At 41.9% G+C, this 72089-nt stretch overlaps 4 protein-coding genes across 4 annotated transcripts in view; all 4 read right to left on the reverse strand.

Annotated features, from left to right (window-relative positions):
- Positions 1 to 9112: 9112 nt before the first annotated feature.
- Positions 9113 to 15180, reverse strand: LOC103177826 (granzyme A-like). Its single transcript, NM_001292450.1, is given in 5 exon segments — positions 9113 to 9436; positions 11042 to 11311; positions 12011 to 12161; positions 12277 to 12439; positions 15112 to 15180. Coding segments are annotated over 5 exon segments (828 nt in total). The 5' UTR covers positions 15170 to 15180; the 3' UTR covers positions 9113 to 9250.
- Positions 15181 to 26228: 11048 nt separating this feature from the next.
- Positions 26229 to 35412, reverse strand: LOC103177828 (granzyme A-like). Its single transcript, XM_042331846.1, is given in 9 exon segments — positions 26229 to 26416; positions 27111 to 27207; positions 28143 to 28290; positions 31455 to 31621; positions 33006 to 33272; positions 33693 to 33840; positions 34167 to 34290; positions 34293 to 34310; positions 35355 to 35412. Coding segments are annotated over 9 exon segments (1215 nt in total).
- A 1779-nt stretch (positions 35413 to 37191) lies between these two features.
- LOC103177879 (transmembrane protease serine 9) lies at positions 37192 to 54879 on the reverse strand. The gene is made up of 10 exons (XM_042331853.1): positions 54801 to 54879; positions 54560 to 54704; positions 53031 to 53178; positions 51082 to 51354; positions 49653 to 49839; positions 43376 to 43480; positions 41236 to 41398; positions 40237 to 40384; positions 39048 to 39314; positions 37192 to 37663 (listed from the first exon to the last, which is right to left on the reverse strand). Exons 1-10 carry the CDS (start codon positions 54862 to 54864, stop codon positions 37496 to 37498), a joined length of 1668 nt encoding a protein of 555 aa, XP_042187787.1. The 5' UTR covers positions 54865 to 54879; the 3' UTR covers positions 37192 to 37495.
- A 3571-nt stretch (positions 54880 to 58450) lies between these two features.
- Positions 58451 to 72089, reverse strand: part of LOC103177829 — a 20411-nt gene continuing 6772 nt past the window's right edge. Inside the window, exons 6-10 of the mRNA XM_007892187.2 lie at positions 62343 to 62406; positions 62122 to 62263; positions 61195 to 61348; positions 59423 to 59695; positions 58451 to 58993 (exon numbers count right to left, since the gene is read on the reverse strand). Coding sequence (XP_007890378.2) covers positions 58796 to 58993; positions 59423 to 59695; positions 61195 to 61348; positions 62122 to 62263; positions 62343 to 62406 — 831 coding nt within the window. The 3' untranslated portion in view covers positions 58451 to 58795. The remainder of the gene's footprint in view (positions 58994 to 59422; positions 59696 to 61194; positions 61349 to 62121; positions 62264 to 62342; positions 62407 to 72089) is intronic.

Below are 72089 nucleotides of genomic sequence, written 5' to 3' on the forward strand. Positions count from 1 at the left end.
TCAGATTAATCATCACCTTTCTACTACAACAACAACTTGCACTTATATATGGCTCTGCGCTGGGTGGTGGATTGGGGAGTGAGGAGGTTGGAGAGGTAGGTGCCAGGGAGTGAATGGATTTGAACACGAGTGTGAGGATATTGAAGTTGATTGTTCGGTGATGGGGAGCCAGTGGAGCCTGACCAGAACTAGTGAGATGTGGGTACGGAGTTTGGTCCGGGTCAGTATGTAGGCAGCAGAGTTCTGATTGAGCTGGGTCTTGTGAATGGTGGAGCTGGGGAGATCAGCGAGGAGTGCGTTGGAGTAATCCAGGTGGGAGGTGACAAATGCACGCACGAGGGTTTCGGCTACATTTGGGGTAAGGTACGATTGGAGGCGGGCAATGTAGCGGAGGTGGAAGAGGGCGGTCCTGGTCAACGACCGGATGTGGGGGAGGAAGGACAGCTGGGCGTCGAACCGGACACCTAGGTTGTGCACTGGTGCAGTGAGTGTGAGGGAGAGCCCAGGGAGGTTGAGGAGGTTAGATCCGCAGGAGTGAAGACATTGATGGGAGCCACAGTATGGCTTCTGCCTTGTCCACATTCAGCTGCAGGAAGTTGGCACTCATCCGGGCCCTGATGTCTACCAGGCAAGCTGATAGAACATCGGTGGACCTGGAGTTGGTACTGGAGGAGGCAAAGTAGATTTGTGTGTCATCCGCATACATGTTGAAGTTTATCCCATGTCTGCGGATGACATTGCCCAGAGGGAGCATATAGATAAGGAAAAGAAGAGGCCCAAGGATGGAGCCCTGGTGTACCCCGCAGGTGACCAGGCAGGGGTGGGAGGAGAAACCATTTGCTGTGATAAAATGGAGGTGGTTGGTTAAGTAGGACTCGAACCATGCGAGTGCGGTCCCATTAAAGTAGATGAGGGAGCTGATGGAGGAGGATGGTGTAGTCGACTGTGTCAAATGCGGCAGAGAGATCCAGGAGGATGAGGAGGCAGAGGGAGCCCTGGTTATAGATAGAGAGGACGTTGTTTGTGACTTTGACAATACTGTATCAAAACATTTTAGTATACATTAGTCAACAAAAGTTTTATATTTTATTAACACTAGTTTATTGCAGTCACGACTCTATTTATATTGAAGAAGACGTTAAACTGAGGCTCATTCTGACTTTTCATTAGGTGACTTTAAAAATTCTATTATTTGAAAAAAGAAGGGATTTTCTCCTGGTGTCCTGCCTAGTCAACAATCCTTCAGATAAATTGGTCATTTACTTCATGGCTGTTTATGGGATCTCACTCTGTGCAAATTGCTACTCATCGCCTACTAAAACAAATCAATAAACTTGACAGCAGTTACTTCTGAAGCGCTTTGAGATGTAATGAAGTGATTGTTCACTATAAAAACACAAAATCTTTCTATTTAGTACTCTTTCAAACAGTAAAACATTATTTAAATGACCATTGTACAGATCAAGTAAATAGAGTTACTTTATTATGGTTGCATTACATTCAATAATGGGAGACGTCTATAATTATAATTTTACAGGAGTGTAGAGCATGCAGATATAATAATAAAAATAATTATTATGTGGTTGCAGTTCAGTTCATTCTGTAAAGAGTTTCCAAATGGTTTTAAGTGATGGGTCAGCCAGACCAATAACTCTGCTATGTTAGATTGGCTATAACTTTTCTTAGTATATTTGAACTTCCCAAACTTTGTGCGACTTTATCCTGTCAAGCCATTTCTGACTTGTCTTATTTGCAGTCCTCGTTGCACCAAAGATTATAGGAATTATGCTCGTCTTGTACTGCCACATGCATCATTTTACAGATCAACATACTTCCTGTAATTCCTTATTTCCTCTCTAGTTCCTTATTTCGTACGTCATAGTCCTTTAGAATGGCCACATTAATGATATTGCAGGTACAAGTTATTTTTTCTATGATGATATCTGATGTATTACAGATTATTATTTTATCTGTATGCAGATTCAGGACACCTGGAAGAACTTGATTCTATTTTTGAAACGTGCCATGGAATCTTTTAATGCCCACCTGAACACACAGATGGGTCCTCCGTTTAACGTCTCATCTGAAAGACAGCACCTCCAACAATGTGGGCTAAAAACACAAAATCTTTCTATTTAGTACTCTTTCAAACAGTAAAACATTATTTAGATGACCATTGTACAGATCAGGTAAATAGCACTGCATTGGCATGTCAGTCAAGACTGTGAGCCCACAACCTTCTGACTTAGAGGCGAGTATAACCAAGTGAGCTAGGCTTACACCCTGTACTGCACTGGCATCTTTTATGTAAATGGAAAAATGATTAATTGTTACTTTTTACAAGTACTTTGGAAGAGATAGGAATATAGTGAATGCATGTATTACTATTTGTATTTCTGACAAAAATGAAGCTTGGATCCATCCATATGCTTTAATTAGAATGATTCATTGAACAATTATTATTAATAATGTAATGATCATATAGTTCAGGTTTACAAAAGAGTAGTGCACAATATGTAAGTTAAATCATTATTTCTGAAGTCGCTTCTGAAATCATCACCGTATTATGCAGAAAAAGTATGCATATGATTTTAATCGAAACCAGATGTGAAACTTTCAATTATTTCTGAAGATTAGAATGCGTGAATCATTTTGCTAATATTTGTTATCAGCTTCAGGAAGCAAAATGAGTGACATCTGACTCGGTTAAAATGATTGTTAAACCTTTGCTCTGCAGACTGCAGTTTCATCAGCTCAACTAGGAGAAAAGTTCTGACCACCTCACACTGAAATGTTCAGGCTGCAATCTGCAAAATGTATTGTGCTCTGAGATGCTACCTCATGTGAAGAGTGCTATAAAAATACCAGTTGTTATTGTTGCTCTGCATTAAAAGTCTTGTTAAAAAGGCAGCCCAAATGTTGATGTATAATGCTGTAGTGTTGTGTTAGTTAGTTGTGTTAAATAAATAATTTAAAAAACTGTTATCTAGAAGAGTTTGAATTGTGACTTAGCTGCTTTGCAGCAGAGACAAATAATAATCCTTGGATTTGATATAGTGCCTTTCTACTAATACAACAACTTGAATCCAGGGCCCTTCACATGAAATGAAAATGAAGACTATTGTTGAACCTTCAAGCAAAAGGTGAAGGTTGTGGATTAAACCCCATATTGAGAATTTGAGCTGATAGTGCTGGGGGAGCACAGCATTGTCATAAGTCACACCCTTCAGAAGAGCCGTTAAGCCGAGATGTTATCTGCCGGTTCAAGTGAATGTTAAAGATCCCATGGCACTGTTCCAAAGGGGAGTTTTGCCTGGTGTGCTGGCCAACCAACCCACCCAGATGAAGAAATTAGTCATTCACTTCATGGTTGTTAATGTGACGTTGGCTGCTGGGTTTTCCTGCAAATACAAAAACAATAAAATTGCAACAAAATTACATTTGTACAGTGCCTTTCACATTGGGAGGACATCCCAAAGTGCTGAAATACAGTCATGATATTCTAGAGTAAAAGTCTGCGAAAATAAAATGCAAGGGTTATTATTATGAAGAATTTCGCAAAGTAAAATTGGACAATATTTTACCCAAAATTATCTAAGATTAATTATCCTGATGTAAATCCTGCAAGCCCAAACCTTAATCAATAGGATGATCCAAGCTGGTCAAGCAGCAGGAAGCTTGCCAGACTGTACCAGACTTTGCTCTCAATGCCAAGTTATGAATTTTTTTAGCTGATTAAAATACAGCAGTACCATCCTAATCCTGTGTCACCAAGTCTTGGCTCTCAACCTGCACCTAATACTTTCCTTATACTAATAATTAGGTAAAACAGGTGCATCCCTCCAGGGAAACAGTGCACATTCCATTCCAGGGAAATTTCCACATGTAGGTGACAATACGATACAATTTGCATTTATATAATGCCTTTCACATCAAGAGAACATCTGAAAGCTCTTCACACAGTTGACTGGGCACCTGAGTGGGGTGGGGGGTTCGATGGCTGAAAGTGCGATCGAAGAAATAGATCTGAAAGTGGGTTTTAAAAGTGGGGAAGGAGGGGGCAAAGTAGAGGGTTTCCAGGAAGGAGTTCTAGAGAATGGGGAAAAATGGCTGAAAGCTGAAACTTTAAATTGTAAGATCAAATGGTCTTTGAAACTGAGTCTAGATAAAATGTTGGGCCTGGTATCCAGCAATATTTTTCCAGGAAGTATAATTTTGTAACTTGTCATATATCCTTAAGAGGATTGTTTTTAACAGTGACTGAGGTCATCAGCAATAATGAAACCCATCAAACCACAAGCGCAATAGCACAGTAAGTGTGAAAACATGTAATTTCAACAACCCCAACCCCAATGTAACTGACACATTGGAGTTCTGTAGCTTAGGTGGAGACCTGTGGCTCAGTGGTTAGAGCACTCGCTTCGCAAGCGAGATTGCTGGGTTTGCTTCCTGGCAGTGCGAAACATTAGGCAAGTTTCCTTACTCCATATGCCTCTGTTTACCTAGCAATAAGTAGGAACCCGGTTGTGTCCACTTTGTCGCCACTGACGGCTTCTCCTCCAGCCCCCGCACCATCATGTGTGGTATCACTCAGGGCTTTGTCCTTGGCCCTCTCCTTTTCAATATCTATATACTCCCTCTTGGTGACATCATCGGCAGACATGGGGTCAACTTCCACATGTATGTGGATGAAACAAAACTGTACCTCTCTGCCTTCACCCTCAATTCTAGGACCACTGCTGTCCTGACAGACTGCCTGTCGGACATCAAGTCCTGGATGAGAGCTAACTTCCTGTAGTTGAATGTCAACAAGATCGAGGCTCTCCTGCTTGGCTCCCATCAGCACCTCCATACCTCAGGCGCTGACGGCATTGCCCTCCATGCATTCACTCTACATCTCACGGAGCCAATACGGAACCTTGGTGTCCTGTTTGACTCTCAACTGTACTTTATATCCTGCATCTGTGCCATGACCTGCTCCACGTTTCCCCACCTCCGCAACATCGTCTGGCTCCGCCACTGTCTCACCGCAGGCCGCCGAGACCCTCTTTCATGCATTCATAACATCCAGGCTTGACTACCCAAACTCCCTGCTTGTCGGCCTCCCCAGCGGCTCCCTCCGTAGGCTGCAAATCATCCAGAACTCTGCAGCCTGTGTGCTCTCCCGCACCAGGCTCCGTGACCATATTATGATAATCCTTGCATTTGATATAGCGCCTTATCACATCTTCTAGACGTCTCAAAGCACTTCACAGAATATAATGTAAAGTGAATTGACTGTATGTTTTGTGAGCGAAACACAGCAGCCAATTGCACACAGCAGTGTCCCACAAACAGTCGTGGATTGAGTGACTAATTTTTTTAAGGAATTATTATCCCCAGAAAAGTGATCCACCAATTGACTAACAACCAAATTGCTACTTACTACTATGTAAACAGAGTCGTGTGGAGTAAAGCAGCTTGTCCAACCTTTTACCCTGCCGGGAATCAAACCCAGGTCTCTTGCTTGCGAGTCAATTCACTTTACAGTATATTCTATGAAGAGCTTTGAGACGTCTCAAACATGTGATAACGCGCTATATCAAATGCAAGGATTATTATTATTGCACATTCCTTTCGTTTTGTTACTGTTTTCTTGACTTATTATTCAAGTCTCCCTCCTACATGATATTCTCCCTGAAATATTAAATTGCAATCTCCCTTCCTAGGAGCAGTGCAATACTCACATATCATTTGCTTAAGGGATCAAGCAATAAAATGAAAATGTTTTCATGATGACTGTGAGGCTCATCTAATAGATGAAACATGATTCATATGTTTGGTTTTTAATCTTGCTGCTTTATACCAAGGACATGCCTTGTGTAGTTGCTAAGGTTAGTTTGACAGTTATACAGTCATAATGGTAAGGCTTTGACATTTAGGTTAGTGTTCATGTGGTTGAAAGATTAAATTATTGTGAACTTCTTTTAACCCGCAAAGTGTTCAGAAATTCCACAGAATGATATCGATTTTCTAAATTATGGGTGAATATTACACCAAGGCTTGAGTTCATGGTCTAGTCTTACACTCCATGCAGTGTGGAGTCCTGTAGCTCAGTGGTTAGAGCACTCGCTTTGCAAGCGAGAGACCTGAGTTCAATCCCAGGCAGAGCGAAACCTTGGGCAAGTTTTCTTACTCCACACGCCTAATAATAATCCCTCCAAAACCAAAAACAATAATAAATTGGTCATTTTCAATCTACGACTGTTTGTGGGACATTGCTGTGCGCAATTGGCTGCCGCGTTCGCCCACAAATATACAGTCAATTCACTTTACAGTGTATTCTGTGAAGCGCTTTGGGACGTCCTCCCGACGTGAAAAGCGCTATATCGAATGTAAGGATTATTATTATTATTATTATTATTATTATTATTATTATTAATGCTGTGTTGTTGGACGTCTTGTGCTGAAATGTTAAACGAGATCTCGTTTGTTAGTTCTGCTGGTTACGGTGGTCTTATGACTGCCAGGGCCCATTTAGAAGAAAAGCAGTTCACTCATTGTTCCAGCCAATATTCCTATCTCATCCAATTCTCCAAATCCCATTAAGGGTAATCATTTATCTCATTGCTGCTTGTTGGGCATTGAATGGCATCTTTTAGTTAGAAGGTTTATGAAGGTGTCATCTTGGCTCAATTGAGAAATGTTACATCTGTAATTCTCTTGTCATGTTCCTGAAATAAACCAAGGTAAATTTTGCAGTGGCAGTCAGTGAAAACCCAGACAATTTTTTATCTTTACACCTCACAAAACCACATATTCTCATGTCAGTCACAGCTGAAATTGACCAAAATATGGAACTTCACTGGCTTTAAGAAATATACAGGAAGCTGTCAATTTGCAATCATGCAACTCTTCTGTACAAGCAGCAACTATAGGTAAGTTGTGGCTTGTGCTTTTAGTCACACTGCATATCAGATAAAGAAGATTGAGAGCAAGAGGGGCCATTAATCAGACACATCAAAGGGCTGGAGGGCTCTCCCTGAACACTTCCTGCAATTCAGTATGTTTACAGATAGAATATTCATTTGATCACAACAGTTGAATGTCTATGTATTGTTTTAAATAAGTCCTCATTTGATCTCATCAGTGGACCATTGTTAAATAACTGAGCCCACCAGCACTTTGCTCAATTGAGGGATTGATGATCCACTGAGTTTTCACTTTAATGTCGAAAGTATAATGATTTAAAATTTAACATGGCACACACTTGTGAAATTTTCTTTAGTTTATTAACAATTCACATTCACGTATGCCTTTCATGTTGGGAGGACATTTGAAAGCACTTCATACGACTGACAAGGAGCCTGAGATAGGGCAGGGAGGAGCTGAGAAGTGGTGGAGGAAATATGGCCAAAAGCAAAGCTAAAGAGGTGGAATTTGAAGGCGGAGAGGGTGGGATCAAAGCAAATGGACTCTGGGATGATGGTCTAGAGAGGGGGCAGAATGGCTAACAGCTCGCCAACTGATGGTAAGGCAGATGACATGAAGCAGGTCAGTGTTTGCTGAACAAACATTACTATTAAAAACAAATATATTCAGAACTTTGAAGCTTGTGTACTCTCCCGTACCAAGCTCTATGAACCGATCATTCTTGACCCACTCCACTAGATCTCCATCCCACAGAAGATCGATTTAGAATCCTCAGACTCACTTTTAAAGCCTTCCATGGTCGTGCTCCCCCCTACATCTGTGGTCACCATACCAATCTCTCCACTCCCCCTGCTCAGCTGTCACTGGCCTTCTCCATGTCCGTTGCTCTGTCCTCCGCACCATTGGCGGTCAGGACTTCAGGTTTTCTGCCACCACCCTCTGGACTGGAATCGCTTCGCCTCGCCACCCCTTCCTTGCCTCCTTCCAGGCCTGTCTTAAGACTTTTCTCTTTGACTGTGGTTTCAGCCACACTCCCATCCCTCTTGATTCTAACCCTCAGCTTGGGCACAAACCCTTAACTGTACATTGCCTTGAGACATCCTTCTGATGTGAAAGGGGCTATATAATTTTTTTTTGTTTGTTGTTTGTTTGTTGGGCAGAGGGAGAGTTTAGGTAAGTAGGATCACAGGAGGTCACAGAGGTCTGGTGGGGTGAGGCCATAGAGGCATTTGAAAGTGAGGACAACAATCCTGAATTCATCTGTTTAAGAACTGAAAAAAGGAGGCCACCAAATTAAAATTGGATTTAAGAATTTTTAAAAATTCTGTGTATTCTTATAGGTTAAAACTAGGTGGAATTCCAGGCCTCAGATCAGTAAAGAATCTATTCAGACTTAAGCACAACCTCAACTGTTACTAGTGAAATGATTTAAAGTTGGGAAAGCTGAGTTCCACCTGGAAGAATCAGTTGAGTGATTAAAACCTGGCTTCAGCCTGGCTCAGTTGGTAATATTCTTGTCTCCGAGTCAGTTTCTGTGGGTTCAAGTCCCACATCAGGACTTTGAACTTTAGTTTAGGCTGACATTCAAATGAAGATAAGATGTTAAATGGAGGTTCTGTTCTGCCTGTTCAAGTGCATGTTCACAATCTCAATGGAGGACGATATTGTTCCAGGGAAGATTTGGGGCATGTTTTCTTCTCTCTGATAGGAGATAGTGAAGAGGGGCCAAAGGAAGCCAAAGGAATAACAGAGGGGTGGGGAGGGGCAGAGTTATGTGTATGTCATGAGATACTGTAATTATCATCAATAATTAACACAAGGCAGAAAATTCTGTCATTGTATGTGCAGTCCTTAACAACAACAGGTTTAGGTCTGGATAATTCCCCACTCCCCAAGGTCTATAGAATTTTGGCTATCTTCCTTCAGCCCAGCCTTTCTAGAACTAAATCGGCATCATGTTGGTCTGTCATAAACAGTGTTCTGGAGTATTGGGGACCTGTCTGACTTAACAAACAGACTCCTGAGACCATCACAGATGATTGACTTGATTTTGATATTCCGTTGACAAACATGTCACCTTGAAGCTAGCTGAGACACAATATGACACTGCTTAACTCTGCCTTCCCCCCCCGGAGGATAATCGGATCAGTGATTGGCTTCCTGACCGAGAATGTCCTTAATTAAATGTGAAACGAATATTAAAAGAAAGTTATAAGCTTTTATTTTCATTTTATAATGATTAAGCAGTATACTTGGGATATGGTTGGAAGCGTGCAGTCTGAGCCAAGCTACTTGGTCAGCAATTTCAGGACAGAGACAGTGGCCCTGTGACAAGCATTCAGTACAATATTTCAGGCTCTGTATTGTAGGTTTCCACACCAGCAACTGTTTTCTTTATCCACTTAAGGTAGTCCTCTGTTATACGAGTGTAAATGCCAGGTTTTTTCGGATCTGCACATTTAAAACCGAACGACACAATCCCGCTGAACTTTTTCTTGCATATTAAAGGTCCACCGGAATCTCCCTGGGAGGAGGAGAGAATAAATAACATCTTACTTCAACAACCCTCGAACTGCGGCAGGTTTGAAACTGTTCACACAGAGTTATTATTATTAATATTCTGCAAAGTGAATATTATTTGCATTTTTATTATCAATCAAGATGTGATTACTTCATACTCAATGTATGCATTTGAGGGTTTTGTTATGTAACCAGACAAGATTTGAAAATTAAAAGGTTATTGGATGATATTATTAATAATTATCAGATGATGACACATTATATATAGATCGAGATATGAGATATAATGAAATATGTGTTATTTGGAATGAGATAAATATTTCACAAATGCATCAAAGAGGTTTGTATGAAGAAGGCCCTTTGTTTCAACATTTAGTCTCAACATTTCAGAATATCCACCCTACATTCATCCTGTCACAGCGTTGAGCACTTTTTTAAAGAAGTCTTGCATTGTGGCCTCATCCACCCTTCTTGGTAATCTGTTCAGTTATTAATTGCCCTCTGGGTAAATAAGTCTTTCCCGGTGTCTGTCCTGTAATTGTCCTTTGCAACCCCAAACCTATGCCTTCTTGTTCTGCTGTGATGGTACACCCAATAGATTCTGTATCAAAGGGACCTTTTGGGAAGCTGGTGAATAGGCTAGATAGGCTAATGATCCACTGCTGCTTAAAGCTGTTGCTATACCACCGTTCTTTTAAGAAGAACTGACTGATTTTTTTTTACTATGCTTACTCAAACAATATAAGAATCATAATTTTTTATACGTTTAAAATCACGTGTGACACGATGTGTGACAAGGAAAGAAAAGCACCTTAGTCTTTAACATTTACATGTTTTCCTTTAACATATAATAATAATGTAATGATCCCTTGCCCAAGATAAACCTGATTTGACAAATCAATACAGTATTTCATTATTCATTTTTTCCAAATTCTGTATTTTTATATTGTGATTCCTCTCTTTTAGCTTACTTTATTTCCCTTTCTGTTTAGCTGAGCTGTAACCTGACCATTCATAGGATCCTGACCCAGAATTGCACCAACCTTACCATTCCTCAGATGGGGGTGGGAGATGCCTCCACAATTGGCTTCCCCACTCCACAGGTCTGAAAACACAAGTTGCGCAAGGAAAGGACAGCCGTAGTGAATTACATAGAGTTTCAGGGAATGTTCAGCAACGAAACAGGCCATTCAATGCTGGAGAAGTGGGGGAGGAATGGGAGGAGGTATTGCAGGGTATTGAAGAATTAAAGTAGTTTGTGGTTCAGATTCTTTCCCTCCCATTTAGCATCAATACCAGAAACTTGTTTTCACCTCTCAGGCTATGAGACACGGTCTGACGTGAAGGGCGCTATATAAATGCAAATTGTTGTTGTTGTTGAATGAACTATTGGGCCTACTTGAGTCCAGTGCCATTATATTGGTGCAAAGTGATTCAGGACTGGGACAAAGATGATATGTTCTACAAAATTATCTGAATTGCAGGATAGGTGGTCCAAATCAGAAAGTTAGTGCAGTCATTACATATCCTTACATATTATTATTATCATTATTATTATATTATTATTATCCTCTTACCTTACTAAAGCCATGCAACATTGTATACTTACCACACATGAATCGCTTTTCCCTTTCTTGTCACCAGCACAGATCATGTTTGTTGTTATTACAGGTTTCAGGTTGTAATAATCCTTTCGGTTGCACACACTGCGGTCTATTACAGTTATCTTTACTTCCTTAAGGGTGTCAGATGGGTCTTTAGACTGCGCACTTGTTATTCCCCATCCTGCCACCGTGCAGGAAGTTCCACTTTTCACATCCTTACCATTAGGAAGCTTGAGCAAAGTTACATACTTGTTCAGCTTTGCTCCCTGTCCCAGCTGTGATAAAAGGGTAGCAAATTAGTATTTTTTCTGTTCAAATGCATTTCTTGAGATGTACTATTTGTTCCAAAAAGTTACGATGAATTTCGAGTTGTACTGAGTTAATAGCTGTCCCTATCAATATTACAAATAGGATCACCACACTTTCTGGCAGAGATAGACTTGGTCCGACATTCCAATGCAGTGCTGGGGAGTGATGCATTGTCGGAGATGTTAAACCAAGGTTTCATCTGCCTGTTCAAAAAGAGACAGGAGATACAATTGGACCATATATTTCTTGGCGTACAGCTTAAAGTTGAAGTGGGAAGCCATCTCGAATGTGTATTTATGTTTATATTACACAAACTGGAAATGAAGACGATAATAACATATGAGGTTAAAGCAGCATAATACGTTTCGCTAGTTAATTAACACAAGGAATGTCGCAAACTTTTCCTCCATAGTTATAAAATACTAGTTTCTTTAACACAAGGAATCCTTGCCCGGTCCATTTAGTGGAGCGGTGTTTGTTATCTGATCTGGCGCTGCCCTTCCCCACTTCGGTATTGGTGTGTGTAATATGCAATTCCAGAAATGAAACGTGAAAAAACATTGTTTTCCTGTTTTAACATCTTTTGGAATTTGAAAGGGTATTGTTGCCACTCAAAAAATGTTAAAAGCTACAAATTGATTACAGTAAAATAAATAATTTCATACCTTTAGTAGCATGATATCATTTTCTCCAGTTGATTTGTCGAAACACGGATAGGGGAATTTGTCCTGAACTGCAAGTATTTGTTTGGTTGTTTCATTTATTTTCAATGAATGTGCTCCAACAACCACCTGGATTTTATTCTTACCAAATTCTCTAAGTTGGAAACAAACAAGAAAAATACACATATTGTACTTTAGTTTATTAAGGAGATGATCTCTGTGTGCAGAATGACAAACAAGCCAATGCTTTATTTATAAATCTAACTTACAGATTGCAGTGTGCTGCCGTCAGGACCCAGTTGCGATCGATCAAAGTTCCTCCACATTGATGGGCATAAGCTTTTTTCCGATTGTTGAAAATCTGAATGGATGCCATGTAACATCTTGAATGAGGTTTAACATCATTGCCACCAATTATCTCCACACCGTGATCTGTAATATGAATGTAGAAGTTATTGAAAGGTCGGTTCACAAGCTCTAAGGGTTTTTGAAAGCAAGAAATTAACACTGTGGAGTCCTGTAGCTCGGTGGTTAAGCACTCGCCTTGCAAGCAAGAGACCCAGGTTCGATTCCCGGCAGGGCAAAACCTTGGGCAAGTTTCCTTATTCCACACGCCTGATATTAATCCCACAAGAAAGAAAACAGTAATAAATTGATCACTTCAATGCACAACTGTTTGTGAGACACTGCTGTGTGCAATTGGCTGCTCAGTTTCAGCCACAAATGTAGTCAATTCACTTTACAGTATATTTTGTGAAGTGTTTTGAGACGTCTAGAAGGCGTGAAAAATGCTATATCAAGTGCAAGGATTATTATTATTACACACTGTATTTCAGTAGAATAATGCACAGACTAAAGTAGTGGTAGTTATATGCCTATATTTCATATATCTTATTGTTTTAATGTCTTAATTTTATAAAACATATTATACCAGTAAAATCTACTCAATGCACCAAGGCTCACAGTGGTCAGTGTTCAATTTGCATCAATTACATTTTCAGATTCAGTTTCAGGTTGTATTGTAATTGTCACAATATCAACATAGCCAGGAAAGTTGGACAAGGATGTGAGTTTGGGTGATAACATTGATCTTATACAAAACCAAAGTAACGGGTTTAACAGAAAGGTAGTATGGCTTATGTTTTTCTTGATGGTTTTCTATAAGGGAGATATTTGCTGTCATTTACCATTAGTGGGAACAAAATTGGTAATATACTTCCCCAATGACTCAGCCAGTGGCTGCTGCATCTACTATGGACATTTAGCACCAGAGTATGGAAGCTCCCATGATCTAGGTTTGATTAAATGAGATCAATCCTGTATTGAAGCAATAGTTAGCGCACTGGTTTTCATGAGCCATCCAGTAGCTCCTCCAACTATTGTAGCCGTTCTTAAATTGTGAGCCTTAGTAGTGAATTCTGTATTTAGCAAATTATGTGCAGGTTAGCAAGACCCAAGGCTTGGAGAACCCAGACTATGCGATGGGTCCTGCTGGAGTCTTAAACCACATAGCTTGATATCAATGGCAAGCACTACCACAACGCACACTCTGGGGTCCCCAAGTCTTGACTCTCGCCAACCTGCGCCTAATACTTTCCGGAATTGAGTAAGCAGGATGCGTCCCTCCAGGGAAAGAGTGCGTGTTCCATTCCAACAATCAATCTCTGGAACTCCATGTGTAAGCTGCATGGAAATTTCAATTTGGTTTGGATATTCTTAAACATGGTGATGGGTTTCCGCATGTGTCAGACAGCCAGTTGACCCAAAAATTGTTTTAGCAAGCCGTTTGATCATGAAGGGGAGGCATGATGGAACTTAGACTGTCCTCTCCAAATGTCCACTTAGAATTTATTTCATGATGAATAATTATAATAATATTTGCATTTAGTATAACGTCTTATCACATCAAAATGTCTCTCACTAAAGTGCTTCACAGCAGATACTGTTAAGTGTAGTGACTATGCATTTGCATTTGTACATGGCAACTATTTTGCACACAGCAACAACAACAACAAAATTACATTTATAGAGCGCCTTTCACATCGGGAGGAAGTCCCAAAGCACTGAACAGTCAGGTGTCGGGGCCCCAGCATGGGGGAGGGGTGGTGTAGGGTTAAGGGAAATGGTGTGGATGTGGGGGAAAAAAAGGACAGTTCAGGGTCAAACAAGATACCCAGGTTCCTGACTGGCTTAGTGAGGTTGAGTGTGCAGCTGTGGAGGCTGATGCTGCCAGCGCCTGAGGTGCAGAGGCGCTGATGTGAGCCAATCAGGAGGGAAGGGTAATTGTGTGGGGTGGGGGTAGGGAGGGGGTGGAGGTTGGGGGCCAGGTGGATCGGGAATAGAAGGCAGTTCAGGAGGTGAGGGGTGCAAGGACATTGAGTGTGGTGGAGAGGGTGCTGTGGAGAAGAGTGAGTGAAGCGAGTGGGTTGTTGCGAGAAGTGGGCCAGAGAGTGAGGAGTTCAGAGGACTCCAGGGCAGCGGAGAGGGATTGTGGGGAGATCTTCTTCCACGGGCAGTAGAAGATGGTGGTAGGTTTGGAGGCAGTGGGGAGAGGGATATGGGAATTGAGAGAGATGAGGTGGTGACAGCAATGTCCCACACATAGCCAGGAGGTGAATAACCAATTTGACGAGAGGATTGTTGGCCAGGACACCAGGAGAAACTCTCTTCCCTTTCAAAAAGTGCAATAGGTTCTTTAACATTTACCTGAACAGGCAGATGGGATCTCATGTGATGGATAGCACTGCCCTTAACATTGCACTGGACTGTTAGCCGAGACCACTCACAATCGCAGAGGCAGGAAATGAACTGGCAACCTTCTGACCCAGAGGCAAGAAAGCTACCAACTAAGCCAAATATTATTTGTAAAGGATAGATTTACTAGGAATTTAGAAAGTAAACAGCATTGGTTCATGTTTAGGATATCATAGACTATGATCAATATATAAAAGGATAGATATCAGTACTTTATAACTTTGCACATTGATCATTTTGAACATCTGATAACAAGGAATTGTAATCCTGAAAAGATAAACCATACCATATAATTCTGATTATAGTTAATAATAAAACTAATAAAAAATTAAAGTTGAATATATACTTACAGCCTGGTGTTAGAAAAGAGATAACCATGAGAGAAGCAAACACAATCTGCACCAACATTTTCATCATAACTTGCTGTGTGATACACTGGTACATACTGGTATTTATAATACTTCAAAGGGATGTGGTTTTCTTGTTCTTATACATGTTCAGCGAGTATTTCTTATTAATCTCTTTCGTCACTGTTTCCGGGAAGCCTCATCAAGTGTGCTAAAACACGTGATATCTTTCAGGATGACAAATCCGTATGACAATCCAGAGTATCTATGTTACTTTATTTTATTATTTTATTTATCTTATTAATTAGTTTACTGGAATAGGAAATAGAGAAGGCGATAACGAATAGAATTAGAGTTCTTGGCTTTGTGTTTGGAGGAATAGAACACGAAAGTAAAAAAGACAGTAATGTTAAATTTATATAAAATGTTATTAAGTCTACATTTGGGGGACTATTTCTTTCCCCCATTCAGTGATATAAATGGCAATCTATGTAGTTTTCGATGCCCCAACAATAATACTTATTGTTTATCTACCAGAAAGTAAGGACCCGATTGGCGGATCGCTTTACGGGAGTAATGATCCCTTAAAAAAATATATTTAGTTACTCAAAGCACGACGTTTGTGGAAGAGTGCTGTGTGCAATTGATTGTTGCAATTCGCCAACATAGTACAGTCAATTCACTTCACAGTATATTCTGTGAAGCGCTTTTGTCATCTCAATCGTATGATAAAGCGTACTATCAAATGCCTGGATTATTATTATTATTATTATTATTATTACTGAGGACAATTCTGGTTTCTACAAGAACAATATTGTAGAAATGAACAAACTGCAGCATAGATTTACTAGTGTGTTACCAGAGATGAAAGGATGTAAATATAAAGAAAGACTGGACTGTGTAGAGTATTTTCTTCTCTTTGAAGATGAGATTTTTGGTCATTCGAAATCTGACAAGCGCTAGTTTAGTTCTCACAAGGTGGATAGCAGGTACCAGAAACTCCCCGCAAGCTTCTTGGTGAATCAAGAGCAACAACAATTTATACGTTTATAGTGTCTTTCACGTAACGTAGTGTGTCGGGTGGTGGACAGACATTAAAGAAAGACAAGACAATAACCATGGGTACAGTTCACACTGTGTAGTGAACATTGCGATGAGTTATGTATAATTAACACAGATGGTGCTAATGATCTTTATGTAAGTGTTATGTGTGGAGTCCTGTAGTTCAGTGGTTATAGCACTCGCCTCTCAAGTGGGGGACCTGGTTTCAATTCTCAGCAAGGCGAAACATTGGTCAAGTTTCCTTAATCCACACTCCTCTGATTTCCTAGTAGTAAGTAGGAACTTGGTTGTTAGTTGATCGGCGGATCGCTTTTCTGGGGGTAATAATTCCTTCAAAAAAAATGGTCACTCAATCCATGACTGTTTGTGGGACACTGTTGTGTGCAATTGGCTGCTGCATTTCACCAACAAAATATACAGTCAATTCATTTTGCAGTATATTCTGTGAAGCCTTTTGAGATGTCTCAAAGACGTGATAAGGTGTTACATTGAATGCAAGGATTATTATTATATTATTATAAGATAGCATTCATTCATTATGGGTTGGGGGAATGTGGTATTCATGTGATTATTATCATTGGTGATTATTATTGCATCATTCATAGCACTCCTACCTCCTCCCGCAATATATTCACTGTCAAAAATCCATAACTTAAAGACCGAATGATTTCACAAATGAGTAGTGATGAAATTCTAGAAAGTCTTAACAGGATGTGTGACTACTGTGGGTTGCTTTGAAATTGAGAGAATTCAGTACCACATGAAATACATTCGGAAAGAGTATCACCAAGAGCTATTAATAAAAGGAAATATGATAATTTGGGGGTTAAGATTTCATAGAGCAGAATATCTGTGTATGTGTGAGTGGGAAAGGGAGGGAAATAATCACTGTTTTAAGAAGTTAGTCAGAAAATAATTAAGAAGATGCATGATATTTTTTATGAATGGAAATGTGTTTTACTACTTTGTAAAACATGTAACATTCTCCTCTCTCAAATTTATTTTTCGTGCAATGTTTTATATGGAGTCCTGTAACGTAGTGGTTTGGATGCTCACCCTTGCTAACTTCAATACTTGCCTCATTCATAGATGGAGAAATATGAGATGAAGCCTAATGTTGCAAACGGATTTTGATTGTGCTGAACTGGTCCTTGGTTTCCGTGAGATTTATGCAGTCTGGAGCTGATTCCCGTTTGGTACCATTAATGAGCTTAGATAGGAACATAGGAATATATGTGACAAAAAAAGACTTGCCCCCAAATAAATAAAAATGCTTTCTTAACCTTTTAGTGCTTTATATATAAATGAGCCTATGAGCCCTGCAAATGAGCTCTAAAACAATACTTCCAGATACACCAGAGCCAGCAGAACAAGCTTCAAACCGATCTACTGACATTGGGCCGTCAATCAGTAAGACTTGATTCTGCAGCAACAATGTAATCTGTTTCATCTAAACTCAGATCTGTTGACTAGAAACTGTAATTACTATCTGAGGTATACTCTTTCTGGATATTCCAACCATCCCTCCCTTGCCTTCTTCAAGGCCCGTCTCAAGACTTCTTCGTTGACCGCACCTTCGGTCACCCTCCTACCCCTCTCCCTCCCTGCCCTCCACCCCTGCTGATCCCAACTCCCAGCTCGGGTGCACATCCTTCACTGTCCAGTGCTTTATCACGTCTTCCCGATGTGAATGGCGCTATTTAAATATAATTTGTAGTTGCTGTTATGCAGCCAACTAGCACTTGATTGTTCTGTTCAGGATATGAGTCAGTGGCAACCATGTCCTTGTCTCACCAGCCAACGGTACTTTGGTGAATAGGTTTTAAGCAATCAGGAGATTAGGTTAACTACTTGGGTCTAATTTGCAGGAGAGAGAGCCAAAATATTTGGTATTCCTCAAGGCAATCCTTGTATCAATTAACACAAGAAACATTTTAAGAAATACAATGCAGATTTATTACTGTTGTGCTAATTAAGAACTCAGAGGAAATCTTTTATGTTAAAACTCAATATACAAACTTACAAACCCTGCACCAGGAAACTGCCTATAGATGGTCGTTCCTGGGCTTTCTTCACTAGCAAGCAACCAGTTGCCCTTTAGAAGCTGGTGAGAAACAAGGAAAACAGCAGGAGTAGTGAGATGAGTGCAACAACAACTTGCATTTCATAGAATCATGGAATCATATAGCACAGAAGGAGGCCATTCAGCCCATTGTGACTGTGTTGGCTCTTTGAAAAAAGCTATCCAATTGACTTCCACTCCCCCGCTCTCTCCCCATAGCTCTGCAAACTTGTCCTCCCCAAATAATTATCTACTTCTCTCTTAAACGTTGTTATCGAATCGACTTCCATCACCATTTCAGGCAATGCATTCCAGTATTTATATGCCCTTCACATCAGGTAGCATGTCAGAGTGCAGATAACAACAAATTACATTTGTATAGTGCCTTGCACATCGGGGTGACGTCCCAATATGCTGGATAGTCAGGGATTTGGAGCTGAGCAGGGGGTTGGTATTAGGAAGCATGGAGGGCAGGAAGGGTAGGGGTAGGAGATGACTTGATCGAAGACGCAGTCAAAGAGGAGTATCTTGAGATGGACCTTGAAAGAGGCAATGGAGGGGGCGAGGCGAAGGGACTGTGGGATGGAGTTCCAAGGGATGGGGGCAGAGAGGCTGAACCGCTGATGGTGGTGCGGGCTTGGCGGGGGATGGTGAAAGCCGGAGTCTGCTGCATGGAGGGAGCGGACAGGTCTATACGGTGCAAGGAACTTGCTAAGCTGGAAACATTAGCAAATGTGTGGCAATTACTTATTCCCACAAGGAATGCCTTTATGACAGGGAGAAAAGGCAAGGTGAAGGAATTTTCAATGAGAGTTTCATAAATTCCATAAGGACCAGTTAGCTGAAAGCTCAGTGATCAGTGGTGGGATGGCTGGGATGTGGAATAAGTGGACTGAAGTGAATGAATAGAGGATATAGGCAGGCTAATAGGGTTAAAACAGATTGCAGGGTTGGGCATGTGTTGGCTGACTTTGTTCTGTGAATCAAATGTTCCACGGGTTAGTTGTGTAAGTAATATTCCACAAGTAATTGACTAAACCACAAGTGATAACCATGGTCAACGAGAATGTATCTTTGTATCAAATGTGTCGAATGCAATGAACGTTATTTACTGGACAAATAACCACTCGTTTTCTTCACACTGAAACCAAAACACAGCTTCTCATATATAAGGGCTCAAACCTCTGATGTTTTCACGTGAGTCACTAACGTAGGCCTTACCACTAACAGGAAACTGGGACATCTGAGTTATTCCTCTGCTATCTATGTATACATTGTCACTTATCAATCACCATCTCTAGCCTGCAGTTCATTTGTATTTTATTTCATTAGCTTATGAAGTTGCTATGCCTGAAAATTCATAGAAGTTATTTTTGATACGATTTAATTCCTGGTGCCACACAATAAGTCAGGAAATATTGGAATACCTATATTTGCTTTCCTAGAAAAGACCAGCCTCATGTTTCAATGGAGAAAAGAAAGCTCAAGAGAAATCACAATGAGATTTTTAAGATGTGCAGATAAGCTGAACCCAAATACTGAAATCTGTATGGCATAATCACAGTGTATAACTTGGAAATATTTAAAGTCAGAAGAGAGAAAATTCCAGAGATGTTTATTAGAATGGAATGCACACGCTCTCACTCTCTCCCTGGGGGGACGCATCCTGGTTAATAATAATAATAATAATCCTTGCACTTGATATAACGCTTTTCACGTCGGGAGGACGTCCCAAAGCGCTTCACAGGACACACTGTAAAGTGAATTGACTGTATATTTGTGGGCGAACGCGGCAGCCAATTGCGCACAGCAATGTCCTACAAACAGTCGTAGATTGAAAATGACCAATTTATTATTGTTTTGTTTTTTTGGAGGGATTATTATTAGGCGTGTGGAGTAAGGAAACTTGCCCAAGGTTTCGCCCTGACCTGCCTGGAATTGAACTCAGGTCTCTCGCTTGCAAAGCGAGTGCTCTACCACTGAGCTACAGGACTCCACAATTATATTGTAATCAATAAAAAGAAAATAGCAACAATGCACAACTGGAGAAAACAAGCTATACAGTAGATCCTGTAACATAATATAAATTTCATATTGGTCTAAAATTCACTGTACAATTTTGCATGTAAATTACAGCCAACTATTCAAGTTACCTTTATTGCTAACAGATGTTCGCACTAAAGATGTGAAGCAGCAGCTTTATGCATCAAACTGTTGAAGACATATGAGGTCATGCAGGCATTTATATAAAACCTTAAATTCAGCAAATTGAAGTATGGAGGCAATAATAAATTGCTTACCTAATTTCGGAAATTATTAGGCACAGGTTGGCAAGAACCAATGTTAAGGGGCCCCAAGAGCGTGGGTTGGGGTACTGCTGGAGTCTATCCGGCTAAAACTGCACAGCTAGCCATTGAGAATATTGCCTGGTAAGCTTTCTCGCTGCTCGTCCAGCTAGGACCACCCTACCTGTGCAGGGTTAACGGGAGCTGAGTGGGAAGAATCTTTGCCTCCACTCCAGAGAGAATATACATTCCATTCCAATAAAAATCTGTGGAACTTTCATGCATGGAACTCTCAATTTGGTTGGGATACTCATAAGCATGGTGATAGGTTTCCGCATGTGCTTAACCAGAAAGCAAGTGCTTCTTTGCTAGTAACCTAGAAATAATTATAAGACTAACAAAGTGACTCGTTTGCCCTTCCAAGTCTTGCCAATAAGCCAGCCTGGCTGTGCTATCATCAGCAGTGAGCTGGAGTACCTTGGATCCACCTGACTTAGGAACTGGACGACTGAGACCGCCACAGAGGGTTGGTTCAGTTCAGACGTTCTGTGGCTAAACATGTCACCTTGGAGACAGCTCAACTCCAAGGAGACTCTACTTACCTCCCCCTCCAGGGAGGATAGTCACTATTGGTCATTTGACATCTGACAAGCATGAGCTTGAGTCCTTACTAGGTGGATTTCAGGTACCAGGAACTCCCTTCAAGTTTCCTGGTGGGTAACACAGCTCAATGTGAAATGCATGAGAGCATTGCCACCATCTTCCTGCCCACAGCTTAGACACACATCCCTTTCCATTGAGCAATGGTTCAATCAATTGTAGGAGCAGAGTTTAAGCAGCGGCTACTTATCGATCTGCAAACCAATCAAGGTGGTCGTACCAAGTGCTGGACCAAGCACTAGACCAAGCACTAGGCCAAGTGCTGGACCAACCATGGACGTACAAACACTTGAACTCAGACTCTGTGTTAGCACAAGATCACAAAGATCGATTCAGATGAAGAAGGTTCTTTGGTCGACTTGATCTCATTCTTCCAGGTATGGAAGGTGTTCACCCAGATATTCCATTCTAAGCAACACTTCCAGCCTACCTCTCTGGAATTCCATCTTGGTGTCCTTCCAACTGGCTCTCTCCCTTAACTATAAGTTGGCATATGGAATGAACTCGAGTGGCGGAATCAAGGAATTATTTATTGGGTTTCAAAAAGTAATGCACTTAATTTTCACATGCACTCCAGTGCATACTTTTGAAATGGACTTTGTCAGGTTTCTGGAAATTAAGAAAATCCAGAGTTATTAAGTGATGAAATAGTTGTGTCCATTAATTTATTTGGGAGGTTGGATGGGTAGTATAATCGACTAATGGTCTACTCCTGCCTGAAACAGTTACTGTGGTTGTAGAACAACAAGAACAGCAACAAAGTTACATTTGTAAAGCACCTTTCACGTCGGGGGTCGGCCCAAGGCGCTAACAGTCAGGGATGAGGACCCGAGTGTGGGGGGGGGGGGCAGGGCTGGGATTAGGGAGGACAGAAGTGGGAGGAGGGCAACTGAAGCCACAGTTAAAAAGGAGGGTCTTGAGTCGTGCTTTGAAGGAGGCAAGATTGGGAGCAAGATGAAGGGATTGTGGGATGGAATTCCAAAGAGTTGGGGCAGAGAGGTTGAAAGCCCAGTCGCCATATTAGGATGGGTTGGGCAGGAGACCTGGAGCAGGCTGGAGCCTGCTGAGTGGAGGGAGCGGACAAGTTGATGGGGGTCAGCAAGTCAGAGATGTAGGAGGGCCTTAAAAGTGAGGAGATGATTTTGGATTCTATCCTCTGGGGGTGGGGAGCCAGTGGAGCCGGGTGAGGGTGGGGGCGATGGGGTCACGGAGTCCGGTGCGGGAGAGGACAAGAGCAGCAGAGTTCTGGATGATCTGCAGCTTGTGGAGGGAAGAGTTGGGGAGGCCGATAAGGAGGGAGTTTCCGTAGTTGAGTCTTGAGTTGACAAATGTGTGTATGCGGGTTTCAGCGGCCTGAGGGGTGATGCAGTGGTGGAGTCGGGCAATGTTGCGGAAGGTGGGGGAAGGCAGAGTGGGTCATGGCACGGATATGGGGAGAAAGGACAGTTGAGGGTCGAACAAGATGCCCAGGTTCCTGACTGGTTTGGTGAGGTGGAGTGTGCAACCGTGGGTGCTGATGCGGTCAGTGCCTGAGGTGCTGAGGCGCTGGCGTGAGCTAATCAGTAGGGCCTCGGTCTTGCTGACATTCAGCTATAGAAAGTTGGCTCCCATCCAGGACTTGATGTCAGACAGACAGTTGGTATAATGACCAAACTTCTTTCCCATGAAGAACAATGGATTGTTTAGGTGTCTGGTCTGGGTTCGTTATACCTAATCGTACCTGTAAAGTAAATGGAGGAGGATGCTTCTCCTCCATTTATTGCTGGTGATTATTCCCATCGTCAGTAAATTTATTGACTTTGCTGGGGAAGCACATTATTATCAGTTAGTAATGTTAGAGTGTATAATGTGATTTTCTCCATGTTAGCATTGACCAATTGAGTAAGATTACTTCACTCAATAAATTTACTGACGAGCAAATTTTCCTAGCTTTGAATTTAGATTCGGATGAGAAGACACCCTGGGAGAGTGGCCGAAAGTGGATTTGAAGCCAGTGGGCCGGAGATAATCAGGAGTGGTGGTGACGCAAGATTAGTGTGGGAGCCGGGTCAGTGTGTGAGGTGAGTAGTGGAGGCGAGGCCTCTGGGAGCGAGGATGGCAGGAGCCAACAGGTAACTGCAGGGCCGAGGTCTTGGTGATTGAGTGGCGAATGGCGGCCATTACTGGGTTCAGGCGGAGCTGCCATTTCACAATTTACCACTTAAACCTCCACCCGATATCACTTTCGCTCGTCAAGTTGAATTCCTGGAACCAGGGAATCTTGGAGGCCAAGGACAACCCCAGGCTTCTCTTTTCCACTGCAAACCAACAACAACAACAAAACATTACATTTATAGAGCGCCTTTCACGTCAGGAGGATGTCCCAAAGCGCTGAAAACCGGCTCCTCCGTCCACCCTCTGACATCTCACCACTCCTCTCCTCCAACTCCAACTATGAGGAGATGCTGGATTTCCTTGAGACCAAAATCGAGGGAATCCGTTCAGTCACCTCTGCCCTCCAACCACCACCCCATCCCCATCTCTCCCTCATCTTCTGGCCCCTACCATCCCTCCCTCCACACCTTCGAACCTGTTTCCTCCTCTTCTCTCATCCATCACTACAACCCACATGATGCCCACCACCTGCTCCCTCAACCCCACCCCTTCTCTTCTCCTCACCTCCCAGCTCCAATTCCTCGCCCCTTTACTCTCAGTCCTTGTCAACCTCTCCCTGTCAACTGTCACCATTTCCACCCCCCTAAAAGCAGCTATCTAAAAACCCCATCTTAAAAAAACCTTTCCTCGACCCATCCCTGCTCATCTCCAACCTCCCTTTCCAACGTCCTTGAAAGAGATGTTGCTTCCCAACTTCACTCCTTCCTCTCCTGACACTCCCGTTACGAACACCTCCAATTGGGTTTCCATGCTGCCCACAGCAAGGAAAAAGCCTTTGTCAAGGTGACAAATGACATTCTGTCCATCTGTGACCAGGGCTCCCTTGTCTCCTTGTCCTCCTCAACCTCTCTGTGCCTTTGACACTGTGAACCAATTTATCCTCCTCCATCTCTTCTCCTCTCACCTTAACCTTCAAGGTTCTGTCTCGAATGGTTCAGATCCTATCTCTCACACTGGTTCCACTTTGTCTCCACAAACGGCTTCTCCTCCAGCCCCTGCCCCATCTTGTGTGGTGTTCCTCAGAGCTCTGTACTCGGTTCTCTCCTCTTCAACGTGTACATGCTCCCTCTTGGTGACATCATCCGTATACATTGAGTCATCTTGCACATGTACGCGGATGACACCCAACTCTATCTCTCTGACTCCACCCTCAACACCAGGACCACTGATGTCCTGTCTGTCTGTCAGACATCAAATCCTGGATGAGAACCAACTTTCTACAGTTGAACGTCATCAAGACCGTGGCCCTCCCGATTAGCTCACGCCAAAGCCTTCGCATCTCAAGCACTGGCAGCATCAGCATCCATGGATGCAAGCTCCACCTTACCAAGTCAGTCAGGAACCTAAGCATCTTGTTCAACCCTCAACTGCCCCCCATTTCTGTGCCATGACCTGCACTGCTTTCCCCCACCTCCGCCACTGCCTCAGGCCACCGAAACGCTCACACATACCTTCATTATATCCAGGCTCGACTCTGCCAATGCCCTGCTTGGTGGCCTTCCCAATTCTTCCCTCCACAAGCTGCAGATCATCCAGAACTCTGGAACTCCATCCCACATTCTCTTTGCCTCGGTCCCTCCCTTGCCTCCTTCAAGGCAATCCTCAATGCCCTCCTCTTCAACCATGCCTTCAGCCACCCTCCTACCTTCCACTCTCTCTGATTTCAATCCCCCTGCTTGGGTGTTAATCCCTGACTATTCAGCGCCTTGGGATGTTCAAATGTATTTTTATATTGTATTTTTGGTATAGAATTAGATTTTCCCTAGATAAATTTTCCTAGATTTGCTGATGGCTCTAAGCTATACGCCTTATAGTCCTAGAATTCCACGTAAGATCATTTTGCCTGAAAATATAAGGAGAGATTTGGGAGAGATATTTTTAAGAAAAACTGACTTCCAAGTTCAGATTGAGTTTAAGAACCTTCCACAATTCTGCGCAATCTTCAATTGAAAGGCACAAAATGGTCTTATAGACTAAGACAGAATGACTGTTGTGCCTGTGTGGCCTGATAACAACAACAACTTGCATTTATTTTAGGTCCCTCACATAGGATATCGCCCCAGAGTGCTTGACAGTGACGGAGCATCATGCAGAGCACGGTTGAAGAGGAAGGTCTTCAGGCATGACCTGAAGATGGGGAATGAAGGGGCAAGGTGAAGGGACTGAGGGAGAGTGTTCCAGAGTTTCAGGGGGTAATAGTTAAAAATATTGCCGCTGATGGTGGAACGAGGGACACGAGGGACAAGCATGAGGCCGGAGCCAGTCAAGTGGAAGCAACAGGTAGTGGGTTGGGCAGTAAGCAGGTCGGAGGTACAAGGGCATGAAGGGATTTGAAGACGAATGTGAGGATCTTGAAATCAATGGGTTTGCTGACGACCGGTGTTTTGAATTGGAGACTAATTGTTAGTACAATTGTATTCTCAGTTTATATAAAAGTGATTGGGTGACAAGAAGGCTGATAGGTGAGATAATATCAATCAACACAGACTAACCGCAATGCTTGAACGTTATCTACCAGTGCATGTAGAATTTGAAAGAAGTGCAATAAAATAAATAAAAGACACTTTGTAAAAATAAGAGGAAATGCAGTATTTATTGGATTGTAAAATAACATTGTTTATGCTTGCAAAATGTTTCTATTCAAATAAAGTAATTGCACATTTCTGGCCAATCCAGCAATGATCAATCATCATCCCTTTACTTTGTTCTTACATGTTTGCATCTTTCTATATTGTAGAGCGTAGTTGAGTTTGCAGTATAAGCGACACTATATTGGGTATGGCTCATTAAACTATTTAAAATACTCTTCAAAGTAAACAATTAAATTCAAACCCCAAAGCTGTTCTTGTTTTGCTGCCAAACGCATCTCATTAAACAGGACCAAAAGCAAAATGTACCTAGTAATCAGGTTGTGAGATTGGAGCTGTTATCTCCTTAATCCAGTCAAGATATTTATTGGTCAGTGCTGTGTAAATGCCGGGATATTTGGCATTTCCACATCCCTCACCAAAAGAAGTGATTCCGCTGTACTTATTGTTACATATGAGCGGGCCACCTGAGTCCCCCTGAAATAAAAAACAAGCATCTTATTTTGTACGTGAAGTATTCATCTCTGGATTTTCAATATATAAATCTGGCACTAAATATTACAAGTTAAAAAGTTGTAGTGGAAAAAATTCAAAAACAATCACTTTTTTAATAATAACAACGACAACAACTTGCATTTATATAGCACCCTTTGTGTAGGATTACGCCTGGGAGTGCTTCACTTCGAGTTGCAGGTTTAGACGCTGAACAAGCGAGAAAAGACCAATTTTATTTAGGAATTGTTGGCCAGGATCCCAGGAGAAACACCTTTCACTTTTCAAATAACTCCATGGGATGCTGAAACCAGCTGATGGGAGAAACTATTCTTCAGAAATTGGAGGGTCATTCAGCCCCAACCAGTCATTAAATATTAGATACAAAATGATCCAAATTCTTGGCCTTGGAATAATTGATAACCAGCATTTATGCTTACTGGTAATTACTATTATTATTATTATATATCGCAGGTTTTCCTCCTATAAATGCAAACTTTGTAGTTACGCGAAGATCTAGACGTACCTTGCATGCATCGTTACCATTCTTGTCACCAGCACAGAGCATGTTTGCGGTTACTTTAGGTTTGTCGTTATAGTGGTCCTTGTCGTTACATGTCCCTCTGTCAACGATGGTTATGTTTACTTCCTTTAGCCTATTTGATGGGGTTTTTGAGTTTTGTTTTGTAATTCCCCAACCTGCGACAGTGCAGTGAGTGCCAGCTTTCAAATCTGAGTAACGTTTAGGCAAGCGTAAGATGTACACAAACTTGTTTATATCTACTGCTCGGTCCAGCTGTAATAAATGGAAAAAATCATATGTAATCTGCCCAAACCTAAGAAATCACCTTTTACATACAATATTTTGTGATTAATAGTCATAAATATGTTTACAATTTTCTTTTCCTTTTAGCTTGAAGTAAATCAACATCAATTCAGATTCTAACAAGTATTCAGACTCTGTATTGCTGACCTAATCTTCCCTCATTATGTTAATCAATTTTACAATTGGAATCCCTTGTATGATTAACTTCACTACTTCACCCAGTCTGTCAGCAAATTGATTGTTGACCTCCGGATCCCTTCACTGTTTCACCCTTCCCTAGATATGACATCTCCTCCAGCAACACTTTCCCATCCATGTTCTTTGTTCCTCATCTCTGATACACGCAACAGTGATCTACGAACAGCTGTGAAATGAATGAGCAATTGTTGGGCAAGACACCAGGAGAGAAACATCATATTATTTTTGACAGTGCCACGGGAATTTAACATCCACCTGAATAGGAGCTTGGTTTAAAGACTTATCCAAAGGACCGGACATCTAACAATAGTGTGCACCTCTGGAACTCTCACCTCTGAATCAGAAAGTTTTAGGTTCAAGCCCCATATCAGGTGTTCAAACTCACAGTCTATAGCTGACACTCCAAATGAATTGGAGTGATGGCCGATCAGAGTTGTTAATAATAATCCGGAATTGCAAACAGTGACTGCTGTTGGTAATTTGAAGTGTGTCATGTTGACCTGTGGAAACTCCACTCTATTACAATGTATTTCTTATTCCTGTACTTTGATTTTGAACTGCTGTTTATGAGATCCGACCGTTCACACATTGCAAAATATTACTCTCCAAAAAGACAAAATGAGATAGATTGTGAGTATGGCTCTTGCCTTTTAGGCCTGTCAAAAATGTAAGTGCACATTGACAAGTATTAAAACAAATTCGCAAACCTGGAGCAGCATAATGTCATTTTCCGTGGTATTTCTATCAAAGCATGGGTGTGGGAATTCCTTTTTGATCTCAAACACTTGTTTAGCTTTCGTATTCTCACAAAGTGAATCAATTCCAAGAACCACGGAATCCAGCTTAGCCTTGTCACTGCATTTGATTTCAAAAGAAAAAAGACACGTTCTTAAGCATTATTAGGTAACTGAAACATGTCACAAGAAGAGTGACCTTCAAGAAACAACACTTGGATAAGATTCTACCAAATTCTGTCGCTCTCATTAATATGCTTTCCCTCACAGTTATACTGAATGCGAGAATTTGTCATATGTTATTCCCAGGTTATTCTGCAGGTAACAAGGATCTCATACTTCACTACTTCATCTGTTCTTAGCCTATACCAGCAGCAAAGTCAGATGGAAGAAGCATGTGTCTTCAATCTATTATTATGTTTTCTATATGTATGTCTGTAACTTACTCAGCGCAGTGTGCCGCAGTCAGTACCCAGGCAGGTTTGATCAATGCTCCTCCACAGTTATGCTTTCTGTTAACCTGGATGGATGCCATGTAAGGTCTTGAATGAGACGGAACATCATGACCCCCAATGATTTCCACACAACCATCTTTAAATTAAACACAGAGAGGATATTACAGTATTGATGTGGGACACAGCTGGAATTCAATACATCCAAAGCAACTGCATGTTACATGTTTTTAAAATAAATAAACAAATGTTATAACATTCACGAACATTATGAAGGAAAACAATTTTCATCATGATGATGTGGTTTATTCAGACTTGTGGCACAAGGCTTATCTTTTTAAACAGGACCATGGGAACTTCAACATCCACCTCAACAGGCAGATGGGACCTTGTTTAACTTACGATCCAAAAGTCGGCAGTTCTAACAATGCAGTGCACCCCCAGCACTGCATTAGCATGTCAATCTAGACTATGTGTTCAAAATCCTGACGTGGGACATTGAGATCCATTAATTTGACAAGGCACTGGATCAAATGCAAGTATGATTGCCATGGTATTAACCTACTGTGAATACTACTCCTGATATCATATCTTGTACACAGAATTGTTTTAGACTTCTAATAAGTTGGAAGATCTATGAAATAATTAGAAACAATTTTTAAAATAAATCAAAAGCACATATCTCATGTGCATTATTCTGAATATGCAATTGTTCTGAAATTTGTTAATAGGCAAATGGCTAAAGAGCAATTATAATTCTTGCATTTTTTGAGATAGCGCCTTATCACATCTTCTAGACGCCTCAAAGAGCTTCAGGAATATACTGTAAAGTAAATTGACTGTGTATTTTGTGGGCGAAACTCGGCAGCCAATTGCGCTCAGCAGTATCAGCAGTATCCCACAAACAGTGGATTGAGTGGCAAAATTATTATTATTATTTTTTGAAGGGATTATTACCCCCGGAAAAGCGATCTGCCAATCTACTGTCAGCCGGGTTCCTACCTACTGCTAGGTAAACAGAGGCGTGTGGATTAAGGAAACTTGCTCAACATTTCGGTCTAATAATAAATGTATATAAAGCAACTTATATCATTCACAAACCTGTTGTGTCCTACATTTGAATATAATAATACTTAGCATCATACAAATGATCTGGAAGATTACGATTATACTTACAGCCTGGTGTTAGCGAGAAAATAATGGTCAAGGAGCTGATCAAAGCTGTGAGCAGCATGTTGACAGCAGTCAGAATGTTAGTGTAGACTGACAACTTGAGCCTCTATTTGTAAGACGGGCTGGAGGATGTGGTTTAGTCGCTTTCATGTGATTTCTTGCCCTATTACATGTGTATCTCGAAGGTCACTGATGTGCATTTCGCAGAAAACGTGCATCATGAAAAGAAGGGACCCTAAACCCAGCAACACTGAAGTGAGTAAAGATTATGAATAGCCATTTGAACAGTGAATGTAATTGTAAAGAAATTGTGTGATCTTCTTAATAACAGCACAGTAACTCAGTGGTTAGAACGCTCGCTTTGCAAGTGAGAGACCTGGGTTTGATTCCCGGCAGCGCGAAATGTTTGGCAAGTTTCCTTACTCCACATGGAACACCTCTGTTTCTCCAGCAGTAAGTAGAAACCAGGTTGTTAGTCAATTGGCAGATCGCTTTTCCAAGGGTAATAATTCCTTCCTCCCCCCAAAAATAATAAATTGGTAACTTCAAACCACGACTGTTTGTGGGACACTGCTACGTGCAATTGGCTGCCTTTGTTTCGCCCACAAAATATGCAGTCAATTCAGTTCACGGTTTATTCTGTGAAGCGTTTTGACATGTCTTAAAGACGTGATAAGGTGTTCTATCCAGTGCAAGGATTATTATTGTTATTATCCTCAATTTTCTCTATTTCTGTGCTTGTCAATTTTGTCCCTCCACATGAGGGTAGTGGAAAGAAACAAGAAAGAACATGTGTTGGATTTGTAGATGGAGTCTGAATGTATAATGGTGGTATTTGCTATCACTCATGGCGCCTCTTCATTTTGATCAACCCTTCAAGCATGACAAGTCGTGGGAGGCAGATGATAGTTGGAACAACTTTGTTCCCCTCAAACAGCCCTATGCCATTTCCTACTGCATGAAGCAGCTTAACCTTTGAGCAGTGTTCAACTCTATGAGCAGGGGCAAGTGCTCTTCTTTCACAGTGCTAGTCAAGATGGGCAGCCTTCACAGCAAATAGCAGGCAGATGTGCCTTCACCCTGCCCAGTGGCAGTAAAGCAGTGTACACGCAGAATATACGAAGGAGAAGGGTATAAGAGATGTGCAAGTATACTGGCCAACCATTCCCCAAATGAAATAATTGATCATTCACTTCACTGGTGTTTGTGGACATTGCAGTGCGCAAATTGGCAACCACATTGATTTAGACGCAAAAACACTTTTTGAGAATTGTAATTGCATATTTATTACTCTGCAAAATAATATTGCAGTAACTTTAAACAAAGAAACTGTATAAGGCCATCACTGCACTTGACAGTACCTGTAAAGTACTTTGAGATGTTTGGCATGATAAGGCACTGTAAAAATACAGCTTCTTTATAACGTTGGTGCATGACCCCTGCTGCTTTTCTAATAGGCACTAAACCAGGTTAAAAATCTGTTAAAAAATTGTTTTGTGCATATGCAGGTTACTAACTTTGAATTACTCTACATTGCATAGCTCTGCTAAGCACGGTAAAGTTACACAATTTTAAGGAGCATTTAATCAAAAGCACATTAGCCTTCTCCTAGCTCACTTCTTCAACATAAAGCTTAGAATAAGCAGTACAGCTTTGTCACTAGATCTCAGTATTGCTGGATGCTTTGATTCTGCTATTAATCCAGGAAAGGTACTTTTTGGAAAGTCGTGTGTAAACACCAGGTACTTCAGGTTTTCCGCAATCATCTCCGAAAGAAACGATTCCTCTGAACACTCCCTTGCATATCAGTGGACCACCTGAATCTCCCTGAAAAAGAAATAATAAAAGTATATTTCAAGCATATATGGGAAACCATAAACATTACACAGAGAAGTATTTACCATGTAGATATCTGCAGTCTTTGGGCAATTCTTCTGTTATAAGCATTTTGAGACATCTCGAAGATGTGATAAGGCACTATATCAAATCCAAGGATAATTATTATTATTAATATAAGAAACAACTGATTTTCATTGGGAAGCTTATATAGCAATCTGCTGATGAAATTGTGCAACCATATAGGCAGAACCAAGGAATTTACAGCACAAATTAATGCCATTTGGCCCATCATAGCTCCATCAGCTTGATTTGGGATCAGGATAAGTCAGGTAACTTCTAAGATAATGATTCTGTCACACAGTCATGAATTGTATTGTATATTGTATTCTCCCAGTGTCCTGGCCAATAATCCCCGTGATTAAAAATTGGTTGAACATTTCATGGTTGTTTGTGGGACATTACCATGTGCAAATTGTCTGCTGCATTTGCCTCAAAATACACAGTCATTACACTTCATCACTATATTTAATGCAAGAATTATCATTATTATTATTATTACATATTTTTAAAACAAATAACAATATTCTTTAATGGGAGCCCCCAAAGTTTCTTGCATCCTGACCACAGCCAATAAGGTCATGTCAGGCTTGTCTAGACCCTTCCTCCCATCTATCTCAGTATTCTCCATCACAGGCTCTTTGGTGTCAAAATACAATTTTCAGATCCACAATGATGAATATCAATCAGGTTGTAATAGCTATTACAATCAAGACCATTACAACCGATTGATATTCATTCTCAGATTTAGACTGTTGTACATTCTATGTAATATGTAATAAAAATAGAATTGCCAAACATATTTGATGTACAAAGTATTAGACTGCACCGGTTTGACATGAGATGAGGTACAATTACAATACCTCCATGTAGAGGATCACTACAACACTTTATTCACTTTACTGTTGCATCCTTCTGATCTTTGGTTTTAGTTGCTAACTCCGAATTTTCTTTTACAATTCTTTAGCCAAGGGATAGGTTGAACTTAGCTAATTAGATTTTTAAAATATTAGATTTTATTTTTAAAATTATTTTTCTCTTTTGGATTGCTCCACGTCACACACATACCAACTAAGCAGATAACCTGAAGCCCTGCTACAGCTTAGAACAGACCCATCTCTCCCAGTGCCCAGTCTCCAAGGGAATGAGATTGGTTGATTGACTGTGTTTGAATCAGTATGAGCCTTGTCCTCTATCGCTTGACACAGCCTCTTTGGATCTTTAAACACTGCACCTCTGCACCATGGAAGTCATTTTACCAGTGTCTGAGTTCAGTTCTCTGTTTCAGAATGTTGTGCACCTGACAGACACTCACCTGACAGGCATCTTTTCCTCCTCGTTTATCACCAGCACATAGCATATCATCAGTTATTTGGCAATTATTTTTGTAATATTCTGAACACTTTTTCCTGTCTATGATAGTTATGTTCACTTCCTGCAGCATATCAGAGGGTTGAGAGTTTCCAGCTGCTGTACTCCCCCAACCAGTAACATTACACATGGTTCCAACTTTGACATCATCTCCAGATTCAGGCAACGGCAAGAATTTTACAAAACTATTAAGCTTTGCTTTAGATTTAAGCTGCAATAAAAGATAAAAGATAACTTTTATTAAAAAGATATACTAAATAGTGAAAGATCATTTGTTTTTAAAACATTATTAACACACTATGAAAATACGTTTTTAAATTAAAGAACACCTATGGTGGAACGGGTCGCCGATCAGAGTTGTTAATAACAAACCGGAATTGCAAACAGTGACTCCTGTTGGTAATTTGAAGTGTGTCATGTTGACCTGTGGAAACTCCACTCTATTACAATGTATTTCTTATTCCTGTACTTTGATTTTGAACTGCTGTTTATGAGATCCGACCGTTCACACTTTGCAAAATATTACTCTCCAAAAAGACAAAATGAGATAGATTGTGAGTATGGCTCTTGCCTTTTAGGCCTGTCAAAAATGTAAGTGCACATTGAGAAGTATTAAAACAAAATCGCAAACCTGGAGCAGCATAATGTCATTTTCCTTGGTATTTCTATCAAAGCATGGGTGTGGGAATTCCTTTTTGATCTTAAACACTTGTTTAACTTTCGTATTCTCACGAAGTGAATCAATTCCAAGAACCACGGAATTCAGCTTAGCCTTGCCACTGCATTTGATTTCAAAAGAAAAAAGACCCGTTCTTAAGCATTATTTAGATAACTGAAACATGTCACAAGAAGAGTGACCTTCAAGAAACAACACATGGATAAGATTCTACCAAATTCTGTCACTCTCATTAATATGCTTTCCCTCACAGTTATACTGAATGCGAGAATTTGTCATATGTTATTCCCAGGTTATTCTGCAGGTAACAAGGATCTCATACTTCACTACTTCATCTGTTCTTAGCCTATACCAGCAGCAAAGTCAGATGGAAGAAGCATGTGTCTTCAATCTATTATTATGTTTACTATATGTATGTCTGTAACTTACTCAGCGCAGTGTGCCGCAGTCAGTACCCAGGCAGGTTTGATCAATGCTCCTCCACATTTATGCTTTCTGTTAACCTGGATGGATGCCATGTAAGGTCTTGAATGAGACGGAACATCATGACCCCAATGATTTCCACACAACCATCTTTAAATTAAACACAGAGAGGATATTACAGTATTGATGTGGGACACAGCTGGAATTCAATACATCCAAAGCAACTGCATGTTACATGTTTTTAAAATAAATAAACAAATGTTATAACATTCACGAACATTATGAAGGAAAACAATTTTCATCATGATGATGTGGTTTATTCAGACTTGTGGCACAAGGCTTATCTTTTTAAACAGGACCATGGGAACTTCAACATCCACCTCAACAGGCAGATGGGACCTTGTTTAACTTACGATCCAAAAGTCGGCAGTTCTAACAATGCAGTGCACCCCCAGCACTGCATTAGCATGTCAATCTAGACTATGTGTTCAAAATCCTGACGTGGGACATTGAGATCCATTAATTTGACAAGGCACTGGATCAAATGCAAGTATGATTGCCATGGTATTAAACTACTGTGAATACTACTCCTGATATCATATCTTGTACACCGAATTGTTTTAGACTTCTAATAAGCTGGAAGATCTATGAAATAATTAGAAACAATTTTTAAAATAAATCAAAAGCACATATCTCATGTGCATTATTCTGAATATGCAATTGTTTTGAAACTTGTTAATAGGCAAATGGCTAAAGAGCAATTATAATTCTTGCATTTTTTGAGATAGCGCCTTATCACATCTTCTAGACGCCTCAAAGAGCTTCAGGAATATACTGTAAAGTAAATTGACTGTGTATTTTGTGGGCGAAACTCGGCAGCCAATTGCACTCAGCAGTATCAGCAGTATCCCACAAACAGTGGATTGAGTGGCAACATTATTATTATTATTTTTTGAAGGGATTATTACCCCCGGAAAAGCGATCTGCCAATCTACTGTCAGCCGGGTTCCTACCTACTGCTAGGTAAACAGAGGCGTGTGGAGTAAGGAAACTTGCTCAACATTTCGGTCTAATAATAAATAGTTGTAGTATATAAAGCAACTTATATCATTCACAAACCTGTTGTGTCCTACATTTGAATATAATAATACTTAGCATCATACAAATGATCTGGAAGATTACGATTATACTTACAGCCTGGTGTTAGCGAGAAAATAATGGTCAAGGAGCTGATCAAAGCTGTGAGCAGCATGTTGACAGCAGTCAGAATGTTAGTGTAGACTGACAACTTGAGCCTCTATTTGTAAGATGGGCTGGAGGATGTGGTTTAGTCGCTTTCATGTGATTTCTTGCCCTATTACATGTGTATCTCGAAGGTCACTGATGTGCATTTCGCAGAAAACGTGCATCATGAAAAGAAGGGACCCTAAACTCAGCAACACTGAAGTGAGTAAAGATTATGAATAGCCATTTGAACAGTGAATGTAACTGTAAAGAAATCATGTGATCTTCTTAATAACAGCATAGTGAATTGAAATAAATAAGTTGCAAAGTCAAAAATCAGAAGACATTGATGCAATACTATTTTTTCTTGCTTGTGTCTGTTTGTGTGTAGATAGATAGGTGGGGACGGATAGATGGAATTGGAATTGGTAAATAATTTATGCTCTATTGAGGGTATCCTGTAACTCAGTGGTTAGAACGCTCGCTTTGCAAGTGAGAGACCTGGGTTTGATTCCCGGCAGCGCGAAACGTTGGGCAAGTTTCCTTACTCCACATGGAACACCTCTGTTTCTCTAGCAGTAAGTAGAAACCAGGTTGTTAGTCAATTGGCAGATCGCTTTTCCAGGGGTAATAATTCCTTCCTCCCCCCCAAAATAATAAATTGGTAACTTCAAACCACGACTGTTTGTGGGACATTGCTACGTGCAATTGGCTGCCTTTGTGGAGTCCTGTGGTTCAGTGGTTAGAGCACTCGCTTTGCAAGCGAGAGACCTGAGTTCAATTCCAGGCAGGGCAAAACCTTGGGTAAGTTTCCTTACTCCACACGCCTAATAATAATCCCTCCAAAAAACAAAAACAATAATAAATTGGTCATTTTCAATCTACGACTGTTTGTGGGACATTGCTGTGCGCAATTGGCTGCCGCGTTTGCCCACAAATATACAGTCAATTCACTTTACAGTGTGTTCTGTGAAGCGCTTTGGGACGTCCTCCTGACGTGAAAAGCGCTATATCAAATGCAAGGATTATTATTATTATTATTATTATTTGTTTCGCCCACAAAATATGCAGTCAATTCAGTTCACCGTTTATTCTGTGAAGCGCTTTGAGATGTCTTGAAGACGTGATAAGGCGTTCTATCCAGTGCAAGGATTATTATTGTTATTATCCTCAATTTTCTCTATTTCTGTGCTTGTCAATTTTGTCCCTCCACAAGAGGGCAGTGGAAAGAAACAAGAAAGAACATGTGTTGGATTTGCAGAGGGAGTCTGAATGTATGATGCTGGTATTTTCTATCCCCCCTGGTGCCTCTTCATTTTGGTCAACCCTTTAAGCATGACAAGTCGTGGGAGGCAGATGATAGTTGAAACATCTTTGTTCCCCTCAAACAGCCCTATGCCATTTCCTACTGCATGAAGCAGCTTAACCTTTGAGCAGTGTTCAACTCTATGAGCAGGGGCAAGTGCTCTTCTTTCACAGTGCTAGTCAAGATGGGCAGCCTTCACAGCAAATAGCAGGCAGATGTGCCTTCACCCTGCCCAGTGGCAGTAATGCAGTGTACACGCAGAATATACGAAGGAGAAGGGTATAAGAGATGTGCAAGTATACTGGCCAACCATTCCCCAAATGAAATAATTGATCATTCACTTCACTGGTGTTTGTGGACATTGCAGTGCGCAAATTGGCCACCACATTGATTTAGACGCAAAAACACTTTTTGAGAATTGTAATTGCATATTTATTACTCTGTAAAATAATATTGCAGTAACTTTAAACAAAGAAACTGTATAAAGCCATCACTGCACGTGACAGTACCTGTAATGTACTTTGAGATGTTTGGCATGATAAGGCACTATAAAAATAGAGCTTCTTTATAATGTTGGTGCTACTCCAGCATGACCCCTGCTGCCTTTCTAATAGGCACTAAACCAGGTTAAAAATCTGTTTTGTGCATATGCAGGCTACTAACTTTGAATTACTCTACATTGCATAGCTCTGCTAAGCATGGTAAAGTTACACAATTTTAAGGAGCATTTAATCAAAAGCACATTAGCCTTCTCCTAGCTCACTTCTCCAACATAAAGCTTAGAATAAGCAGTACAGCTTTGTCACTAGATCTCAGTATTGCTGGATGCTTTGATTCTGCTGTTAATCCAGGAAAGGTACTTTTTGGAAAGTCGTGTGTAAACACCAGGTTTCTTAGGTTTTCCGCAACCATCTCCGAAAGAAACGATTCCTCTGAACACTCTCTTGCATATCAGTGGACCACCTGAATCTCCCTGAAAAAGAAATAATAAAAGTATATTTCAAGCATATATGGGAAACCATAAACATTACACAGAGAAGTATTTACCATGTAGATATCTGCACTTTTTGGGCAATTCGTCTGTTATAAGCATTTTGAGACGTCTCAAAGATGTGATAAGGCACTATATCAAATCCAAGGATAATTATTATTATTAATATAAGAAACAACTGATTTTCATTGGGAAGTTTATATAGCAATCTGCTGATGAAATTGTGCAACCTATAGGCAGAACCAAGGAATTTACAGCACAAATTAATGCCACTTGGCCCATCATAGCTCCATCAGCTTGATTTGGGATCAGGATAAGTCAGGCAACTTCTAAGATAATGATTCTGTCACACAGTCATGAATTGTATTGTATATTGTATTCTCCCAGTGTCCTGGCCAACAATCCCCGTGATTAAAAATTGGTTGAACATTTCATGGTTGTTTGTGGGACATTACCATGTGCAAATTGTCTGCTGCATTTGCCTCAAAATACACAGTCATTACACTTCATCACTATATTTAATGCAAGAATTATCATTATTATTATTATTACATATTTTTAAAACAAATAACAATATTCTTTAATGGGAGCCCCCAAAGTTTCTTGCATCCTGATCACAGCCAATAAGGTCATGTCAGGCTTGTCTAGACCCTTCCTCCCATCTATCTGAGTATTCTCCATCACAGGCTCTTTTGTGTCAAAATACAATTTTCAGATCTACAATGATGAATATCAATCAGGTTGTAATAGCTATTACAATCAAGACCATTACAACCGATTGATATTCATTCTCAGATTTAGACTGTTGTACATTCTATGTAATATGTAATAAAAATAGAATTGTCAAACATATTTGATGTACACAGTATTAGACTGCACCGGTTTGACATGAGATGAGGTACAATTACAATACCTCCATGTAGAGGATCACTACAACACTTTATTCACTTTACTGTTGCATCCTTCTGATCTTTGGTTTTAGTTGCTAACTCCGAATTTTCTTTTACAATTCTTTAGCCAAGGGATAGGTTGAACTTAGCTAATTAGATTTTTAAAATATTAGATTTTATTTTTTTAAATTCTTTTTCTCTTTTGGATTGCTCCACGTCACACACATACTAACTAAGCAGATAACCTGAAGCCCTGCTACAGCTTAGAACAGACCCATCTCTCCCAGTGCCCAGTCTCCAAGGGAATGAGATTGGTTGATTGACTGTGTTTGAATCAGTATGAGCCTTGTCCTCTATCGCTTGACACAGCCTCTTTGGATCTTTAAACACTGCACCTCTGCACCATGGAAGTCATTTTACCAGTGTCTGAGTTCAGTTCTCTGTTTCAGAATGTTGTGCACCTGACAGACACTCACCTGACAGGCATCTTTTCCTCCTCGTTTATCACCAGCACATAGCATATCATCAGTTATTTGGGAATTATTTTTGTAATATTCTGAACACTTTTTCCTGTCTATGATAGTTATGTTCACTTCCTGCAGCATATCAGAGGGTTGAGAGTTTCCAGCTGCTGTAATCCCCCAACCAGCAACATTACACTTGGTTCCAACTTTGACATCATCTCCAGATTTAGGTAACGGCAAGAAATTTACAAAACTATTAGGCTTTGCTTTAGATTTAAGCTGCAATAAAAGATAACTTTTATTAAAAAGATATACTAAATAGTGAAAGATCATTTGTTTTTAAAACATTATTAACACACTATTAAAATACATTTTTAAATTAAAGAACCCCTATGGTGGAGCGGGTCGCCCCAGCTCCACCATGCACAAGATCCAGTTGATTCAAAACTCCAACTCCCGCATAATCACCAGAGCACTAAACTCTGTCTCCCCATTACACCAGTTTTAGCCAGGCTCCACTGGCTCCCTGGGCCTGAACGGATCGATTTCAAGATCCTCACACCCGTTTTCAAATCCCTTCATGCCCTGGGACCTCCCTACCTCTCCGACCTGCTTACACCCAACTCACTGCCTCTGCTCTGCTCGACTGGCTCCAGCTTTCTGCATGTCTCTCGTGCTCTCCGTTCCACCATTGGTGGCCACGCTTTTAGCCACTATACCCCAAAGCTCTGGAACACTCTTCCTCTATCCCTCCACCTTACCCCTTTATTCCCCATCTTCAGCTCATGCCTAAAGACCTTCCTCTTCGACCGTTTCTACAGTCACCACCCCCTCCCCTGGTTTGTGTCGTGCTCCACCATTGTCAAGTGCTCTGAGATGCTACCTTGAGTGAGGGGCAAGGTATACAAATGTAAGTTGTTTTATTATTGAAAAGAAAGTGCAAATTAATATAAGTACTTGTCGTTCGGAAACATTTTGTTGTTTGGAAGGATAGTATGGAATCAAAATTGAATCATTCATAATTCGAGACTTGCCCAAGGTTTCGCCTTGCTGGGAATCGAAGACAGGCATCTCGCTGGAGGTTCAAATTGCAGTATACCCAGGTATACTGCAATTTGGACCTCCTGTGTCTAATTATTTTAACCTGAGGAACTGATTTTTTTGATATTTGCCATAATTAGAAACACAGTCAATACCTTACCTTCAGAAGCATGATATCATTTTTTTGTTGTTTGTGGTTAAAAGATGGATATACGATCATATCTTTGATGATGAATATTTGCTTTCCTTTTTCTTTTTTTGAAAGTGAGAGAGCTCCAAGGACCACTTGTTTTTTTCCCATGAGTTCCCTGGAGAGAAATGCCAACAAAATGAATTTAACTACATTCGCAGCAGGAACATGAGAAATCACACGTTCAGGGAAATCTCCCTTTGTCTATGATGAAATACGTATTTTCTCCACGGAGAGATGCACCTAGTTCACCTAATCCTGGAAAGTACAATATATTAGGCTCAGTTTCACAAGAGCCAAGGCAATGGAACCCCAAATAAAGTGTTATTCTGCTGCTGGAGTTTAACCAGCTAAATCCATGCAATTTACCATTGCAAACACTGACTGGTGAGCTTCTTGCTGTTCGTCCAATTCATCCAGTTTGTCCTACCATTAGCACTTTGGTTTGTAGGATTAGGAGGAGTCAAGTGGAAGGATCCCGGCCCCCAGTGACGAGTCTGTGGTTCCAAGTCCCGTTGTTCCAACATATGTTGACAAACCAGTGTCTTGGAGTACTGTAGATATACTTGGCTCAGGAACTAGATTACTGAAATCACCAGAGCTGGTCTACTGGATTCCAATATTCCATTGTCAGGTGTGTTATCGTGAAGCTATCTCAGCCACAAAAAGACCCAGCATGTTCCCCACCCCTCATTTAGGATCATGGAAATCAGGCTGCACTGGAAAGGTCATTGCAGTCTATCTGTCTGCTCTCAATCTTTTGAAGAATCTCATGCCTATTCTCATGCCCCAAAAACTATTTCTTTGCTAATCTAGGAATATACTGGACTGGTACAATTAATGTAACTGAAACCATAATATAGTTTCTGTTTGAAGCAGCAAGTTCTCAGGTTTTACTAGATTATCATTTCCCCCCATAAACTATTACTTTAAATTGCTGCACAAAGTAATATTGCGGATCAGACTTACATTTTACAATGTGCTGCAGTCAGGATCCAGTTGGGTTTGATCAAAGCTCCTCCACATACATGTGTGAATCGTTTCCGTGTTTTGTTAAAAGCCTGAATAGATGCCATGTAAGGTTTTGAATGAGATCTAACCTTACTTCCTCCAATAATTTCCACACAATCATCTATAATGATAAAAGATAAATAAAAAGCATCCTGATACAATAACAACTTGCATTTGTATAGCACTCTTCAAACAGGGTAGGATTTTGAAACGCTGAATACTACAGAGATCACATAATTTGAAAGCAATTTCTAAGCTAGGGGTACATTGAACAACATTTTACCAGAAGCAAAAATATATTTAAATATCTTCCTTATTAGCTATATTAGTTCCGTGGAGACCTGTAGCTCAGTGATTAAAGCACTTGCCTTGCAAGTGAGAGACCTGGGTTTGATTCCCAGCAGGGTGAAATGTTGGGAAAGTTTCCTTATTCCACACGCCTGATAATAATCCCTCAAAAAAAAATAATAAATTGGTCTCTTCAATCCACAATCTTTTGTGGGATACTGTTGTGTGTAATTGGGTGCTGCATTTCGCCCACAAAATATACAACCAATTGACTTTACAGTATATTCTGTGAAGCACTTTGAGACAACAACAAAATTACATTTGTATAGCGCCTTTCATGTTAAGAGGACGTCCCAAGGCGCTGGGTGGGGGTCGGGGGAGAATGGAGGACAGAGTGGAAGCAAGGAGATCAAAAGCACAGTTGAAGAGCAGGGTCTTGAAGCGGGTCTTGAAGGTGGTAAGTGAGGGGCGAGGCGGAGGAACGGCGGGATGGAGTTGATGTCTAACAGACATTCTTCAGGACAGCAGTGGTCCTGGAGTCAAGGGTGGAGGCAGAGAGGTAGAGTTGGGTATCATCTGCATACATCCGGGTCTGGCCTCCTCTTCATCCCCCGAGTCCTCCGTTCCACCCTCGGTGGCTGTACCTTCAGCCACTATGTCCCGAGGCTCTGGCATTTCCTTCCGCACTCCCTTCGCCTCGCCCCCTCTCTTCCTATTTTCAGATCTCTGCTGAAGACCTTTCTCTTCGACCGCGCCTTTGGTCACCTTCCTCCCCATCCCCCTGGCTCGGCGCCCGGATCTGTTGCTGTAAAGCGCTCTGAGACACCGTCCGGCATGGAGGGCGCTATATAAATCCAAGTTGTTATTGGAAGTTGACCACATGTCTACGGATGATGTCACCAAAGGGGAGTAAATAGATATTGAAGAGGAGGGGACCAAGGGCAGAGCCCTGAGGAACACCACATGAGACAGTCCGGGGTCTAGAGGAGAAGCCGTTTGAGGAGATGAAATGCAGGCAGTGTGAGAGGTACGATCTGAGACGTCAGATAAAGACGTGAAATGCGCCATATCAATGCAAAGATTATTATCTTTATCTTCATTTTGAGTTTCACCCACAATATACAGTCAATTCACTTTAGGGTATATTCTGGGAAGCACTTTGAGACATCTCAAAGACACAAAAAGGCACTATATCAAATGCAACGATTATTATTAAATATCTTCATTTTTATAGTGAGTTAACAGTGTTGTCTGCTTTATTTATTGCAGTAAAGCTTTATTTTCACTATAAAGCAACTAAGAAAGGATACTTTCTTTGAGCAGGATTATCACCCAGAAATGTTAATGCAAATGCAAGGATTATCATTATCAGAATCAGATCTAATTTGGGAATGTATTTCATAGAGTATTTGTCTCCAAACTTTAGACTGGAAGAGTTATGGGGGAAGTTAGTAGAAACATTTTCACACAAAAACAGGTATTAGAACCTCATTGCCACAAAATAATTATTTGATTAATTATTGATGCTAAAAAGGATTAGCATAAACATCTCAATATCCTAAGTATCTACCATATAGTTGTAATAACAGTTTTCAGTTGAATACCTTCTGGCTTATACAAATAAACATTTTTTGTTATTTTACAAGGTTCATTAGAAAGGAATGAATGCCCACAAAATGAGTTTAAATGTATTCTCGGCGAGAACATACAAAAAGCATGAAAATGATAATGAGTTCATGAAAGATACTCTTTCCATGTTACAAGATAACTTTAACTAAAACTGCTAGTCATAGACTATCACTTTACTTACAGCCTGGTGTTAGAGTGAACAAAATTGTCACAGAACTGAGCAAAACCTCAAGCAACATGTTCACCACAGTTGTACGAGTGAGTGCGGGCTGAGTGAGTGCGCTCTCTATTTATAAGACAGGTAGCAGGATGCAGTATGGTCAGATTTAGTTTAATGACTTTGAGTATTTCTTAGAGTTAACAAGAACACATTTATTGGAAGTCTAATCCCATATCTAAAACATCAAGAGTTTGTAATGCTGAAATCAGGAGAGATTCTAAAAGGCATGTGAATCATGCAAGTGTGATTTCAGAGGAGAGGGAGAGAAAGAAAAAGATTTAGAATCAAAGCAAAAAAAATTATAAATTATATTTATATCAAACTATAATCATCAAATTATATCAAGTAGATGTAAAATCCTTAATAGTTTTAACTGATGCTATAACAAACCTGAAGTGGATTTCACTGTATCACTGTAATACCTGAGTAGAAATGTGCTGCACATGGGTTCAACATGCAGCTTACATTTAGAAATTTGTAAAGTAAAACAAAATCAAGATCACAAGATTGGTTTGGACGAAGGCCCTTCGACTTTCCGATCCCATCCTTTCAGAACACCCATCCTACTGTTGCCCCATTACAGGATCAAGCTGTTTTTTAAATGAATCCAGTGTCATGGCCTTAACCAACCTTCCTGGCAACCTGTCTATAACACTCTGAGTAAAGAAAAACTTCTTGGTCAGTCCTGAAATTGATTAGGAATGTACCTGGATTGCCGACAACGTAAATCATAAACATTCAGAACAGTGGAGGGTTAGGAAATCCTTTTGTGGCACATCTGAATAACTCTTAAGTGATACATTACCAATTACTAACTTTAAACCATGGGTTAGAGGAAACTGTCCTCAATGTTGTGGAGTCCTGTAGCTCAGTGGTTAGAGCACTCGCTTTGCAAGCGAGAGACCTGAGTTCAATTCCAGGCAGGTCAGGGCGAAACCTTGGGCAAGTTTCCTTACTCCACACGCCTAATAATAATCCCTCCAAAACTAAAAACAATAATAAATTGGTCATTTTCAATCTACGACTGTTTGTGGGACATTGCTGTGCGCAATTGGCTGCCGCGTTCGCCCTCAAATATACAGTCAATTCACTTTACAGTATATTCTGTGAAGCGCTTTGGGATGTCCTCCCGACGTGAAAAGCGCTATATCAAATGCAAGGATTATTATTATTATTATAATGTTAGTAAAGTGTCACCTTGTGGAGATAATTGAATATGACAACAGCTCTTTTATGTACCTCTGTTTTGCAGACACTGGAAATCTAAATTAAAGCAAGAATATGGGAATCGATATTTGGTCAGTTGGTCACTATTTGGAGAAAAATAGTTTATTATTTCAGGCAAAACTGTTTATGTTGTGTAACTCCCCTAGTGGGTCAATGATAAAGGCTATATAACTAAGCTATACAGACCAGAAGGTTGCTGATTTGATTCCTGGTGAGTGCTGAGTTCGTGGATCTCAGTCAGTGCATCATTTGGGATGTACAATTGGTCTCAGTGACCCACAGAGAAATATCAACCAGAGTTCCTTCTCCTTGTTGTTATCCTGTCCACTATGCTGGACCATGTGTGTGGCTATTGATTGAGAACAAGATTGGACTTGTCTGTGATGTCGAATATCGCACTGACATTCAATCATTCAGCTCACACATGAAGAACGGTGAGGGACTATTGAGCAGGCTGCCATTGGAGAAACCGCAGTCAAGCACAAATCCAAAAAGGAGGAGAAAAACAAGTAAATAAGCATATTTACCCCTTGTCAGCCCCACATTAACCAGCGTCATCAACCTTTCCATAACCTTTGGAATTGTACATCTCCTTTCAAAATTACTATCTTCACCCTTTCCAAATTTGCCACCAGCTTGAATTTCCATCATTCACTCATCGCTCCTCTTCCCCCCCCTCCCCCCCCCCCCACCACCACGCCCCACAAACCCCCCCCAGCACAGCCTGGATCTGACACTACGGGCGCGGACGTGTGTACGTGTGGGCGCGGATTTACTGCACTGAAGCTGTGTGACAGCATTGGAGTTTGAGAGGCATTACACCCCAATTCCTATCCCTCCCTCTCTCTCTCTCTCTCTCTCTCTCTCTCACACGCTCACACTCTCTCTCACACGCTCACACTCTCACACACACTCTATTTCTCACACACAGCCTGTCACGTACACACACACACACGCACACCATCTCTCACGCTCTCGTCCTCTCTTTCTCACCCACTCGCTCTCATTGTGGAGTCCTGTAGCTCAGTGGTTAGAGCACTCGCTTTGCAAGTGAGAGACCTGAGTTCAATTCCAGGCAGAGGGCGAAACCTCGGGCAAGTTTCCTTACTCCACACAGAGCCTAATAATAATCCCTCCAAAACCCAAAACAATAATAAATTGGTCATTTTCAATCTACAACTGTTTGTGGGACATTGCTGTGCGCAATTGGCTGCCGCGTTCACCCACAAATATACAGTCAATTCACTTTACAGTGTGTTCTGTGAAGCGCTTTGGGACGTCCTCCCGACGTGAAAAGCGCTATATCAAATGCAAGGATTATTATTATTATTATTATTATCACTCCTTGTTTGAGACTTTTCATTTTGGTGTTCAACCTGCTCCTGACACTGAGTTAACCTTATCTCTCCTCATCCTCCTCAACCTCTCTGCAGCCTCAAACTATCTAGAAACACCTTTTGCTGACCACAGGAATCACTTTGACAGGAAATATGCTGTGAAGAGGAAGCCAATAATAGTTAACCATATTTACTACACAATAGACACCAAGGATCACTAGAAAAAGCATATGGCAGCAGATTCAAAAGCATTGCTTGCTTCATAATAAAATAAAGAATCCTTAGATTTGACATAGCAGCAGGAGGCCATCACAAAACGATTCACAGGATATACTGTAAAGTGTAGTAACTATGTTTGCTGTAGGTAACCGTAGTAGCAAATATGACAAATGATATTCTATGCATCTGTTCCAGGACTCCCTCTGTCTTCTTGTCCTCCTTGACCTCTCTGCTGCCTTCGACACTTTCGACTGTTCTGTCCACCTCCGAATCCTCTCCTCTCAGCTCAACCTTCACAAATCTGTCTTTGACTGGTTCAAATCTTACCTTTCGCACTGTCTCCACTTTGTCTGCACAAACCGCTTCTCCTCCAGCCCCCGCACCGTCTTGCGTGATGTTCCTCAGGGCTCTGTCCTCAGTCCTCTCATCAGTAACCTGTACATGTCACCTCTCGGTGACATTTTCCGCAGACCTGGAGTCAACTTCCACCCAACTCTATCTCTCTACCTCCACCCTCGACTCCAGAATGTCTGTCAGACATCAAGTCCTGAATGAGAGGTAACTTTCTCTAGTTGAATGTCAACAAGTCCGAGGCCCTCCTGATTGGCTCCCGTCAGCACCTCCACACTTCAGACCCTGGCAGCATCACCATTCATGGATGCACACTCCACCTCATTAAGCCAGTCCAGAACCTTGGCATCTTGTTGACCCTAAACAGTCCTTTCCACCCAACATTGGTATCATGACCCGCTCTGCCTTCCCCCACCTCCGCAACATCACCCACCTCTGCTACTGCCTCTCCCCTCAGACCGTTGAAACCCTCATCCATGCATTTATTACATCCAGATTTGACTATGCCAACTCTCTGCTTGTCGGCCTTCCCAACTCCTCCCTCCACAAGCTGCAGGTCATCCAGAACTCGTGGCTTCTCCCACACCAGGTTCCATGACCCTATCACCCCCACCCTTGCCTGGCTCCACTGGCTCCCCATCCCGCAGACAATAGAGTTCAAAATCCTCGTCCTCTCCTTCAAAGTCCTGCACGGCCTTGCTCCTTGCTACCTCTGTGACCTGCTAACTCCACATTGACCTGTCTGCTCCTTCTGCTTAGCAGGTTCCGGCCTGCTCCACATCCCTCGCCAACCTTCCCCACAATCGTCAGTCGGGCCTTCAGTCTCTCTGCTCCCAGCTACCTCCAGGTGGGTGCCAAGCCCTCCTGATCCCAACCCCCTTTTTGAGTCCCAATCCCAAGTGGCTTGGGTCATTCTCCCGACATGAAAGGCACTATACAAATGTGATTTGTTGTTGTGTGAACACAGCAATGTCCCACAAACAGTATGAAGTGAATAACCCTTCTCTTTTGGAATAATAATTGATCTTTAATGTTCACCTGATCAGGCAGATAGTACATCAAGTTAAAATTTCATCTGAAGGATGGCATTTCCAACAGTACAGCATACCCCCAGGACTGCACTGGACTATCATATTAGATAATATGAGTTCAAAGTCCTGGCATGGGCTTGAACCCACAACCTTCTGACTTAAAGATAAAAGTGATACCAACTGAGCCAGGTTTACACATAGTGACCTTTATTATCTAAAAGAAACGTCAAAATACTGCAGATGATTGAAATCTGAAATAAAAACAGAAGTCAATGGGAACATTCAGCAGGTCAGGCAGCATCTATGGCGAGAGGAAAGTGAGTTAATGTTTCAGGTCGATGATCTTCTGACAAAATGCCTGAAACATTAACTCATTTTCTTCTCTCCATAGATGCTGAGTCTTCCCAGCGACTTCTGTTTTTATTTTGACCTTTACTATCTGCCTGTTAGTTCTCAATCTAGTTATCTGGAGTGCACAGCTTATTTGATTATGAAATAGTAGCTTTGCAATAATGTATACTAATTTTCTTTCCATGCAATGCAGTACCAAACTGTACCTAATACTCTCCAGGATTAGGTGAACATAATCCCTCCAGGACTACGTTTACACAAGAACATTTCCATGCATAGGTGGAATTCTCGGATTGGTTTGTATAGTCTTGAGCAAGGTCATGGGTTTTGTCATGTGTTAAGACATCCAGCTAACCAAAGCAAAATGGAAAGTAGCAGCCGACTATACCACACACCATTTCCTCAGCCATTTCAACTGTCCAGAGAATGAAAACAAATCTATCAGTGTTGATACAAGTCCCTAGAAGCATTTATCATGAGTCACAGCACTTTCAGGGTGTATTTAAGGCCCTGAATTAAGTCAGGATGTCCACATTTCAGATGGAGGTGCTGATAGAGGGCTTGGTAGGCAAAAGTTTTAAAGTAACAGCGACACGATGGACCTGAAGGTAGGAAATTTGGAAATTTCTCACTCTAAGATGAATACCTCTCAGAGATTCTTTTGGGCTAGAATTCCATCCAGTCTTAAACTGTTTTGTCTTAAAATGTAAGATTGTGCAGAATTAAACATTTGGTCTTAATTTGGAAACTGGTTTTCCATAGTTCTTAACAACTATCCTCCAATTCAAGATTGAGTTTAAGAATTTTCCACAATTCTGGGTGATCTTGAATTTTAAGATAATCTTTATCTCTGAGACTGGGAAGAGCATTGGAGCAGAGAAATCTTCTGATTCAGACATTATATCAAAGCCTGGAGATATTTCCCTCAGAGTCACAGTCACCTCCTCAGAACATTGTCCAATTTGCCTTACCCACCACTCCACCACCCATTGCCTCCGTTCGGCCGGCTCTGACCTCCTGTTCGTCCCTCACTCCCTCTGCTCCACCATAGGTGGTCGTGCTTTCAGCCACAACGCCCCGAAGCTTGGGAACTCCCTCTCTCAATCCCTCCACCTTGCCCCTCCCTCCCCACTTTCAAATCCCATCTAAAGACCTTCTATTTTGATTGTGTTTACAGTCACCTCCTCGTACCATCTCCCCCTGGCTTGGGGGTCAGACTCCACCACTGTCAAGCTCCCTGGGACACTACCCCGCATGAAGGGCACTATATAAATGCAGGTTGTTGTTGTCAACTCATGTTCGTTATTCAAATCACATTGGACAACACTGTTTATGAGTTATGTCTTTATTGTACCTTGTGAACTGGGCACTTTTTGACTGGCTTGATTCTCAGTACATAACCCTAGCTTTCCGAAACAAATTAGCTTATGCTGCAGCACACATCATGGAAATATTAAACTACCTATGAAGCAACAGAGTTGATGCATTGAAGAAATGAACCAGATTACAATAGATTATTCTCAAAAGATTATCAAGTTGCAACCTATAGTTCATTACATCTAAACAATTTCACTTTCAAACATTCAATAACATAAATTGCCAGAAAATCACTCATTCATATGTTATAGGACAAGTGCTGACAGAGTGAAAGCAAGAAACAATTCATTCTGGAGGCAGTGCAATAGTATGGAAAGGCTTTGTTTGGGTGCACAGGTTAATCCATTGTCATGTTATGAGTTGTAACCCTGATTTTATCATTTATCCAGCGGAGATTGTTCTTGGATAATCGGGTATAAATGCCAGGTTTGTTGCGAAGTGCACATTCATCTCCTCCACCTATAATTATGCCACAGTACACTTTTTTCCTAAACATTTTAGTTTGACAAATTAATGGTCCACCCGAATCTCCCTGAAACAAAACAAGGAAAAAATTCTTAACATAATAAAGACAAGAGTTCACATATTGCCATCTTTATACAGCTGAAAGTGAGGCAATATTGTTGGTAGAAAGCTTAATAATAATAATGATACTTTCATTTCATTTAGCGTCTTATCACATCATCGAGAAGTCTCAAAGCACTTCACAGAATATACTGCAAAGTGAATTGACTGTTGATTTTGTGAGCGAGCTTGATTTATACTTGCTCCATATCATTTCTGAGCACCAAATTTCAGAGTTTTTGTAAGGGTGAAATACAGTAAACTTCCCATAAGTCGTATCAATTGGGTCCATACATTTAATATGACTTATGCAAAGTATGAGTGATGTCAAACTTGCTAGAATATGAACTCTTGAATGGAACTTGGGCAGATGTATGACGGAGTCAATTAGACGATTTATACAGATCTGACTTATGCAAGTTTTACTGTAACTTTTTAAAACAACAATTTCATCAAAATTCTTAGTCTAAAAACTCTCAGGCATTCCAATAACCAGTTTCAACTTTCCCATCAAGGAAACAATGGGGAGCAGAGGCCTTAGCAACTTGTTTCACTGAGGTTATACTCAATGGCGCAAATTGATGTGTTTCTCAAATCACCTCCTTTAAAATCAGTGCTTAGACATGTGAATTACAGGGTTTAGCATTTATATGAATAGGCACTATTGTTGTTAGACTTATTTTATGAAACTTAAGCACAATTAATTTAGCAAAGAACCTCAATGGTGTTAACAACCATTTACATTTACATTTAAAATTATTTAAACACAAATTCATAACAGGTATGGAGCCTCTAACATCAAGAGGACGTTCCATAGCACTTCACAGGCTTTACTGTAACATGGAGTGTTTTGTACATTAGTACATTTGTCTGAATAAACATTGTAATGTAATGCAACAGCCACAGTTGTGAATAGCAAATAGACATTGCAACAACTGGAGCCATAAAACAGCAACCTCAAAGCATGAACTTTTGAAGTGAAACAACAATTGGCTTTGTCACTGAATGAATCTTATAATAATAATAAAAATACTTGCATTTAATATAGCGCCTTATCACGTCGTTGAGACACCTCAAAGCGCTTCACAGAATATATTGTAATGTGGAGTGACTGTATTTTGTGGGCGAAATGTCTTGCACAAATTTCACTTTTAGGGTCCAGGAATTTACAGCTAAAATAATCAAAATCTAGTAATAATGTATTACTTACCAAACATGAATCTTTTCTATATTTTTTATCACCAGCACATAACATTTCCTCTGTTATCAAAGGATCGCCATTATAACACACTTCACTGTTGCAGACCTTCCTGTCCATTATTTCTATATTCACTTTCTTTAGAGTATCAGAAGGTGTTGTACTTCGTGGATTAGTTATTCCCCATCCTGCAATACTGCACTTGGTTTTAGGTTTGATATCTTCTGTCGATTTTGGAAGCTTCAGCGTTGACACATACTTGTTCAGAACAGCTTCATGAGACAACTGTGACATATTAAGCAAAGAATAGCATTTGTTTATAACTGTTAGTGCTGAGTAAGAAACAAGCAGTAGAATACTGTTGTTGCACAACCTACGTCCTTTGTGGACTAGATTTGGGCAGCCTCAAATGAGCTCTCAGTAAACTAGGCTGAGAGCACAAAGTTGTCTTTAATTTGGTATTAAATGGCACAACATTAACAATACGAGTGAGACTGGATGGCATTCTGGTGCAACAGAGGGCGCACTTTTTGCATGTTAGTACACGGATATTAATTACAGGTTAATTACACTGCTTCATCCAACAATTGGCTACACACAGAACAATCCCACACAGGAGAGATAAGATTCATTTGGTTAAGATCCATTACATTTATCGCTAACTTTTATTTGATTATTTGGGGCATAAGATTTATTTAGATCTGTTTGATTACATATTCTAGGAAACCCTAAACTTCCGCCAAGTCTAATAATAATAATAATCCTTGCATTTGATATAGCGCTTTTCACGTCGGGAGGATGGCCCAAAGCGCTTCACAGAACACACTGTAAAGTGAATTGACTGTATATTTGTGGGCGAACGCGGCAGCCAATTGCGCACAGCAATGTCCCACAAACAGTCGTAGATTGAATATGACCAATTTATTATTGTTTTTGGTTTTGGAGGGATTATTATTATTAGGCGTGTGGAGTAAGGAAACTTGCCCAAGGTTTTGCCCTGCCTGGAATTGAACTCAGATCTCTCACTTGCAAAGCGAGTGCTCTAACCACTGAGCTACAGGACTCCACTGTAAGCTTTTACAACCATTTTATTTTAAAATGTAAGATGGTACAGAGTTAAGCAAAATTCTTAAATTCTATGTTCATTTGGAAGACGATCCTTTTTTAAGAACAGCAGAAAACCAGCTTGCAAATTATGACTGAATTTAAGAATTTCCCACAATTTTCCATCGTGTAAAATTTTAAGACTATACGGTTGGTTTTTCAGGTCATAATTGGATGGAATTTCAGGCCTGAGACTCAGTCAACAACATTTAAAATGGAATAGGGTAAAAACTTTGAAAAGAAAAAATATATAAAAGAGTAGTGGGGAAAAGAATGAGGATTTGGGTTTGGAGTAGATGGCTAGAGTGGGTGAGCTAGCAACAGCTTAAGCTTAATTGATCAAATATCTCCTTATTATCCTGTAATTTCTTGGATCCTATTGTGTTCTGGTATTCTGAATTGGCCCACAGTTAACGTGGTGGTGGGTGGGGAGCTGGGGGTTATAATCGTACTAACAGTAGCAACAGCAGGGCGAAACCTTGGGCAAGTTTCCTTACTCCACACGCCTAATAATAATCCCTCCAAAACAAATCAATAATAAATTGGTCATTTTCAACCACGACTGTTTGTGGGACACTGCTGTGCGCAATTGGCTGCCACGTTTTGCCCACAAATATACAGTCAATTCACTTTACAGCATATTCTGTGAAGCGCTTTGAGACGTTGAGAAGACGTGAACAGCGCTATATCAAATGCAAGGGTTATTATTATTATTATTATTATTATCAGCTTTTCAATCTTAAAGTGTCCTGTGAGAAAATCAAGCCCCATCAAACTGCCCCAGTTGGGTTCTCTGTGCTCTGGCGTTGTAAGCCATCGCCCAATCACAGATTCTTACCGGATCGAACTTTAGTTACCTGTAATAGCATGATGTCGTGCCTAAGCAAATGGAAATCTTTATGAGGTACAACCTGCACGACTTTCAATAACTGTTCCTTCTTTCCCGTTCTGTTAGAAAGTGAATGAGCCCCGAGAAGTACTTCAATGCGTTTGTGCATTATATTTCTGCAATTGTAAAAAGAAATTGAGCAGTTGAAAATGCAGCCGCAGATTCACGTTCATGTGGTCTCTGGCCTCATTGTACGCGATTGCTCGTGGCTGTCTTCATAAGCCTGAAGTGACACTGAGTGATAAAAGAGTAAATATTAGACAATAATAAATGAGATGGTATGTGCCTATTGCAGCGATTTCCAAATTTGTGGGAGCAGGGATCAGACCAAGTGATAAACCGACCCACTAACAGCTAAAATTCAGAAATATTAACTGAAATTTTTTTAAGGGCATGATTCTTTGATCATTATTAATCTCACCTACCTGGGCAGGTCAGCATATTTTATTTTTCATTGGGTAGCAATTCCCATGCTAAACTCACACGGTGAGTGTACAACCATTGACAATTCACCCCAGACCTTTATTCCACATCAGACAGTATATTTCCTCACACAGCTTTCAGGGAAAACTAGGGGCTTAAGCTAAACAAAATGAAATTTTATCCCAACAACAACAACAACTTGCACTTATATAGAGCTCTCCAAGTAGGGTAGCGTCTCAGAGTGCTTAACGGTGGCTGACGCCAAGCCGGAAGGGAGGGAGGTGGCCGTAAGTACGTTCGACACTTTAACATCAGAGCTAATTGGGTTTAAAATTAATCTTACATTTAAATAAGATTATACACAGGAAGAGTAAGCAGGTTTTTAGAGGTATTTAAAATCAACTCCCGCACCCCGACATCGTTGGGAAATTCTTATGGACTTCATAGCCTGACTAGCCCATGGTTTAATGTATGACTTCCATCTGGAACCATAGAAATACATGCAACACAGAAGAAGGCTATTCCGTCCATTGGGTCTGTGCTGGTTCTTTGAAAGAACAATGCATTCAGTCCCATTTACTTGCCTTTTTTCCGTACTCCTGCAAATTATTTATTTTCAGATATCTATCCAGCTACTTCCTTATCAAGACTGCTTATAAAAAACACTGTCTAGTAGTGGTATTGCATTAGAGCATCAGCCTAGATTATGTCAAATTGCTTCACAGGATCTACTGTAAAGTGCAGTGACTGTGTATTTGTCGGCAAAATGCCTTGGGTGGGGCTTAAATCTACAACTTTCTGATCAAGAGTTTTGCCAATTGAATCAAACTAATACTTAAATGATAGTAATTTCTGACAGAACAGATGATAGGTATTTTATTAATGGTCACTGAGTTATTTTTTACAAAAGGTAAATCTTAAGCAATGAAGGAAAATAAAGGGCAACAAGGTTGTTCTGACTAAATGAATCACTTTTAAAGCATCAAAGATGAATTTCAACAAATATTGTAATCTGTAATATTACTTTAAAATCACACCTGCACAATAGGGAATAAGAGAAACAAAGTGACTTACAGTGAACAGTGTGCTGCAGTCAGTATCCATTCAGGTGTGATCAAAGCTCCTCCACATTTATGATTTCCATCTACCTGAATAGATGCCATGTATGGTCTTGAGTGAGGTTTAACATCTTGACCTCCGATGATCTCCATGCAAATATCTATGGCAGGCAATAATAAATAAACAATAAATACGAAATGGTCAGCTCATAGAAAAATTGCTAGTTAACATAAAATTAGATCTGTTCTATACTTACAGCCTTGCAAGGCCAGGAAAATTATTTTAAAGGCAAGGATCACCATATTAATAACATCCATCATCTTCTTACTTGCATCAAAAAGAAGTGTAGTTTCATTTTAAGGTGTTTTCAGAAGGATGTGGTGACACTTCATCCTACAGAGCATAACACACTGATGTGGAAGGTTTACAGACTTGTGATATGTGTGATCATTTTGGAGTGAAATTAGCTGCGTTTTTTAAAGCGTTTGAGTTGACTGAAAACGTTATGAAATGCCACTAATTTACTTCTTATATGGTTTGGTTGAATATTTACGAAATTATTCTTCCCAACCTGTCAACAGAAAACCGATGAATGGCTTCACGGGGGAATTATGTTTTGTTTTGGCAAAAGAAGGGATTCGTACATAAGAACAGAAGAATTAGGAGCAGAAGTAGGCTATTTGGCCCCTCAAGCTTGCCCCGCCATTCAATATGGTCATGGCTGATCTATTCTAACTCCATCTACCCGCCTTAGCCCGATATCCCTTTATCCCTTTATCCACAAGAAATCTATCAATCTCAATTAAAGGATAACAGTTAGAAAGCAAAAAGCTGTAACTGACTTTTGGCATTAGTGATCTTTAATGTCTCCAAAATTGCTTGTCTTATTAAGAACATAAGAAATGCTAGATAAAAAAAAGACCAAGGTCCATCTTATTCGCCTTGCGCCTCCTGGCGGTTGCCTGGACATGTTCCGAACGACCCATGTACTATATCCCATAATGTTATTTCCTAAAGGAAAACTGTCTAAACTGTTATTGCTTCATGAGGAATCTATTATAAAGGCCCATCATTAGAGTATACTAATCATAGAGCTTCACCAGTGAAGTGCTCACCAGTGAGTGCTGTTCACAGAAGTAATTAACCTTAACTGTAATAACTGGAAAATAGATATTAATGGAGACTTTAAAAAGTGTTTTTGGACTGAGGTGCTGTAACAGATCAGGCTCAACTCTGCATTGAGTAGGCTGCCAACACTCATTACCAAGACGTAATGAATAATGATCACTTGAGCAGGGCTATGGAACTACATCCAGAAAGAGGAGGCCAGACCAGGAGGCATATGTAGAGTCCTGTAGCTCAGTGGTTAGAGCTCTCAACTCGCAAGCGAGAGTCCTGGCTTCTATTCCCAGGCAGAGTAAAATGTTGAGCAAGTTTCCTTAGTCCACACGACGCTGTTTACATAGTAGTAAGTAGCAACTTGGTTGTTAGTTAATTGGTGGATCACTTTTCTGGGATAATAATTCCTTAAAAAAAATTAGTTACTCAATCCATGACTGTTTGTGGGACACTGCTGTGCCCAATTGGCTGCCGAGTTTCACCCACAAACTATACAGTCAATTCATTTTACAGCATATTCTGTGAAGCGCTTTGAGTCATCTTGAAGATGTGATAAGGCACTACATCAAATGCAAGTTTTTTTTTATTATATGTCATTGTAGAGAAAATTAGGAAAAAAAACTACTGTATTTATTTTTAAAACAAAAGTAATGGTAATGGAAAAGTTAGTGACTTTAGAAACATGCTATGACATTTGGGATAGGTCAACAAAATTGTGCGAAGAGACCATTTTCTACAAGTCACAAACATCTGCAAGACTTGGGTTTTGAGATATGAGAGAGGTTTGAGAAGAGTGCAAAGGAAGAAAAACATGCAAAATTGGATGTGAACCAATAAGATAAATACCTGTGATAGTCAGATATGTGTGAATAGAGACTGATAGAATTGATCCTGCATGCATCAGATCTCACACATTAGGTGTGAAAAGCATACATTCTAAGACCCTGCTGAACACTTATGCTAACCACTACTGTTAAGTGTTTCTTTTAAGAAAAGACTGAGATAGAGCAGAAATAAGGCTCACTTTGTCTCTTGCAAAACGAGACCAAAGATCAACAGTCTATCAGTTTCAGGGTCTAGTCATCACCTCATGAAATTATAGAATCATACAGCACAGAAGGAGGCCATTCGGCCTATCGTGTTCTATGCCAGCTCTTTGAAAAGAGCTATCCAAATTAATCCCACTCTCTCCCCATAGCCCTGCAAACTTGCCCTCCCCAAATAATTATCTACTTCTCTCTTGAAAGTTGTTACTGAATCAGTTTCCACCACCCTTTCAGGAAATGCATGCCAGATCCGAACAACTCCCTTCTCCTCACCTCGCCTCTGGTTCTTTTAACAACTATTTCAAATTGGTGTCCTCGGGATACTGACCCACCCGCCAGTGGAAATAGTTTATCCTTGTCCACCCTATCAAATCCCCTCCTAATTTTGAAAACTTCTATTCAATCTCCACTTAACCTATTCTGCTCCAAGGAGAATAATCCTAGCTTCTCTAGTCTCTCCTGATAACTGGAATCCCTCATTCCTGGCACCATCTTGGTAAATCTCTTTTGCACTCTCTCCAATGCCTTGACATCCTTCCTAAAGTGTGGTGCCCAGAACTAAACACAGTACTCTAGCTGAGGCCAAACCAGTGTTTTATAAAGGTTCATCGTAACGTCCTGATTTTTGTATTCTATACTCCTATTTAGTCCTGTAGCTCAATGGTTAGAGCACTCGCTTTGCAAGTGAGAGACCTGAGTTCAATTCCAGGCAGGGCGAAACCTTGGGCAAGTTTCCTTACTCCACACGCCTAATAATAATCCCTCCAAAAACCCAAAACAATAATAAATTGGTCATTTTCAATCTACGACTGTTTGTGGGACATTGCTGTGCGCAATTGGCTGCCGCGTTCGCCCACAAATATACAGTCAATTCACTTTACAGTGTGTTCTGTGAAGCGCTTTGGGATGTCCTCCTGACGTGAAAAGCGCTATATCAAATGCAAGGATTATTATTATTATTATTATTATTATTATAAAGCCCAGTATCACGTATCCTTTTTTTTAAGTTTTAGGTCCATTTCCTGCTCAGATGTCAGCCTCTGTCAGAATTCTGTAGGTTCAAGCCAGACTTTGGGATTTTGAATTCATATGGTCTAAGTTGACACTCCAATGGAGTGCTTGGAGGACACTGCACTACAGAACCTTCAATAATACAGCCCAACTCCAGGATTGGATTAAAGTGTCAGCCTAGACTATGGAAGTTCAAGACTATGAGTTCCAAATCCCAACATGGAGCTCAAATTCACAATCTTCTGACTCAGGGGTGAGAGTGCTACTAACTCAACTTGTCTAACACTTTGGAAGTACAGATGATCAGGCGTTTGAAGAAAGCATGTGAAAATTGGGATTAAAAATACGAAGAGGTGCGACAATCTGATAAAACAGTAAAGCACCAATTCTTACAACTAAATGTTGACAAGATGGAAGCCATACTCCTTGGCTCCCATCAATGTCCTCTGTCTTGTGGCTATGACCTTCTCAATTTCCCCGGAATATCCCTCAGACTCACCGAACTGGTGGCAACCTAGGCATCAGGTTCGACCCACACCTGTCCTTCTTTCCTCACACCTAGTCCCTAAGCAGGAATGCCTTACTCCACCTCCGCCACATTGCCCGCCACTGTCAAATGCTCTGGGACTCTACCCTGCGTGAAGAGTGCTATATAAATGCAGGTTGTTGTTGTTGTTATGCCTATGTTCCCAATGATATGGAATCTGAATAATTGATCCAAATGCACAAGAACAGTTATGCAGTTTGCTTTATTTTCTATTTCAAACAAAGGCTCAAAAGAGAATAAGTGGTGCCATGTGGTGCAGTGGGATTCAATAAACACCTTGCTCTGAGCGTCAGTGCAGACTTAATGGGACAAATGACTTTCACTCTTAAATTTCTATCAATTATTACCAAATAATATAACTATGAAGAGTTATATTCTGAAAAAAAGCAGCCTCTTAAAGCAAGTTAGCAAGCAGACAGTACTGTGGATTTGAGTTCCATTTAGTTCAACCCAAGAGCAGGCAATAATGATATCAAGCAAAGAAATACAGAAATACGTTGTTTCTGCATACAAAGAAACTGATCCCAGTCAGTTTTGCTTCATTGTTGTATTGTAATTTGTGCCTTTAATTGATTTCTTAATCCACGTGACATGTTTACTGGATAGAAGCATATAGATGCCAGGCTTTTTGTCAACAGCACAACCCTTTCCAAAAGAGGCAACTCCAGAGAAGACAGGTTTACCGAAACGTTTTGTTTTACACAGTAAAGCATCACCAGCATCGCCCTGCAACAAAACAAATACAAATTATCACTCAACTTATATAAACATTAATATAACAATTCACACCATAATAAGTATACCACACTCCACTCCTTCAAACTCCAAAAATGTAAGGAAAGAGTTTACACCTCAAGCTTGTTTCTGTTTTACAATTATTATTATTATTATTTTCTAAGTTATTTTCTGTCTCCCCTTTTGGTTTCATATTTTGTACTAGTCTGTGATGGGAGGATAGGCTAATGGCCTATACATGTAATCTTGGTCAATAGTGAGTGCCCTTGAAGGTGATACAAGATATTTGTACAAACAGAGTGGCCTGAATTCCTTCACTTACTGAGGACAAATTCCTGTTATTCTTTGAATCACTGTGTAAATTATGCATGTTAGTTATACACAACGACAATTATTGTATACAAGGAATGGATAACTTACCACACATACACTGTTTTTACCCGTTTTGTCACCAGCACATATCATATCGTCAGTTATGACTGGATTCCGATTATAATAATTTTTACTGTTGCAGGTGGTTCTGTCTATGATTCTTACAGTTGTTTCCTTCAAAGTGTCAGATGACTCATCATCATCTACACTGTCCTGACCCCATCCTTGAACAATGCATTTTGTTTCAGGTTTGATATCTTTTGTTGATTTTGGCAGCGAAAGGATTGATACAAATTTATTCAGTTTAACAGGACGATCTAACTGTAACACACAAGAAAATCATAATAAAATGTAGACTATGCTTAAAAGTGATGTGTTTATGCCAGTTTTATTTCCCCAAGATTTTGCAATGCAATACATGTAAGTGAATCTATATTGGCAGATGAGGTTTAATCCAGAGAAATGCAAAGTAACGCATTTTGGGAGGAAGAATGAGGAGAGACAATATAAGATGATGGTACAATCTTAAAGAGTGAGAAGGAAAAGAGAGACCTGGGATTTCATATAAGCAAATGTTTGAAGGTAGCAGGACAGGTATATAAAGCTGTTAAAAAGCATATGGGATACTAGGCTTTATAAATAGGGGCATCAAATACAAAAGTCAGTAAGTTATGATGAACCTTTATAAAACACTGGTTAGGCCTCAATGAGAATACTGTGTTCAGTTCTGGGCACCACACTTTAGGAAGAAAGTCAAGGCATTGGAGAGGGTGCAAAGGGGATTTACCAGGATGGTACCAGGAATGAGGGACTTCAGTTATCAGGAGAGGCAAGAGAAGCTAGGATTATTCTCTTTGGCGAAGAGAAGGTTAAGAGGAGACTTAATAGAAATTTTCAAGATGATGAGGGGATTCGGTAGGGTGAACAAGGAGAAACTATTTCCACTGGCTGATGGGTTGGTAACCCGAAGACACTGATTTAAAATAGTTGTTAAAAGAAACAGAGGGGAGGTGAGGAGAATTTATTTCACACAACGAGTTGTTTGGATCTGGAATGCGTTGCCTGAAAGGATGGTGGAAACCGATTTGATAACAACTTCTAAGAGAGAAGTAGATAATTATTTGGGGAGGACAAGTTTGCAGGGTATGGGGAGAGATCTTGGGAATAGGATTAATTTGGATAGCTCTTTTTAAAGAGCCGCTGCAATCACGATGGGCCGAATGGCCTCTTTCTGTGCTGTATAATTCTATGATTCTAACAATATTACTGAGCCACAATGTACACTGTTCTGCGGATAATTTCAAAATACCCAGTGAATTCACTTTGCAGTATATTCTGTGAATCGTTTTGAGCAAGAACAACAACAAAATTACATTTGTAAAGCACCTTTCACGTTGGGACGACATTCCAAGGCACTGAACAGTCAGGGATCAGGACCCAAGTGTGGGGAACCCAGTTGTTAGTCGATTGGCAGATCACTTTTCCAGGGGTAATAATTCCTCAAAAAAAATTGGTTGCTCAATCTATAACTGTTTGTGGGACACTGCTGTGCAAAATTGGCTACCGGGTTTCACCTACGAAATATACAGTTAATCAATTTACAGTATATTCTGTGGAGGACCTTGAGACGTCTCGAAGATGTGATAAGGCCCTATATCAAATACAAGGATTATTTTTTTTAAATTATTATTGTAAAGCCTCCAAACCATATGATCTCAATGAATTTATCGATTCTGTGGATAATTGTACAGATGATATCATAATATATCATATTCCATACATTTGAGACAATAACACATTAACAAAGCCACAATTTTTACCTTAAGTAGCGCCAGGTTATTTTCCTCTGTCTTTTGATTATAGTTTTCACGTTTTTCCGCTATGGCTGTAAATTCCTGCCTTGTCTTGTTATTCTTCAAGGAAAGGGTTCCAAGGATCACACTTTTTTTCCCTTTGTGACGTTTGCTGAGGTGACTGTGTAAAGAAACTTTGTTACTTGGTGTATTTTTTAAAAAGGTTTTCAATTAGTTCAATCATATCAATATCAACATTCACATGAAAATGAAATAACAGCAAACATTCTGTTTAATTTACTGCTTTCATTTTAGGGTGAAATTCCTACTGGTCTATTTGTGGATACAAGTATAGTATCTTTTTATACATTTTTACCCATTGTTCACACCCAGTACACACAGATCAGTACAGTAATAATAATCATAATAATAATAATAATCATAATAATCCTTGCATTTGATATAGTGCTTTTCACGTCTTCTAGGCGTCTCAAAGTGCTTCACAGAATAGACTGTAAAGTGAAGTGACTGTATAATTGTGGCCGAAATGCAACAGCCAATTGTGCGCATCCTCTCTCACAAAAAGTTGTGGTATGAAGTGACCAATTTAATATTGTTTTATTTTCTTAAGGGATTATTATCAGGCATATTATTATCAGTGGATTAATTGAAACTAAAATTGGCTTACACCACCCTTAACTTATTCTCAGACTGAGACTTTTCTGTTTGCTACACTAATTATTATTAAATTTTGATTAAAGTTTCTTAATGAATGATAATTAATCGAAAATGTACAGCAGTTTGCTGGTACGATCTGGAAGTGGTTTGAGATGCCCTACACTTTGCAAATTACAACCTTCAAAGCTAGATAATATCTCATATTAAAAGGTATATTGGTGCTCATTTTGTTTTATTAAGTAACTATTAGTATAAACAACATGTTACAATACTTACACAATGCAGTTTGCTGTCGTCAGGATCCACTGGCGATGAATCAATGTTGCCCCACATTCATGTTTGTTTTGAAACTGAATGGATGCCATATAAGATCCTGTCTTCTTAACATCACGACCATCAATTATTTCCACACAAAAATCTACAGCACAAAATGAATACAATTGTTACAAATAATCGTTATTTATGGGAATCTTAAACCAGGTTGTGAACATACTTACAGCCTTGACTGACTAAGGCGATAATGATTACTGAGACGAATAATATTACTTGATGCATGCTGAGCTATTTGTCCAACTGCACAACTTTAGTCTAAGAGCAGTTCTACTTTATAACAGCTGGAGGATGTGGTATTCACAAGTCACGCAAGCTATGATCTTTGGCAGCTGTCGGCCCACTTCAGTTGGTAGCATTCTCACTTCTGATTCACAAGGCCATGGAACACAAGAGAGGTTTGGATGAAGGACTTCCTTTTGACTCCCATTTGATCTCATCCTTCCAGAATACCCACTCTAACATCCATTCGATACAGCAGCAAGTTATTTCTTAAATGTATCCCACTTCAATTATCCTTCCTGGAAACCCATCCCTCTGAATAAATTATTCAGCCTCTGAATAAAGAAATACTTCCTGGTGTCTGTGCTGCTGTCCTGAAATTAAGTTTTGCAACCATGAAACTGTGCCCTGAAGCAGGAGCAGACTGGCTATATGGGTAATCGGGATGTTTACCGAGTGCCCCGTGAATGGCTTCCGATACTTACCACCCCAGAGCCTGACATCCGGGTGGGTGTCAGGTCAGACCAGCCCAGAGCCCGCTCTCCCTGATGACCGACATCTACGATGGCCAATCACTGCCGAGATCCCACCCTCCTGTTTAAGCCCCAACCAAAGATTTTATATTCGCAAAGAATTTATGCTGAATTGAATTTGGGTAGTTCGGAACCGCAGGAAAGAAGGCATTGACGGGAGCCAATGAGTATGGCTTCCATCTTGCCGACGTTCAGTTGTCTGAAATTTTCGCTCATCCAGGTCTTGACGTCCATCAGACAAGTTGACAAGACATCAGTGGACTGGGAATTGCAGCTGGAGGAGGAGGAGGAGAAGTAGATTTGGGAGTCATCTGCATACATGTGGAACTTGACCCCATGCTGTGGATAACATCCCTGAGAGGGAGCATGTAAATGAGGGAAAGAAGGGGGTCAGGGACGGAGTTTTGCGGCACCCCATAGGTGACAACAACAACAACAAGATTCCATTTATAGAGCGCCTTTCACGTCGGGAGGACGTCCCAAGGCGCTGTACAGTTGGGTCAGGACCCGAGCAGGGGGGAAATGGTCAGGGTGAGGGGAGGGAAGGGAGGGAGCGAGGAGGGGGTAGAGAGTCGAGAGGGGAGCTGAAGGCACGGTCAAAGAGAAAGGTCTTGAGACCACCCTTGAAGGAGGAAAGGGAGGAGACAACGCGAAGGCACTGGGGGATAGAGTTCCAGAGCCTAGGGGCTGAGAGGCTGAAGGCCCGGCCACCGATGGTAGGGCGGTTGGGGCAGGGGATTTGGAGCAGACCGGAGCCAGAGGAATGGAGGGTACGGGCAGGTAAGTAGGGGGATAGTAGGTCAGAGAGGTAGGAGGGAGCGAGGCCGTGAATGGCCTTGTAGGTGAGGATGAGGATCTTGAATTCGATCCTCTGGGGGATGGGGAGCCAGTGGAGGCGAGCGAGGGTGGGAGTGATGTGGTCACGAAGCCTGGTGCGGGACAGTACACGAGCTGCAGAGTTCTGAATGACCTGCAGCTTGTGGAGGGAGGTGCCGGGAAGGCCGGCGAGGAGAGAGTTCCCATAGTCCAGCCTTGAGGTGATAAAGGCGTGGACCAGGGTTTCAGCAGCGTGAGGGGTGAGGTAGTGCCGTAGTCTGGCGATATTCCGGAGGTGATGGAAGGCGGTGCCAGTTGTGGCGCGGATATGAGGGAGAAAGGACAGCTCAGGGTCGAACAGAACACCGAGGTTCCTGACTGGCTTTGAGAGGTGGAGAGTGCAGCCTTGGATGCTGATGCTGTCAGCGCCTGAGGTGCGGAGGCGCTGACGCGAGCCAATCAGGAGGGCCTCAGTTTTACGCACGTTGAGCTGAAGAAAGTTGTCTCTTGTCCAGGACTCGATGTCGGACAGGCAGCTGTCAGGACATCGGTGGTCGTGGAGTTGAGGGTAGAGGAGGAAAGGTAGAGTTGGGTGTCATCCGCATACAAGTGGAAGTTAACCCCATGTCTGCGGATGATGTCACCGAGGGGAAGCATATAGAGGGTGAAGAGGAGGGGACCGAGCCCTGAGGGACACCGCATGAGACAGTGCGGGGGCTGGAAGAAAAACCATTCGTGGAAACAAAGTGAAGACGGTGGGAGAGGTACGACCTAAACCATTCAAGGACAGGGCCTTAAAGGTTGAGTTGGGAGGACAAGCGGTGGAGGAGGATAGCGTGGTCGACCGTATTGAATGCTGCCGATAGGTCGAGGAGGGCGAGGAGGCAGAGGGAGCCCTCGTCGCAGATGGTCAGGATGTCATTGGTGACCTTGACCAGGGCAGTTTCTTTGCTATGGGCAGCACGGAAACCCGACTGAAGGGGTTCGAATAATGAATGGGTGGAGAGGAAAGAGCGCAGCTGGGAGGCGACAACTCGTTCAAGGACCTTGGACAGGAAGGGGAGGTTGGAGATGGGCCGGTAGCTTGATAGCTGCGACGCATCAAGGGAGGGTTTTTTCAAGGTGGGAGTGATGGTGGCAGTTTTTAAGGGAATGGGAACAGAGCCAGAGGAGAGGGACAGGTTGACGATGTCTGTGATATGTGGGGCAAGGAGGTGGAGCTGGGAGATAAGGAGTGGAGTGGGGATGGGGTCAAGGGAGCAGGTGGTGGGTTTCAGGGATAGGATGAGTTTGGCGACAAAGGGTGGGGAAACGGGTACAAAAGTGTGTAGGGGAGGATGGGTAGGAGTCGGAGTGTGGAAGGACGGGGGTGGGGGGTGGGTGGATGTTGGAGGGGAAGTGACCGCGGAGTGGATTCCCTTGATTTTGGATTCAAGGAAATCCAGCATCTCCTCACAGTGAAGGTTGGAGGAGATGACCTGCGTGGGGTGGCGGGGGGGACGGAGGAGTCGGGATGTGGTAGAAAACAGTAACCTGGGGTTGTTCTTCGCCTCCAGGATTATCCTGGAGTAGAAGGACAACTTGGCCGAGGCTAGAGTGGAGCGGTAGATTTTGAGGAGGTCCAGCCAGATTTGTCGGTGGACCGTTAGGCCAGATTTGACGCAGGTGCGTTCAGCGGCCCGCACCTGGCTCTTCAGTGAGTGGAGGTGGGTGGTGAACCAGGGGGAGGAGCAAGAGTAGGAGACAGTACGGGAGGTGATGGGGGCAAGAATGTCGAGTGTGGAAGAGAGGGTGTTGTGGAGGAGGGTGAGAGAAGAAAAGTGGTCAGTGAGGGTTGAAGGCCAGAAGGAGAGGTGTTCAGAGGACTCCAAGGCAGCAGTTAGGGATTGTGGGGGTAACTTCTTCCAGGGGCGGTAGAAGATGGTGGTGGGTCTGGTGGAGGTGGGGAGGAGGGTGGAGGTGGTGAAGGAGATGAAGTGGTAGTCGGAGACGGCCTTGTCGGTGATAGTGACATCCGAGACGCTGAGGCCCCGGGTGATCACCAAGTCGAGTGGGTGGCCGTGACTGTGAGTGGGGGAGTTGATGTGGAGGGAGAGGTTGAGCGAGGAGAGCAGGGAAGAGAAGTCTGAGGAGATGGAGCAGGAGGGGGTGAAGTGTAGGTTGAAGTCGCCCAGGATGATGAGGCGATCAGAGCAGAGGCAGAGAGATGTAAGAAGTGTCGAAATATTAGAGATGAAGGTGGGAGAGGTTTTAGGGGGCCGGTAGAGGAGGAGGATTTTGAGTGAAGGAGGAGGGGTGGGAGGAAAAACGGTTTGCCAAGATGTATTGTTGGCAGTTTGTCAAGTAGGACTCGAATCATGTGAATGCAGTCCCACTAAGGTGGATGAGGGTGGAGAGGTGGTGGAGGAGAGTTGCGCGATCAACTATGTCGATCGCGGCAGAAAGGTCGAGTAGAATGAGGAGGCAGAGGGAGCTCTAGTCACAGATAAAGAGGATGCTATCTGTTACTTTGACGAATGCTGTCTCTGTGCTGTGGGCAGTGCGAAAATTGGACTGGAGGGGTTCGAGTTGGGAGTTGATGGAGAGGTGTGAGAGAAGTTAATTTGCAACCATGCAGGAAGGGTAGGTTTGAAATGGGTCTTAAGGTTACCTGTTCAAGCTGCACATCCTCAACCACCACCCCACCCCACCCCCCACTCACCCACCCCCCTACCCCAACCACACACACACAACACACGTAAGGACATTGTAGTTATGCTTGACACTCCAATGCAGGGCTGAGGGAGAACTCCATTGATGGAAGTGCGATTGTTCGAATGAAGCATTACACTGTGGTCCTGTCTCCCTGTTCAGATCAATCTTACAGATCTCATGACACTATTGAGTAAGAGAAAGGAATTTTTACCAGTGTCCTGGTCAACAATCCTTCAGACAGAATTGATTTCATTCATGTTTTTTTGGAGGGGACATTGCTGTGCACAAATTGGCTGCCACCTTTGCCCATAATTGCACAGGTAGTACATCAACAACAAAATTACATTTGTGTCGTACCTTTCCCGTCAGGAGGACATCCCAAGGTGCTGGACAATCAGTGTTTTGGACCCAAGCTGGGGGTCGATATCGGGGAGGGTGGAGGGCAGTGTGGGAAGGAGGGTGATTGAAGTCACGGTAAAAGAAGAGGGTCCTGAGATGTGTCTTGAAGGAGGCAAACGAAAGGGCGAGGCAGAGGGACTGCCGGATGGAATTCCAGAGGATAGAGGCAGAGTGGCTGAAGACTCGCCCGCCAATGATGGGCCGGGCAAGGCGGGGGACATGAAGCAAGCCAGAGCATGCTGAGCGGAGGGAGTGGATAAGTTGGAAGAGGTTAGGAAGTTGCAGAGGTAGGGAGGAGCAAGGCCAAGGAGGGCTTTGAAGGTGATGACTAGGATCTTGAACGTTATTCTCTGTGTGATGGGAATGGGGGTGATAGGGTCACGGAGCCTGGTGTGGGAGAGTTCTGGATGATCTGCAGCCTATGGAAGGAAGAGATGGGGAGGCCGACAAGCAAGGAGTTTGCATAGTCGAGCCTCAATGTAATCAAAGCACGTATGAAGGTTTAGGCAGCCTGCGGTGTGAAACAGTAGTGGAGCCGGGCGATGTCGCGGAGGTGGGGAAGGCAGAGCAGATCATGGCACAGATGTGGGATAGAAAGGACAATTGAGGGTCAAACAAGACACCATGGTTACAGACTGACTCAATGAGATAGTGTGCATCCTTGGACGGTGATGCTGTCAATGCCTGAGGTGTGGCGTAGCTGATGGGAGCCAATCAGGAGAGCCTCAGTCTTGTTGACGTTCAACTGAAGAAAGTTAGCTCTCATTCAGGGTTTGATGTCTGATAGATATGAGGATGGAGGCAGAGAGATAGAGTTGGTGTTATCCGCATACATATAGAAGTTGACCCCATATCTGTGGATTATGTCATCTTTTACTACACTTTATATTAAATCCTGTGAAGTGCTTTGAGTCATTTCGACAATATGATAAGGCATTTTATCAAATATCTTAACCTAGTCAAGTTGAATAGTTCATCTTTTGTCACTTATCATAACCAAAAAAGTAGAACAATACTTGTAATATCATAAGCATTGTCAATTTGGAAGTAAAGCTACATCCGCACTTCCATTCAGGAATATTGAATGCACATATTTTGTAATGACCGGCAAGTACCATGGTAGAATTAGGAAGAAATATACATTACTGGACAAAGCTATGGTACATTCCTACTTCGCTTCGGAAACATTCTTGAGAAGTGATAAGGTGGATGCTCAGATCACTAGAGATCATCCCAAGGAAAGCAACAAGGTTGATCCTTAGTGTTAGAGGAATGTGATATGAGCAGTGATTAGAAAAGTTAGGGCTCTTCAGTCTTGAGATAAGATGACTCAGAGGGGATCTCATAGAGGTGTACAACTGTAAACCCAGAACAATTCTTTAGGATGTATCAAGGAGTAGAACAGGATGATGTATGTTTAGAGTTGTAGAAGACAATTTCAGGACAGATACCAGAAAGCTTTTATTTATTCAGTGGTAATTAATAATTGGAACAGGTAGCCAGGACAGATGGTGAAGTCCAAGACACTGGACTCATTTAAAGGGCAACCTGACGTGGTGTTCTGGAGCACCTTTCTCCACTGTCTTTCCTCTGTCTTCCACCTCAGTGGGACCGCACTCGCCTGGTTCAAGTCCTACCTCACGAACCACCCAGCGGTACATCTGCACAAACGGCTGTTCCTCCCGTTCTCACCCGGTTACCTGCGGGTACTCCAAGGATCTATCCTTGGACCCCTCCTCTTTCTGACCTACATGCTCCCTCTTGGGGATGTCATCCGCAGACATGGAGTCAATTTCCACACGTATGCGGACAACACCCAACTCTATTTTTCCACCTCACATTGCGACCGTCAGTCCCCTGATGTTCTGTCAGCCTGCCTGTCAGACATCAGGAGCTGGATGAGCGCGAATTTCCTTCAGCTGACAAAAATGGAAGCTCAGTGGTTAGAGCACTCTCTTTGCAAGCGAGAGACCTGAGTTCAATTCCAGGCAGGGCAAAATCTTGGGCAAGTTTCCTTACTCCACACGCCTAATAATAATCCCTCCAAAACAAAACAATAATAAATTGGTCATTTTCAATCTACGACTGTTTGTGGGATACTGCTGTGCGCAATTGGCTGCCGCGTTCACCCACAAATATACAGTCAATTCACTTTACAGTATATTCTGCGAAGCACTTTAGGACGTCTAGAAGACGTGAAAAGCGCTAAATCAAATGCAAGGATTATTATTTCTATTATTATTATCAACATCTAAAATCACATGGTTCTCACCTCCTCCACCTATCCGACCTCCTCCTAAGCATCAGGTTCAACCCCCAATTATCCTTCCACCCCCACATCCGATCCCTCACCAGCACCGCTTTCTTCCACCTCCAACGCATCACCAGTCTCCGCCAATACCTCACTCCAAAAGCCGCTGAAACACAGGTGCATGCTTTTGTCACCTTTCAGCTGGACTATTCAAATGCCCTCTTTGTCTCTCCTCCACTACCATTCACAAAATCCAGGTCATCCAAAACTCTGTCATCCGCATTTTTACCCACACCAAACTCCGCTCCCTAATTACCCGAATTCTTGCCAGACTGCACTTGCTGCCTGTCCCAGAGAGGATCCCCCCACTGCCTTCCTCTGCTCCAGCCTGGGAATCCTCCGCCGGGCTCATCGTGGTACTCAGCATTGGCTGTCCAGCAGAAGCTACACCCACAGCCCCATTCCCCACTACCACCACAAGCCACCACGGGCCCAGACCCGGGGGCTAACCTCTCCATCCTTATTCGCATAACCCAACCGCTCCGACCGCCTCATCATCCTAGGCGACTTCAACCTCCAATTCACCCACTCTTGCTCCACCTCCTCAGACTTCTCCTCTCTCCTCTCCTTTCCTCTCTTAACCTTTCCCTCCATATGCACTCTTCTATCCATGTTCATGGCCACCCGCTTGACCTAGTGATCACCCAGGGCCTCAGCACTTGGGATGTCACCATCGCAGACAAGGCTATCTCTGACCACCATTTCATCTCCCTCAACACCTTTATCCCTCTACCCACTGCCTCCAAACCTATCACCATCTCCTACCGCCTGTGGAAAAATCTCCCCACAATCTCTCTCTGCTGCCCTGAGCACCCTCTCCACCACACTTGACGCCCTTGCCTCCCTTGCCTCCCGAACTGCCTCTTGTTCCCGACCTTCATCCTGGTTCACCAGCTACCTCTGCTCGCTCAAGGGCCAGGTGCAGGCTGCCGAACACATTTGGTTCAAATCCGGCCTAATGTTCCACCAGCACATCTGGCTGGACCACATCAAAACCTACCACTCTGCTCTCACCTCGGCCATCGTCCTTCTATTCCAGGTTAATTCTGGAGGCGAAGAGCAACCCCAGGCTCCTGTTCTTCATCACCAACCGGCTTCTCCGCTCTCCCTGCCATGCCTCGCAGATTCTTTCCTCCAACTTTCACTGCGAGGAAATGCTGGTCTTCCTCAAGTCCAAAATAATAATAATAATAATAATCCTTGCATTTGATATAGCGCTTTTCACGTCGGGAGGACGTCCCAAAGCGCTTCACAGAACACACTGTAAAGTGAATTGACTGTATATTTGTGGGTGAACGCAGCAGCCAATTGCGCACAGCAATGTCCCACAAACAGTCGTAGATTGAAAATGACCAATTTATTATTGCTTTGGGTGTTGGAGGGATTATTATTAGGTGTGTGGAGTAAGGAAACTTGCCCAAGGTTTTGCCATGAAAAAAATGAGGGAATCCACTCAGCTGCCACTGACCCCCAACTTCCATCACCTTCCTAACCCCCCCACCACCACACTCCGACCACTATCCATCCCTCCTTCCACACCTTTGAACCTGTCACCCCCTCCTCTATCATCACCATCATATCCTTCATGAAGTCCACAACCTGCTCCCTGGACCCCATCCCCACCCCTCTCCTTAAATCCCAGCTTCACCTCCTTGCCCCACTACTCGCCGACATCATTAACCTCTCCCTGTCATCTGGCACTGTTCCTACCCCCCTAAAACAAAACAGCCACTATCACCCCCACCTTGAAGAACCTTCCCTTGACCCAACACAGCTATCCACCTACCGCATCTCCAACCTCCCTTTTCTGTCCAAGGTCCTTGAGAGAACCGCTGCCTCTCTGATGTGTGACCAGGGCTCCCTCTGCCTCCTCGTCCTCCTCGACCTCTCTGCTGCTTTTGACACTGTGGACCATTCAATCCTCCTCCACCACCTTTTCTCCCACCTCAACCTCCAAGGTTCTGTCCTTGACTGGTTCAGGTTCTACCTTTCACACTGCCTCCACTTCGTCTCAGCTAACGGCTTCTCCTCCAGCCCCCGCACTGTCTCTTGTGGTATTCCTCAGGACTCTGTCCTCGGTCCCCTCCTCTTCACCCTCTACATGCTTTCCCTTGGTGATGTCATCCGCAGACATAGGGTAAATTTCTACGTGTATGCGGATAACACCCAACTCTATCTTTCTGCCTCCACCCTCAACTCCATGACTACTGACGTGCTGGCCGACTGCCTGTCCGACATCAAGTCCTGGACAAGGGACAACTTTCTCCAGCTGAACGTCAGCAAGACTGAGGTCCTCCTGATTGGCTCATGCCAGCGCTTCTACACTTCGGGCGCTGCCAGCATCCGCATCCACGGCTGCACACTCAACCTCACTAAGCCAGTCAGGAACCTGGGTGTCTTGTTTGACCCTGAACTGTCCTTTCTCCCCCACATCCGCACCATGACCGGCACTGCCTTCCACGACCTCCGCAACATTGCCAGACTCCGCCACTGCCTCACCCCTCAGGCTGCCGAAACCCTTAACCACGCATTTGTCACATCAAGGCTCAATTATGGAAATTCCCTCCTCATCGGCCTTCCCAATGCTTCCCTTCACAAGCTGCGGATCATCCAAATCTCTGCAGCTTGCATACTCTCGCGCACCAGGCTATGTGACCCCATCACTCCCTCCCTCGCCCGACTCCACTGGCTCCCCATCCCTCAGAGGATCGAATTCAAGATCTTCGTCCTCACTTTCAAGGCCATCCATGGTCTTGCCCCCTTCTACCTCTCTGACCTGCTAACTCCCTACCAACCTGCCTGCTCCCTCCGTTCAGCGGGCTCCGGTCTGCTCCATGTCTCCCGCCCGACCCGTCCTACCATTGGTGGCCGGGCTTTCAGCCTCTCTGCTCCCACACTCTGGAACTCCATCCCACGGTCCCTTCACCTCGCTTCCTCCC

Source organism: Callorhinchus milii, unplaced genomic scaffold (genome assembly GCF_018977255.1).
Source record: "Callorhinchus milii isolate IMCB2004 unplaced genomic scaffold, IMCB_Cmil_1.0 Scaffold1, whole genome shotgun sequence".
Classification (NCBI taxonomy): Eukaryota; Metazoa; Chordata; class Chondrichthyes; order Chimaeriformes; family Callorhinchidae; genus Callorhinchus; species Callorhinchus milii.

What these genes read in the sequence shown, in the direction of transcription:
- LOC103177879 (XM_042331853.1), bottom strand. Translation starts at nt 54,864, where the DNA reads ATGATGGATGTTATTAATATGGTGATCCTTGCCTTTAAAATAATTTTC. An exon ending in ACTGCAGCACATTGTAAAAT is followed by an intron (nt 40,385 to 41,235) that starts GTAAGTCTGATC and finishes ATTTCTCTCCAG; the next exon opens with GGAACTCATGGGAAAAAAAC. An exon ending in ATGATATCATGCTTCTGAAG is followed by an intron (nt 39,315 to 40,236) that starts GTAAGGTATTGA and finishes CTTTTATTGCAG; the next exon opens with CTTAAATCTAAAGCAAAGCC.